Genomic DNA, 57,512 nt, shown 5'->3' with positions numbered 1-57,512 from the left:
CTTACTATTATAATAATTATTCTTTTATTATTTATTTTTTTATTTAATTATTGTTTTATTAATTATTTGTTGGTTGTTTTTGATAAACCAAAATATAAAAATATAAAATAAAAAAAAAAAAAAAAAATCCAAATTTAAAAAAACATAATCATTTATTTTTTTATTAATTATAAATATTAATATTTGGTTTATTATTCTAACTCTATCGTATTTTTTATTTCATATAGCTATTATTGTTATTTTTTTATTTTTCTCCGTATATTATTTTTTTTTTATCAATTTTTTCGGATTTAAATTTGTGTGGATGTATTTAAAAAAATAATAAAAAGAAAAAACAAAACCTAATAACATTATTATAAATAAACTATCATATATATTTCAATAAAAAAAAAGTTGATATATATTTTTATTAATCCAATATAATTTTTAAAAATTGATAATTTTAAATATTAAAATATTATCAATTGTCATAAATAGTATCATCATATTAAAATATACAAAATTAAATTAAAAAAATACCAAGTGTATTTTTAACCACTGCTCAAATGTATAATTTTGTATATAATCATATTATTTTATTAAATTTTTAAAAATTTAAAAAATTAAAATTAATATTTATTTGTATCACGAATGAAAATTTTTAATTTTTTTTATTGTTCTAACCCCAAGCGGAGTGTGGGTTAATTTAATAATATATCTAAAACAATTTAATATTATTTATTTCGCAAACGAAATTTGTAATCAACATATTTTTTTGTAAAAAAAAATTGTTGTTTTATTATTATTTTTTTTAGATTAAAAACTATTTTTTTTAATTTTATATCTTAAAATTTTAATCCATTGTCCTATCACCCTATAACCACATTTAAATACCATTTAATATCAACAATTATTTTATATGTGTAAAAAGTGTCAAAATAATAATGTATGTATTAAAAAAAATATATTTTTTAAAATTACAACCTAAACTGTATAATATATTTAAAATGTATAATATAAATCAAATAAATCGAATAAATACAGTTTTATTTCCATATTTGGATTTAAATCTTTTTTCTGGTATTGATGTGTAAGTATTAAATAAAATTAAATGTTCATATATATAATATTAACAATAAAAATTTTATTTATTATGCAGCTTCTTTAACAATCAAAAACTTTAATACACCATTCAATATTATTAAAAGCACTTTGAAATAAAGTTTCCCTATCAATTGATATTTGATGGATACCATTTCTTTCGTTCAAACATATTCACCTACAAATGACTTTTATAATATAATTATGGTTAATAAAAAAACAAAATAAAAATTATATAAAAATTATTTAAAAATTATATAGCTACCTTTTAAAGAATTATTTTTTATAACATTAAATGTACAGTCTATTAATACAGGAGAATCGAAATATTTTTCAAACTCTATTGAAACGATATAGCTACCATAGGGTGAATACGATAATTTAAAACTAAAAGCCAAACTACCTAGACCATAGCTCATCGATTGACTATCAATATTGTCGATATACCATACACCTTTTTTTTTTGAAATTAGTTTTTTGATGTTTTTAAAAGAATCTTTAAATTTTAGAAATGACCTTTCCATACTAACCAATCTTTTCATTATTTCTTCATTTTCATTTTCTAAATACTTTATTTTATTTTCTAGTTGTTGATTTTTCTCTTTTAATTCTTTATTTTTATTTTCATTTATTATTAAATTATTAATGATTTGTTTTGAATGTAAATAAAAATTGCTATAATGTGAATTAATATCACATCTTTTGATATTTTCATTACATAGATGACATTGAATTGATACCTCTTGACATAAAGAAAGATGGGCCTCTTGATTTTTTTTGATATATGGTTTTAAACAGAAGGAACAAATACAACTTTTTTCTGAACATTTTTCTAAAATATGATTATCTAAATCTATTCTTTTCATTTCTTCTGAACATAATAAGCATTGAATTATTTTGTTGTTATAGGATTCATTGTGTTGCTTTAAATCCTTCCTCATGACATAATTACCATAGCACTCTTTATGTAAACATGAAACCAATTGAAACCCACATGCATTTACATGGGACCTAAGTTGTTTTATTGGAACCACTTCATTGCATCCACTATTATTTACATCTGCCTCATCTAAAATAATCTCTTTATTTCTATTTGGGCAATTTAACTATTTAATTTAAAAAAACAATTAATTATTTTTTTTTTTTTTTTTTATAAATAATTTTTTAAAATACCATTATATCTTCATAAATAGAAGAAAGGAAACAATTTTGAAGCAACCTCTCATAGCTTACCTCTAGACTACAAAACTCATTAATATAACTATATTCTTCTTTTATACAATCTGTACAATAAAATTGAGGCTTTATAGAAATATTAATACTTGGGTAAATTTTTAAAAAATAAATTAAATAATTTAATAATTACTTTATAGCATTGATAAGTTTTCAAAGGTTTATTAAAACCACTTATAAAACTCTGATTACATTTTTTACACTCTAACAATTTAAAAATTCTTTTATCAATTATTAACTCTGTTAAATTCATTTTCTTATTTTTTTTTTATTTTGATATTTTTTATGATTTATTTAAAATAAAAAAATTAAAAAAAATTACAAAAAAAAATCTTAATATTTTGAAATGTTAATACTTAAGCAATCCAAAAACAAACAAATGTTTTTTTGAATTGCTTAAGTTTTAATTAAATCTAAAATCTGGTGATTTTAAAAAATATGAAACAAATATCTATCTTTGTTTTTTTATGGTTGGGGTTTATTTTTCAAGTTTACCCCATCATAAATTTTGCTGTGTGAATTTAAAAAAAAGGTGTAAATAACTTAAAAAAAAGAAAAAAAAAAAGATATAACAATAATTAAATTATTTATTTTTACAAAAAAAAGTATAATTTATTTTAATTTATTTTATGAATAATTTGAAAAGAAAAAAAATAAGGGCATAACTCTTATAATAATTTAAATATCATATTTTAAAAATCTAATTCTACTTCCTTTAAAACATTTAAATTCAGATACTTCGCCTGGGTCAGTATTTGCTGGATAATTTTCATCATCATCTAAAACACCTGCTCTAAATAAACATATGGCGGCTAACTCTGAACAGAAAACAGATTTATCACTTACTTGATTCCATTGTCTTAATCTTTCTAATAATAAAACAGCACCTTGGAAAACATCGAATGGAACACGAGCACCATGCATTTCAAAGCAATTGGTTAACCATCTTTCTTTTTGACGTTGATTAAATGGAGTATTTAAACGAATTGCTTGGACATTATAACCACCATACTCCTTAATACGGTCTCTTAATGGGAAAATATTTACACCGGTCAAAGATTGGGTTTTTCTAAATGGATCTTTAATACCCTCTTTACCAGTTGATTCCATAACATAGAGTACTGGCTCTTCTGATAACTCTTGACCTTTAATTTGATTGATGAATGGATAAGTCTTTACAACAATACCAACATGTGACCATGGTCTGCAGAATCTATCTCTAATAATTTCTGATACTGGTGATGAGCCTGAATATAAAATGATATCTCCATTATCGAAATCATCATCTTCGAATGGGAAAAGGAATGAATAATGGCTATCAGAATTTCTAGTCTATTTAAATAAATAAATAAATAAACAATGTATTAGTAACTATTTCCTTTATAGCCTATCTGTATTGTATTTTTATTATATTATAAAAATTACTTACTTCTTTAATAATACTATTTACTTCATTCTTTAAGTTCAATAAATTCTTTGTGAAAATAATATTTAAAGTAGTTGGATGGCCATTACCACCTGAGGTTGTTTCCATTGGAACTTCATCAGCGCCATCTTGAGTATACTCTTGTTGTTGCTCTTCTTGTGTGGAACCCTCTTTAAAGAATTGGAGAGAAATAACTTGGCCTTCTTGGTATTGGCCAAATTCAAATTCGATTTCTCTATATTTTGGTGCCTTTTTACTGGTGCTACAACCCAATGCGATAGTACAACTATTTACATTTGATACCAATGGATGTTGGATTACACCTTTGTTCCAAACTGAATTCTTGTAATAATCACATGAAATACTCTTTTCATTGCCATTATATTTAATTGTTACTGATAATTTGTGTTTTTGATATTTTAAAATTTCTTTTTTATCAACATCATTTCTAAATTCATTACCATTTTCGCAATTTAAAACTATATTTAATTTAATTTAATTTAATTTAATTTAAAAAAGGAAAAGAAATGAAATAAAATGAAGTTAAAAAAATTTTAATGAAAAAAAAAAAAAAAGAAAATTTTTTTGAAAATAAAAAAATAAAAAACGGTTATTAATATGAAGTTGTAAATTTTATTATTATAATCAAATCGTTTTATTTTAAAAATAGAAACTATTTTTTTTTTTAATTTATTGTAATATTTTTAAAGGGTTGTACATACCAAAAAATGATAATAAATTATTTTCCATAGCGGCTTTTGAGGATGTTGTGTTACTGTTGCCCATTATTGAATTATGTAAATAACTTTTCAAAAAAGAAAAAAATTTGATGATATGATCACGCTAAAATATATAAAGTTATTATGATATTAATTAAATGAAAAAAAAAATAAAAATGTATTGGTACTAAATAAAAAACAGATAAAGTAATTGTACAAATAAAAAATAATACAAATATAGTTTTACAATATGAGATAAAAAAAAAAATGTGGACTGAAATAGAGAAAAAAAAAATATAGTTTTAGATATAAAATTTTAAAAAAAAAAAAATAAAAAAAGAAAAAAATAAAAAATAAAAAATAAAATAAAATAAATTTTTTTCACAAACATGTTCATAACTATACTCACATACATGGCTCTAAGAATGAATTAGATATTTTCAGCGATTATATTTGATTATTTTTATTTTTATTATTTTTTTAATTATTTTTTTTTTTTTTAATTTAAAATTTTTGTGATTATGTGCGATAAAATAAATCTGGGGCCTTTATGTGCAAGACTAAATTTTCTTAAGACCTAGGTTTTAGTTTCTTAGCTTTGCTGTCTTGAAAATGAAAAATAAATATAAATACATTTTATTTATTTTATTATTTATATTATTTTATAATCAATTTTTTTTATTTTTTTTTTATTTTTTTATATATTTTTTTTTTGGGGGGGAAGGGAATAAATAAAAAAAGAAAAAAAATTATATGGGTGAAAATATTTTATTTTTATAATTTTATCTATTTGATTTTTTTGGGTTTTTGCAATCAAATATAGGGTCTATTTTTTTTTATTTTTTTATTTTTTTTTATTTTTAATTTTTTATTTTTTTTATTTTTTTTTATGAATATAAAATATTTTTTTTAAAATGTGCGTAAAAAGAAATGGTTTTGGAAATTTTAAAAATTTTATAAAAAATAATTTAAAAAAATAAAATTTTTTTTTTTTTCCCTATTTTTTTTTAAAATAAAATTTTTTTTACTCCTATTTTTTTTTTTTTTTTTTTGATCACACCCTTTCATTAATAATAATCAAATAAATAATATATGATAAAAATTTTCTATTTTTAAATATATATATTTAGGGTTTATTTTTTAAAAAATAAATAGAAAAAAAATGAGATTTTTAGCAGTTTTTTTAATTTTATTGTCAGTCGCATCAATTATTTCAGCTTATAGACCAGTTGTTTTAATGCATGGCGTCACCACAGGCAGTTCAGCAATGAACAATTTAGAAAAGTGGATTCAAGAAGCTCTCCCAGGAATTTATGTCAAAAATGTCGAAATTGGCAACGGTAAATTAGATTCAATCTTTATGGATATGAACCAACAAGTTGAAGAATTTAAAAATGTAGTTCAATCAGATCCAAATTTAGCAAATGGTTTTAACGTTATTGGTTTCTCACAAGGTACTTTAATTTCTCGTGCATTCATTGAACGTTTCAATGAACCAAAAGTTAACAATTATATCGGTTGGAACGGTCCACAAGCTGGTCAATTCGGTACTCCATTTGTCAACATCCAATGGGTCGATAAATTATTAACCACTTTAACCTATTCAGATCATGTCCAAGATAACATTGCTCCAGCTGAATATTGGAAAAACCCATTCAAAATCCCAGAGTATTTAGAAAAATCAATCTTTTTAGCTGATATCAACAATGAGGGTGAAGCTAAAAACCAAACCTACAAAGATAACATCAGCAGTTTAAGTAACATGATTCTTTCATACAGTATCAACGATAAAACTATTGTTCCAAAAGAAAGTGGTTGGTTTGGTTTCTATGCCGACGGTAACACTGACAACATTGTTCCATTACAACAACAAGATCAATACACCCAAGATTGGTTAGGTCTCAGAACTCTTGATGAGTCTGGTCGTCTCCACTTTTTCACCACTGACTGTACTCATAAAGATCACCCAATTGAAGATTATTGTAAAATTTATTTTACCAATTACACTTTACCATGGTTACAAAATTAAAAAAATTTTATAATCATTATTGTAGTAATAATAATAATAATAAATAATAATAGTAATAATAATTTTTAATATTTAAAAATATTTTTATTATTCAATAAATTAATAATATTAAAAAACAAAACATAGCAAAACAAAACAAAACAAAAAAAACAAACATTTTTAATTATTACTTATAGCGTGATCCAAAACAAAGAATATTCCAAAGTAATTTTCTAAATATACTTTATTCAATTTATTTCTGAATAAAAAATAGTTTTTTTTTTAATGGGGGTATAAAATTTTTTTTTTAAAAATTTTCAATATTATTGTATTTTTTAATATGTATTGCTTGTAAATACTATCTAAAGAAACATATAAAGAATTCTTTTGAGATTCCACGTGCACTAAAAACAAAAAATGTGTTAGTAAAATTAAAAAAAAAATTACCCCTTTTTTTTATATTATATTTTTATTTTTATATTGTGGCATTGTGTTTGGAAGTGTGAGGTGTTTGGTCAGATTTAATAATAGTTATCATTAGTTGGAAAATTACCATACAGTTTTTTTATTTTTATTTTTATTTTTTGTGTTGAAAAATATTAAATTATTTTATAAATAAAATTATTATTTTTATTATTTATCATTTAATTTATTTTAAAAAAAATTTAATAGGATTTCTATAATATAGAAAATGGAAGAATTTATACTAACAAATGATATTACAGAAAATAATAAATGGCAAGAAGAACAAAAGAGTTTATTTCTTTCAATGTATGGAATTAAGGAAAATGAAAGTATAGATATGGATGGTAAGATATTAAGGTAAGTTTATAAAAACTACATATTTATATTAAAAGTTTTTGTACTTAAAATAAGTATAATTATAACTAAAAATTTCTCGCCTATTTTAAATAATTTTTTTTTTTAGATTGCACCCAAATGTATTTAGCCCAAAACATTTCCCAGAAAGTAGATGGTACGCTTCCACATTAGCCAATAAAATAGTTAAAAAAGGTGAAAGTTTCTTAGAGATAGGTGCTGGTTCCGGTAAAGTTTCAAATTATAAAAAAGTTTTTTTTTTTTAGATGTTAATTTTTATTTTTAAATAAAAATACGAATAGGCATTTCATCATTATATGTTTCAGAAATTGGAGCAAATGTTACATCAGTAGATATTAATCCAGATGCTGTTGAGATAACTAAATTAAATTTTAAATTAAATAAATTAGAATCAAATGTATTTCAAAGTGATATTTATAATTCATTACCAAATGGATCAAAATACAAATACATCTTTTGGAATCACCCATGGCAAGTTTCAAATGAATCTGTAATTCAAGAGCTAAGATCTGAAAAAACATTAGACCAAGGTTACATTTTATTAACTCGTTATATATCAGAATCTAAAAAATATTTAACCGATGATGGTTTTCTATTACTCGGTACCTGTAACTTTGCAAAGATCGAACAAATTATTCAAATAGCAGATAGATTAGGGTATAAAATCGTAATTATGGAAAAGGGTAGTGCATCTTTAAATCAAATAGCCGGTGTTAATGAAACTTATTTTATTTTAAAATTTGTTCCATTATAAAGTATCGCAGTTTCTAACAAAATAAATAGCTTTATTTTTTTTAAAATTATTTTAAATTTCTTATTATTTTTTTATTTTTAAAAATTTATTATTTATAATCTATTTTTAATATTGTTTTGTTTTTTTTAAAATATATATGATATTAATATTATGAATTTTATGGTTCAATATTTATTAAATGTTGAATTGTTGAATAAATTTCTTTATGAATTTCATTTGATAATTTTACATTGATTTTAAATCTATTTATATTATAAACTCCAAATTTAGTGAAACAACAATGTAATTGTAAATCTGTAATTTCTTGTGGCTTTAATTCGATATTATACTTTGTAGCACCAGTCCAGAAATATTGGGATGTTGAATGGGTGGTTTGATCTATATTTTCGTGAGGTAAAAGTGTTTCGATTGAGAGTTGAAGTGGATGAACAAATGAGCAGTTTGAAAGTGAGAGTTTTAATGGAACGGTACAGAATCTATCATTTTCAAAGTTGTGTTTAATTGAATGTTGGGATTTGATTTTATAACGAAGTGGTAGTTTTAATGATGGATAAGCAATGGTTTTACCTGATGGGGATGTTGTATTCTTCCACGATCCCCATGGCATAGAGAGTGAGGAGTCGCTGTAATGTGTTGGTAAAAATGAAATATTTGGGCTATTTAAAACACCCATTCTATTATTATTGTTACATTCCCAGTATATTAATAAATCAATTTGATTTGGATGATTATCAATTAGAGGATTATTATCATTTAAATTATTATAGTTATTTAAAAGTAGTTGCTGTTGTGACTGTTGGTGACTAATTTGTGGTTGCTGTTGCTGTTGTTGTGGTTGTTGGTTATTTGATTGTTGGTTTTGTTGTTGCTGTTGTTGTTGTTGTAACTCATGATTTAATTTTTCATATTCTAAAAAGTTGTAAATTGGGAAAGAGCTACTGTCATACATTGGTTCATTTTTATAAAAGCTAATATTTGTTATTGAAATATCTTTTTGATTTTGGTTATCTTTTAATATATTTTTTTCGCTTGGTTCAATTCTAAAGAATAAGTTTGTAAATTGTCCAGGATTTAAAGAGACTATAGAGGGATTTGGTACATCTGCATTGTATGATAGCGGTTCAATCTTCCAAAAATTACTGATGGAAGAGATTTGTTTAAGGTTAAAGCTATCGCCACCGCCACCAATAATTGGATTATCGACTTCAACACCTAAAAGATAAGAGTTTAAACCAGAGCAGGATTGTTGTGAAAGTGAAGAGATTCTAATTGATGGTCTAACGTCGAATTGGGTTTGGCAACGAGCTAAACGATATTTCAAATCGGTATTACCAGCTTCAGATTCATAGTAAACCAAACAACGAAGGGTGTGTCTTCCAACAGACATACCACGAACCCAGCATGGAACGGTAACAGTGGCATTTGGTGGTAATGAAACATCCAAGTAAACTGATTTATCCAATGATTTGACTACGGATGCATCATTGCTATTGCTGCCAAAACAAACAGAGGTTGGATGACTAAGACGAACACGAACATTCTTTAAACCCATTTTATTACTACAATTCTTTAATTGGAGCTTGGCTTGTCTTAATTCACCGTGGTAGAGAGCATCTGGGAATTCTAAAAATTGAGCTTCTAAACGTGGCATTGGTGATGTAACACGGAAAGTTAAAGAAAGATTTTGTTCGTATACAACGGATTCTCTTTGTTGTCTGGTCTTATTGAGACGTTTTTGCTTTAGTTTAAATTCACGTTTGCCCCATACAGCACCACACATACATAAACCTAAACCTTTGACTTGTAATAAACCTGGTCTCATTGGTTGGATAGAGAAGGTTATTTTCTTTACTTCTGTTGGTAACAATAAAATATCCAATGGTTCAACCTTGAATGGAGTGGATCCGTCCATCATACGCTTCATATTCTCGTCATCTAGTGGTGACATATTGGATTCTTCGATGGCTCCATCAGTATTTGATGCATCATTTTCTTTATAGGTGGCAACTAAATGAACACGATTAAACTGTAATGGAATTTGAAGTGGATTCTTAATTTCAACTTCGACTGTAATTTGCTCCTCAACTACCGCTGTTCTTTCTTTTTCAGTTTCGAAATACAAATCTCTCTTCCAAAGATCAAAACCTTGTAATAGTGGTTTGCTAATGACCTGGGCTTCTTTCTTGAAGGCTTCTTCCATCTCTTGCCATACTGATTGACTTCCATCTGGTGAATAATCATTCAAATGAACTGAGATACTTTCGTTATGAATTGATGGAATTGGTAACTCGCCTATATAGTTTTCTTTATTTGTACCATAGTTCTTACTGATATATAAAAACTCTCTAATGATTGAGTTTTGTTTTTGGAAGGTTTGACAATTCTTTTCGAGTAATTTGTTTACAAATAATATTGCATCGCTGGTATTACCTTGGAAGAATGAATATCTAACTAATGATAAATGTAAATGATCATCAATTAAATTCCAATCTCTACCTTCATAAACTGAATAAGAGAAACTATAACAACGAAGTGCATGTTTTCTTTTGGCTGCTTCTGAATATTTATCTCCTGCCATAACTATTCTCATGGTTGCTTTTCTAAATAATGGTGATGGTGTTGTATGTAGTAATGAAAAACCTGCTTGCTCCCATAGTATAGCTGAACAAAATGGATCGATATCTCTAATTTCTGCAGTTTGTTTAAATAAATCTGAAACACCTTTAAAATTTGATTTCTTCTTCATAATATACCCATGAATCATTGCTACTCTTGCCGCGCAGTGTACCAAACTACCTTTAATATAATTATTATATGCAATTTCAAAATATGATTCACTTTCCTTGTTCATCATATAATTACATAAACCTATCATTTCCTATTAAAAATAAATAAATTAATAATTATTCTATTATTATTATTATATTATTATTATTATAATAATGTAATTACATTTGCAGAGGCATAAAAATTTGGTGATTTATCACTGTTGAATTCTTTGGCTAAAGTTTTATAATTTGATAAAGCATTTTCATAATCTTGCAATAAGAAATAAAGATCACCAACCTTTCTAAGTGATTGTTCGACTGTTGATGAATTGTTGGGACTATTACTATCTGATTCACTTTCATTTGTTTTTTTACCGCCAAATCTAAATGCTTTAACTTTAGAAAAGAAACTTTTTTTATTTGTTGCAATCTTTAAAAATAAAATGTTAGAAAAAAGAAAAGATAGTTTTAAAAATATTTAAAATTTTGAATAGTTACATTTTCATTTAATTCGCCAATAGCTTTTTCGAAATAAACTGGGATATGTTTTGATAAAATGTCATTAATAATTGGGGCCAATGGATTTAAATGAGCAGTTGAATGATCATAACCTAAACCACAATGATCTTCTTTTGTATTAACTCTTAATAAATAAGATTGGGATGAACCAAAGGTTTGTTTCATTTCACCTAAACGTTTTTCACTTTCTGCATGTGAGTTATCTGGATGTACCAACATATATATTTTTGGGATATTTGCAGCTTCAATACCTAATTGTTGAAAAATTGGTGGTGGTTTTGCTGAATCAAACATTTTTACTAATAAACCAATTGGATTTGAATCTTCTGATGATGTTGCTAAAATAATTGCGATTGGATGTGTAAATGTTTCTAAATCTAAATTATGTAGTGATTTTATAAATTGATATCTATACTTTTCAAACCATGGTGTTGGTTCAGAACAAACTATTTTATTAAAAAAAAAAAAAAAATTAATATACACAATTTTTTATAGCGCGAATATAGCTTTGCTGTTGTTTCTTACTTTTATTGAAATATTGTACATCTTGTTTTGATCTTAATTTAAAATTTGGATAGTATTCATCAGTTGCTAAAGAATCAATTGATGATGCTGTATCTTTTAAAATTTGACTTTGGGTTTGTTGATCAAAATATTGTGGTGATATAAAATTAACTTTAAAATCATTCATTTCATAAGTTTGATCGTGTACTTTAACGTTAACTGAAAATAATAAAGTGGGTAATAATGATTAGTAACTACTTTACCCCTAATTTTATATAATTTTATAATTATTTTTATGATTTCTTACCTTTTTTCTTTTCTAAAATATATTGTGCAAAAACTTGTTCTAATGATGTATTACCAGATTTTTGAAATATTTTACCAACTGATGGAGATGATATAATTAAAACACTAGGTGTAATCCAAGAGTTAATTGAATATTTTAAATCTTTAAATAGCATCATTTGTAATTGTTGCTGTTGTTGTTGATAACCGTGTGGAGGTTGTTGTTGTGTCATTATTATTTTGTATTATATGATTATATGATTATATACATATAATCTCTTCTTTAAAATATATTATACATGTAGTTTATTTTATTATTATTAATTTGTTTATTCTTTTATTGCAAAATGCAAATTTTAAAAAAAAAAAAATAAATATATATTTTTTAAAAAAAATTAATAAAAAAAAAAAAAAAAAAAATAAATTTAAAAAAAATTAAAAAAAAAAAATTTTATAAAAAAATACACACAGATATTTTTCTCTATAATTGATCCAAAAAAATAAATGAAAATAACAAATAAATTAAAAATAGCAAATAATGAATTTTTTTTTTTTTTTATTGTGATGGTTGTAATTCATTTAGTTTTTTAATTAAAACTTCATTCTTTCTGCATTCTTCTTCGAAATCTTTTGTGAGTTTATAGTAATTTCTTTCTTGATCTAATAATGACATGTATTGATCTGAGAGAGTATCGTGACGAGATTTTTCAATATTCCATTTTGATTCACTTTTATCTAAAACTTCTTGAATACCTGCAATAATTTGATCCATTGATTTAATAAACATTTCTTTATTATTGGCTGAAGACATTGCAACACTATATTTTGATTGAATTGAGTTGAGAATGGAAAGCTCGTTTTCTAAAAGAGTCTTTTTATCTTCAAAGGTGTTATATGTGGTATAGTATTGACGAGTTTCCACCAATTTGGCAGAGCTCTGTTCAGAGAGTTCAACAAATTGTCTTTGGTATTGTAAAAGTTCGGCACGTGATGGTAATTCGTCAAGGAAACGTTGGAGTAATGAAAGGTCTCTATTCTTTTTGTTGAGGAGTAATTTAAGTTTTTTCAATTTCATAACATCAGCGTCGAAAGCTTGATTAATTTGTTCTTGTCTTTCAGAGTCCTCGGCATCTTCGTTGGCCGATGCATCTTCTTGGAGGAGTGCCTCAATCTTAGCCTTATACTCTGCCATTTGTCTTTTGCAACTTGCTTTGAACATTTCTTCTTGTGCAACTAATGTCTCGTTTAAGAGTACTAATGCACGAAGTGCTTGAAGTGCTTTGGTGTTTTCTGGTGTTTCAAGTTGGTCTAATTTCTCTGTTTCTCTAATGATACGTTCGTTGAATGCTTGTTTCTTTTGTACTAATAATTGAAGCTCCTCTAATTCTTTTTGACGTTGTTCGTGATCAGATTTAATTGACTCCAATTCTTGATTCTTTTGTGCTATAAGTTTTTCAAGATTGCTGATCTTTTGTCTATGTAATTTTTCACCCAATTGTTTAGAGTCACCAAAACCACTATTTTCCATATCACCATAACGTTCTGATAGATTTGTAATTTCTTCTGATGGAAGGAATGACTTTAATACACCACCACTAACTTTAGATAAATCACTTTCAACACCTTTCATACCCTTCATCATTTGTTTAATCTTTTTCTCTTCTTCTTTTTCGCTGTCTTCTGCTGATGATTGTGATGATAATGTTGATTCTAATTTTTGTGCAGCTTCTGATTTTTCAGTTGTACCTGATGGTAAACGACTAACACGATGAAGTTTGCCATATTCTAATAATGTTTGGATTGGTGTTGCTTTAGTTGTTCCTGTATTTCTTTTAAATTTACGTGTTGGTTTATAACGTTTTTCTACGGTATCTATAAAATCACATGATTGTAAAATTGATTGTTTCATTTCTTTATCGATAGGTGCTATATAATCTTTGCTGAACATTGCTTCTGAATATTGTCTTAATAAATCACCTGTTTCTTCTCTGGTTTCAATAACTTTTGCAATCAACCATCTTATAATTGGAAATAATGCTATATAATTTAATAAAGTAATATGTTGTGCTTGTAATGGGAATGGACATTTCATACGATTCAAAGCTTTAATTAATTCTTCAGATAATGAACTATATTGGTTGGTAATTAGTATAATAGTTCATACTATTTTCTAAATTTTGTATAAACGTATATTTATACCTACACTTTTTGTTTAATGTTTGAATTTTCTTGAAAGAAAATATCAGCATCTACATCAACATTACTTGCAGTAATGGACCATGCCATACCACCAACTACTTTATCAAATGGTGAAAGACCTTGAATACGAGCTCTAAAATAACCACCAGTAACCAAAAGCTCTATAATTTCTTGATATTTTTGTTCTGATTCTACATCAATCATTTGAGATAATTCACCCTCACGGGCATTTGCAATTTTACCAGGTGTGATGGTTCCACGTTTGGTAAAACTGCTTAAATCTGATGAAGAGTTATTGCTATCTCCATCATCTGCAAAAAATATACTTTTTCTTTTTTCCATTTTAATGAATATAAAAATATATATGTATTTATATAAAAAAAAGAAATTAAAAATAAAACCTTTTACAAAAATAAAATTAATATAAAACTATAATATAAAAAAAAAAAGAAAAAAATAAAAAAAATTAAAAATTTTAGAAAAAAAAAATAAAAAAATAAAAATTAAAAAATAAAAATCATTGTATTTTTCAAAAAAAAAAAATAAAAATAAAAAAAAAGAAATAAAATCTATATATAGAATGAAAATTCCAATTTGATAAGGTTTTATATATTTGTTCTTTATGTTCTTTTTTGGTTTGATTATTAATAAAATTTATTTATTTATTTTTAAAAAAAAAAAAAAAAAAAAAAAAAAAAGATTTTTATTTTTTTTTTATAATTTTTAATTTTTTTTTTTTTTTTTTTTTGTTTTTAATTTTTTTTTTTTTTAACGAGTGGCATATTTTTGATCATTTCATTTAATTTATTTTGTATATATTATTAAAAATGAAAACTATTAGATTAGCAAAAAGTGTTTTTAGAAATAATAATGTTTCAATAAATAATAATATTTTTAGAAATGGTTTCAATAATTATAATAATTGTATAAATAGAAGTTTTACATCAACTGTAAATAAATCCAATATAACAGAAGAACAAAATAAAAAACTTGAAGAAAAAACACAATCAAAATTCTTTAAAGGTGATGTTGCATTAGAAGGTGTAAAAAGTGATGGTACATCATTAAGATGGTATAAAACAACTGGTTATACATATGACGAAGAGTTGGGTGGATATTTACCAACTATTGACGATAGAAGAATTAAAACCCCAAATGATATTTTAGTTGTAGTACCATCTAAAGAAATTGCCTTATCAATTGCTGCTGAATGGGCTGCTCAAGAAAAATATATTAGACCTGCAAGATTACCAATTGTAAATATAAAAAAAAAAATAAAACATAAAAATCATTATTTACTAATCATATTATTTTTATCATCATCATCATCATCAAAATATACAAAATCATTGTCAAATAAACTAAAATAATCACATTAATCACAATAAATAAATAAATATTAGACTCAAACTATTATTACATGTTTAGAAATTAGACCAGAGGGTAGAGAAAAAGTCATTGGCGAATTTCTTAATCATTTAGCTACAGATCCAACATGCAACAGAGAAATGTATGATTCAAAACTTCAAAAACTCCAAAAAGAATTTTTTGATCCAGTCGTTAATTTTGCATCAGAATATTATGGTAAAGAATTTACAATTTCTAAACATCTCGAAACATCAAAACATCCACAAGAATTATTAACATCCATTAAAGACCACTTAAATTCAATGAATAATTTCGAATTATGTTGTTTACAATTAATTTCTCAATCTGCTAAATCATATTTATTAGCACTCAACCTCTATTATGGAAAAATTAGATTAGATAATCTCTATAAATCAATTGCTTTAGAAGAGGAGTACCAAGCAGAGGTTTGGGGTAAAGTTCCTTTTGGTCATGATTTAGCCGAATGCGAGTCTCACAACGAAATTGCTCCACCATTATTTATTTTAAGAAACATGAAACCAATCCCATTACCACAAAAATAAAAAATAAAATAAAACAAATAAAATTAAATAAAATATAAAAAAAACAACACGATAAACGAAATAGTGCGTATGATATACTTGATACACACAAACTCAAAATTTTTATTTTTTTATGATATTTTTGATATTTTCGATATTTTCGATTTTTTTTTTTTTTTTTCTCTAACCATTATCTTGATTAAAATATCCAATTGTTTTTTTGTCCAACACATTATAAATTGGATTTTTTATCTTTATTTTTTTTTTTTTTCTTTTATTTTTTTTTTCTTTATTTTTTTTCTTTATTTTTTTTCTATATTTTTTTTTTTTTTTTTTTTATACATATATTTTTGTGTTTTTTTATTCTTAATAATATTTTTTATTTATATTATAAAAATGAAAAATTGTTTTTCATTTTTTTTAATTATTTTTAATTTTATTTTTTTAATTAATAGCCAATTATCACCATCAAATAATAATGTTGAACTATATGAATACCCCAATAATAATTATGCTGATTATCCTGGATCAGCTTTAAAATGTGAATTCAATTTAAGATATTCAGCAAGAAATTTAAATGGTATAGTTTTTGATAGTGAAGAGACTATGGCAATCAGTACACAAAAAAACTATTTTTTAATTAATTTCGAAGTGGATCCCTCACCAACCTCCATCCCATTGCAATTTAAAATTTATAATTCTGATAATTTGAACATATTCACAGTGTTTACTATAAATATTTTATGTGAAAGCAAGTATATTTATTATTATAATAATCAATAAAAAAAAAAACTAAAAAAAAAAAAATTAAAATAATTAATATTTTATTTTATATTTTTATATTTTTATATTTTTACAGGTTTAAATGAAGATTTGTTAACAATTACACCAAAATTCGATAAGCCCCATAAAAGCATAGGTGGTACAATCTATACTTATATTCAAATTCAAGGTTTAAAATACAAATTAAAAGCATTAAGTATAACAACAACAGGGCAGTATTCTCATAGTATTTATCCTTTAACAAAAGAACTTTATTGTATTGAATTTAGAGGTATATATCCAGATAATATTTATATTTTCGACTCTGCTGGATTGAAGTTTTTTATTAATTTCCCATCGAAATCATTTGAAATTAATTTAAAACCAACTTATACTGGGTATCAGGCCATAGATTATGTTACATATCCAAGTTCTCTTTCAAATCCAATTATACAATATTCAAATTTAAATGGTCCTTTAGTTTATTTTACAACTAATTTGACAAATGAAAATTTATATCTTATCCCAATATACGTATATAATGGGGTAGAAAGTTATGTAAAAAAGATTGGTCAAGTGGAAAAAGATGGGGTCTTACATTATTCGTATATATTTCCATTGTTTGATTTACAATATTTAACTGAATTTACTTATAATTTTTATTATAATAATGGGAAAAATTTAGAAAATATTAAAGTTGAAGCAATATTAAACGGTAAGTAGTCGAACTATATTTATTTTAATTTATATAAATAGGTATTAATAATTTTTTACTAGATTTTAAATGGTATTTGTTGCCCAATGGTGGTGCAGCCCACTCTCCGGCCACCGAAACACTCATAAGGACTTTTTCCACATACTCAGGATATGTTTATAGGAATACACCATATATACATTCATTTGCTGGTAATAGTTTTATATCAGAATTTCCATTTGGCCATTCTTCAGGAAATAGTTTGTCCTTTGTATATTCTGTAAGGTATCATTGTAAAGTATCAAACACTTTATCAAACCAAGATTTTTCATATGGCGAATATCCATATGGGGACACAACCTTTTACAATAACCCTAATTATATTATAAACAATGGTAAATATATAATTTATTAAAATTTTAAAAAATAATTAATAATACTAATTCTTTACTTTATTTTATTAAATATAGATATTTATCCACCAGAAATCTCATTTGTTGAGTTTGATCATATCATTGGTTTTAAATATCTATTAAAATTAAAAGCTAATGATCAAACCATGATTTCTAAAATAATTTTAAAAAAACTAGGTGGAGAATTAGAGTATGGATTAGAGTGCTTAACTAGTGGTGACTTTAAAAATGGTGAGTTTGAATTAGTTGTTGATATAACTAATTTTCAAAATTATCTCTCAATTAAAGATTTAATAGGAAATAGACTTAATAAATTTCCTTCAGATTATATTGCTCACGACTCAAATAACATTCCTGTTTTTGTAGAACCAAGAGTTGAAACCTATGATTGTATGTATTAGTTTATAAACTTTATTTTTAATACGCATACTAATTTTTTTAATTTTTAAAAGTGGTTATTTTTAATGTCACATTCTTGGTAAATGATATCGATATTTTCGATAGACCATGCTATAATTCAATTTATTTTAACTCTACAGTTCCTAAAGATTACCCTATGACTTTTAGATTAACTGATCAGGTATCATTTAGTTACAGTAGTTCGGAAGGAAATAGTGAGCCAATACCAATTTTATATGATGAAAAACTAAAATTATTTTATTGCGATTTCATTGTTCCAATGAATACTGATTCAGGGGAAATTCCATACGTGATATCCCCTTCTAGTGTTACTGCTCCATCCATAGATAGTTCCATTTTAACACCTCTTAGAGTTTCAAGAACAAAATTTGATAATGACGGCCCAATAATTTCAAATATTATCAATGCAAACGATTTTGGCAAAGTTGGTTGGAGAATAACAATTACTGACGAGACCAATGGTTTCAAGAAAGGATATATCAAAGCGGTTGGATCTCTAGATAACTCTATTTATAAATTCAACTTTACTATAGCAGATAAAATAGGCAGTGGCACAATTTTTGAAGCACAATATGATATTTTAATAGAAATTGATCAATATTGCATATTCCAGTATTTTACAATTGAACAAATATATTTAGAAGATAGAAATAGCAGATATTCTAAATTTTCAAGATTTACACCAATAAAGGAACCAGAAAGAAATCCATTAAGAAACTTTATAGGCGATGAAAGTGTTCTAAAAACAGCTTCATCATGTTTAACTCAAACTACAACTGATACAACAGGCCCAATCTTTGGTGATTATAAATTCGATAAAGATACTGTGGATGTCTTTTCAAATTTTAGGACTGTAACTTTCACTTTTAGTGTAATAGATCCAGAGAATGAAATAATGAGTGATCAATTTCCAAAGGTATATTTATTATCGTCCGATATGAAAACAATAGAGTGCGAATCAACAATTATATTAACAATCCCAACATTACAATATAAATGTGTTATTGATATCCCGTATGGCTTTGGTTATCCAGATGGCTTATGGGTTTCAATATATGGGTCTATTAACAAAGCTGGTATTTATTCTGGCCAATCACATCCAGGAACAGGTGAAAAAATTAAAACCATTAAATCTTCAAGTTCTCCAGTTCTTTCCAATTATGAACCCCTGTATACTTCAACAAAATCTGATATAATTTTATATGGTAAACAATTAAAGAGTACTGTAAGCGTCTTTATAACCTATTCATATGAGGTCACTATGTTTTATACACCTATAAAAATTATTGGCCAAACCGTTTTAATAATCCCAAGAGATCCAAAATATGAAATTAATGGAACATTTACTGTATACACCATGAATTCTATGAATATGTATTCAAATATTCTAACTGTATATCCAATCTATTACAATAGAAGCGAAAATGTAGTATTAGTACCTTCACCCTCACCCTCAAATTCACCTAGTTCAACTCCAAGCTCAACTCCAAGCTCAACACCAATTCAAACAAATAAACCACAAAAATGTGTAGGAACCCCTTTATGTGGTGGTAAAAATCAAGGTTTTTGTATTGAGGATAGTGGTTGTGTTTGTTACTCACCATGGATTGGTTTAGATTGCATGTCTAAGGTTATTGTTGTACCACCACCAAAAGTTAACGAAACATCCCCAACTACCGAAATCCCAATATCCGATGATGGAAGTGATAGCAGTACTAGCAGTGAAATACCAGTCGAAAAGGTATTTTACAAATCATTGGTTTCATTGGTTTCATTAAGAGAATTATCAATTGATGGTAAAGAAACCAATAACCATGTGTTAAGTAGATGGATTCATTCTCAAATAGATTCCTTCACAAACCAATACGTTACCAATATTTCAGTAACAGATTCGAATGGTAATAAAGTAGATACATCAGTAGTTGCAACATTGAAATGGTTCGAAAATGAATCTAAAATAGAATTTGCAAACCAAAACATAACCTTAAATCCATCCTCCATTAAATATACAATTGAAATCATAAACTATCCATTTTCAACCCGTGTAAGCTCTTTACAATTGGTAATGCTCGCATCTTTTGAATCTAGTAAAACACATGATGTGTGCTCCTCTAAAGAATTTGGTGAAACTTCAACAGGTGATAATTCAAATTATTTCAAATTTCAAATTGAAAAAAGATCCTTTTATGGCAGATTTATTAGAAGAGGTATTTTGGATTCAAAACCTAAATCAATAGAAAATGTTTTACTAGATAAAGATATGGCAGTAGTATCAAATGCACACCAGGCACAATCATATATAGGTATTTTAATTCCATGGTTTGAAAAAAATGCAATAATAGATCCAGATTTTTCAGTATTAATAGATAGTGATTCAGCTTCATCATCTCCCAATTCAATTTGCACAAATAATTCTAAATTAACAGCAACTAAAATTGCAGGTATTGTAATAGGGTGTGTTGCTTTTGTTATTGTCATTTCAATATCAATTGTGTATGTAATACAAAAGAGAAAGAGTAATATCAAATTTATACAAAATTTTGAAAACAAATTAAAAAAAATAAACAACAAAGATTAATAGATCAATTATATTAATTACCCTATACACTAAATAACAATAATAATAAAAATAATGATTTCTGTTCACATACAAAAGATGGCTCATGCCAATGTTCTTATAATTAAATATATATGAATTTTCTTATTAAAATTGTAATCATTTTTAAAAATAAAAGTTTTTTTTTAATTTTACTAAAATATTTTTATTATGATGTTTATCTTGTTGATTTAATACTTTTTATAAATTGGAGCTTTGAAATTTTTTAAACTTTGTGATAAAAAATCTTGGACCTATGACTCAAATTTTTTGCAATGTTGTTCTTTGATAAATAATACAAATGTATTTAACGTATGTGTATTTATTAAGTGCTAACATTAAATTATTATTTAATAACTCATTCATTATCAAAAAAAAAAATGATTAAATAAAAAAAAAAAAAAAAAAAAAAAAAAAAAAAAAAAAAATAAATAAATAAATAATAAAAAAAAAAAAATTCCATTTAATTATTTGATTAAAGTATTTATTTGTAAACACTTGTGGATATTTTAAAAGATTTTTTAATAATTAAATCCAATTTACAATTAGTGAAGTAAGTTTATACAAAATAATAACCACCTAAATTGGAATAAAAGATCTTAAAGATTGTTTTCTTATCAAATTATTACCCTTTTTTTTTCAAATAGGAAGGTTAATTATCTTCTAAATATGTTAAATATATTTAACCAAATTTTTATTAATATATTTAAAAAATTTAAAAAATTAAAAATAAAAAAATTAAATATTTTTAACCCCACCCTTTTTAATTTGTTTTTTTAATTTATTTAGGTCAGTAAAAATAATTTCATTTTAAACAACACAGTTATAAAAATTTATATTTATTAATTTTTTATCATTTAAATAATAGTTGAAGAATATTTAATTTTTAAATACTATTAGAATGAAAGATTATTATAGTTTTAATATCGAAGATAGCTCATCAACATTAATAGTATCAAATGATATAAATCAAAAAAATATTAATAATTTTAAAAATAATAATAATAATAATAGTAATAGTACTAATAAAGATATTTATGAATATATTAATAATTTAAATATAAATGATAATGAAATAATATTAGATGGGGCAACTTCAATAGTTATAGAAAATAAAAACATAAAGTCTCAGTGGGAAAAAGAATCATTATATGAAGAAATTATACAAAATTATCAAGATAATGTTAAACCAATTGATTCAGTTCGTTCTAAATCTATTAGAATCCTTTTGACCGGATGTACTGGTTACATGGGGTCCCATTTATTGTTACAAATATTAAGAATCATAAACTGCGAAACTGTTTATTGTTTAGTAAGAGGCGTTAGAAATACTATGGCAGCAAATGAAAAAATAAACAATACTTTAAAAAAATACAATCTCTACAATCAAATGAATGATCGAGATTTTCAAAAAATTATACCTGTTATTGGAGATTTAGACAAGGAGAAATTGGGCTTATCAAATATTGAATATCAACATTTATCTAAATCAGTTCATCTCATAATAAATGTTGCTTCAAACAATAATATAAACTCATCCTATGACACATGTAGATCAACAAATGTTAATGGAATTAAACAAATCATTAAACTATCAACCTCGACCTCATTTAAAAGAATAGTTCATTTTTCATCATCTTTTTTAAATTTCAAGAGTGGTGAATATAAGGATCTCCTCGCTGTGGAGCTACCATCGTTCCAAAATGAAGAATATCCCTGGAATGGTTATTTAAATTCAAAATCAGTTTCAGAACATTTAATACAACAATTCTCTCAGCAACTTAAAGTTCCATGTATGATAATAAGAACTCCTTTCATTATATCCAACTCCAATAACAGTATATACTCTCTCTTACAAAGCTGCATATCTGTCGGAATGTATCCAAATGATCTAGAATTCAAAACAAATACTGTACCAATATCATGGTTATCAGAGAGTATTATAAGTACAATATTTAATGACAACTATTGGATAAATAAAAAACAACAATCCAACAATCACTATAATTTAAATATTTATAATATTGTAGGATCACCAATAACCTTTAAGGAACTAATATCAATTGTTTCAACTGAGTATTCTCTATCGCCAGTAGAGCTAAATGAATGGAAATTAATAATAGAATCAAAAGAATCAACAGATAAAGTATTAGATTATTTAGATTTCATTATATCAAACCCAAATAATGTCAAAGAATCTAATCAAATAGATTCCTTAACTCTAAACTATGCAAATTCTAAAATAACCAAAAACCTAATCAAAAAATTAAACTTTAATAAATAAAATTAAATTAATTTTAAAAAAAAAAAAAAAAACCTTATTTATTTATTTATTTATAGGTTATTTATATTTATTATTAAATTAATCTAATGGGAAATAATTTGGTTTTGGATTATGAGTATGATTGTGATTGTGATGAGAATGATCAGTTGAATCGCATTCATTTGAATGATTGTGAGAGTGAGGAGTATTATTATCAGTTGTACTATTTGTTGAAGCTATAATTTTATCTGTATTTGCAACAGCAAAAACTGAAGGTACTCTAGAAATGCAACCACAGGATGAGAATGAATGAGTTACTATTGGTTTTCTTTCTGCTAATTCAGAAGGTTCTTCTTTGACATCTGGATTATCTATATATGGAAGAATGGAACCAAATAATAAATGTTGCATAATTGGTAATTTATTTAAAACTTCTTGTTTATACATTTTAATCATTCCTTCATTAACCTTTGACCAGTTTTTAACACCGCTGATATCGACCAACATTGGAGAATGCTCTAATAAACTACCACCTGTTTTAACCTTATTAATGAAATGGATACAACCTAAATACATATACTCTTCTGCAAAACTTGAGTTTATAATTTCGTCATTTCTAATTGATTTTGGTCTGATATATTTATGTTCGATTAATTGTGATGATCCAAATAAAAATGGTAAAAAGTGATAGTCATCCAAACCCCATACACCATGAGAACCAGCTGGCTCTAACCAATAGTTTTCTTGTAATACTCTCATTAAATTTAAATATCCAAAAAATACCTTTAATACTAATAATTGATATTCTTCTCTTTTTAAAAATCCAATTTTAACTAAACAAAATCTATATAAATTAAAATAAACTATTAATTAATATCCCTTAATTAACTAATACTATTATTATTACTATACCTACAAGAAACAAATAAAGTTTAACTCATGACCACTGCCATAATCAATTCTTGATTTATCACCAAAACTATGAGTTAAATAGCCTGATATCTCTTGATAATATAATGGTATTTCTTGCTCTATAGGTTCATCAATTGCTTTATTGTTTAATAAATTAAATAAAATTTTAGGTGCTTCTCTTTCAATTAAATCTATCCACTCTACAAATGATTCATTACCAAATCTAGTTCTAATTGGTTTAGGTGGAATATCTCTAACAAATTGATTTAACTTTTCTAATAACTCTAGTAATAATTTAACGTTCTAAATAATAATTTTAATATTAATATATTTAAATATATATAATATATTTAAAATAAAAAGCTTACATTTGTAAGTGGTAAATCATTTTTTAATGATTTTCCTTGGCAATCTAATGATAATTGTATTACAAAATTTAATAACTCGCCATATGTTGATGAAGTGTGGAATGATCTTAAATCTCTTTTTGTTATAATTTTCTTTTCTAACTTCATACCCTCTGGTTTTTCAATTATAACTGGTGGATCGTTAACTTTGGTTGGATCAGTTGATAATTTAGAAATAGTTTCTAAGTGATTATATGGCTTATTATTAAATAAACTGGTTGGTAATTTAATACTACTATTATTTTCCATTTTGTTAGTTTTATAAATAATATATAAATAAATATAAATAAATAAATAAATAAATAAATGAATGAATGAATAAAAATATGATTATTATTTAAAAAAAAAAAATTATTAAAAAATTTAAAATTAAAAAATTTTAAAAAAATTTTAAAAAAATATAAAAAAAGTTTTTAAGTTAAAAATAATTTAAAAAACAAAATAAATAAAATAAATAGATAATGGGTATAAAAAACTAATTATTTTTTTTATTTTATAAATATATTAATAAAGTTAAATTTTTTTTTTTTTTTTTTTTTTTTTTGAAAATTATATAATTTGTTTATGCAGAATAAATAAAATCTAGAGTGGAAGAGGAACTTTCAGTAATATTATATTTTGATCTAATTTTTGTGAATTTATAATTCATATCGGATATTAATACTGTAACAAAAGATGATCTGAAACCAATTGAATCGATACCATACTTCTTTAAAAAGCTTCTAGCTTCATTAGACAAACATGAAGCTGAATCATCAACACTAACAATAAGAACTATTTGGCCTTGATATTCAAAATTGTTCATATAATTTAAAAAGCTAGCGCTAGCGCTACTACCACCACTAACTATACCATAACTATCTGTATCAAAAACGGAAGCTTCAATGGCGGAAGGAACGTTTGGGTCGAATGTGATAACATTGATACCACGTCCCTTTAAATAAATGGTGTTGCCACCAAAGCTAACGTAACAATTGTTTGAACCCTATTATAAAATATAAATAATTATTTAATTGATATTAAATATAAAATAATAACTTTTAAAATGATAATTACACCCCCTTGTGATTTAGCTCTGATAGGAACCTACATTTTTAAAATTAAAAATTATATTAGAAGTTATTTTTTTTTATTAAAAAAATAAAAATTATAATTACTTTAACTTCAGTTTTAGTTTCTGCAGAAACCAAAAATTTTACTAAAAATATAATTAAAACTATTGAAATTGATTTCATTTTTATTAATATTGATTTTTTTAAAATTTGATTTGAATATTTGGATATTTGATTTGAATATTTATTAAAAAAAAATAAATCCTTTTTATACCCTGAAAAAAAAATAATCAAACCAAAAATTAAATCAAATTTAATTAAATAAAATTTAAAGTATATTTTTAACAGCTCATCTTTCTAGTATTCAATATAATGCCATTCCTGAGTTTCAAAAAATAAACTTTTAAATTTTATATTTAAAATTAAAAAGTAATGAATTGAGAAATCTATAATCCAATTTAAAAGAAATTATTTGGAGATTGGTAATCAAAATCCATTTTGGATTTTTAAACAATCGATTTTTTAAAAATTTTAATAAATAAATTTTTTAATTTAAATATTCAAGTATTTTTAAACCCAACTTAATTGTATTCGATATTATATTTCTAATCTTACAGGAATTATCTTTTTTGAATTGATTTAATTTTATTATTTTGAAATGTTAAAAAAAAAAAATCCAAAAATAGGATGTGTGGTTTTTTTTTTTTTTATCGAGAGGAGTTTGGTTTTTGTGAAGTGGTAAATATGTGTAAAAGTTACTGTTTTTATTAATTAATAAAATATAAACTGTTGATGATTTATGATTAAAAATAAAATTTTTAAAAAATATTAAAATAATTTGAAAAAGCTAAATTTAAAAAATTTGGATAACAAATTTTATTTATTTTTAGGTCTATGTACAGTTTAGTTATTTTATATAATATTATAATATTTTTTATAATATTTAATATATAAATTTGTATATGTATTATATATAATTGAAACTAAAAAAAAAATGATTATTTATGTACAATATTTATTAATTTATTTAATAATACTTTTCATATTGTTTTCTAATTTCGTATTCGTATTCATCCTCTTCGTCGTATTGTTGATATTTTGGTTTTTGATTTTTGTCATAATCTTCTTCTTCTTCTTCTTCCTCTTCTTCCTCTTCTTCGTCATAACCCTCCTCGTATTCGTATTCATAATCGTCAGATTCGATATCTTTAACATTTTCACATTGAGAAACATCCAAACTGAAATATGGTGAGACATACTGAGTTACTGTCATGGATTCTGGTGTTGGTAATTTATAACGATTGAAAAATTTTGATAAAAACCCACCTTTACCACTTGTATAACTTTGTTTGATTTTTAATATCTTTTCTTTAATTTTGAATTTTCTTTCTTTTAATTCTACTGCATTATCCTCTGGATCTTTTAAGTACTCTTTAATCTCTTCAATCATTTTACCTTCAGAATTATTTGTATTGTCTACATTACTATTTATACCGCTATTATTATTATTATTATTATTAATATTATTATTATTATTATTATTATCTATAATATTATGATTATTATTTCTATTATTATTATTAATACTATTATTATTATTAATATTATAATTATTATAATTATTATCTGGTGATAATTTCATATATGTTTCAGGCGATTTTTTTTGTAAAAATATATTTGAACGACGACGTTTAAATGGATTATGTGATGGTTTTTCAATAAACTCTTCTAAATCTTCATCATAATAATATTCTTTTGGTAATTGATCATCCTCTGACTCTTCTTCATCATTTTGTTCGTAATATTCATTTTGGAAATTCTTTTCTTTAGAATGACTATCATTTTGGCTATGATATTTGTTATCTCTTTTCTTAACTCCTCTTTCGTTTAACCCATTGCCATTGATAATATATTCTTCTGAGCCATCTTCTGAATCTTCCTCTGAGTCATCCTCATCATTTGAGTCATCGTAATATTCTGCATCATTGTCATCATCGTCATCGTCATCTTCATCGTTATTATCGCCATCCTTTGCTAGACATGGGAAAACTGCACCATCGAAAACGCTATAACATAAACTCTTTGAGCAAGTTGGAATATATTTACCAAAAGCTATTACCAGTAAAAATATATATAAAAACAGTAAATCCAATCTTCTAATTGATTGAACATAATAGAAATGGAAACTTGTAACCATGGTGAGAATAAACCAAATACACTTTTGAAATGATATTACAAAATATCTGTCACTCTGTGGAATGGGAGCTTTTGAGGCGATACAAACATATTTAACCAAAAAGAATTTTGCAATTAAATAAAACAAACCAAAAACAAAGATTAATGGGAAAATTGGACCATAACAACCTACAATCATCATCTATATAATAATAAAAAAATTAATAACTATATTTAAATTTATGAATATAAAAATAAACTTACCACCAACAATGAGTTTAAATATTGTTTTTTTAAATCTAATGGTTCGAATGTTAAAATTTCTTCGGCTTTTAAACTTCTATGATGAATAAAGAATTTCTTTACAATATCAAATAGATTTGTTAATTCTAAAAATGGAGTCACTATAGAGAAAATAATCATAAAATGGAAAAAGAAAACGCCACCTCTTCTAAAGAAATTGATTGGAATAATAAAGCTGTTGGGTCCAAATCCACCAAAATCACCAGTATTGTTTATTAAAAAGTAGAATGATGGATATAGAACGATTAATAGGGATTGGAAAACAAAAGTAAGGAACATACCTTTGCTCTTTGAAAAGCTTCTAACATAACTATTGGATTTCAATAAAATATATCTGATTGCACTTGGTATTGAGTTGTTTAAAAACAATAGCAACAATGATGGTATAAAATAATAAATAACAGTTGATCCCAATGCATAAAATCCATCAACACTTGTATTGAAGTAAATAGGTGAAAATCCTGGAACCTGGTTATTATTTTTTAAAAAATAAATTATTAGTTAACAATTCTAAAAATAAAGGTATTGTTTGATTATATTATAACCTACAATTGAAAATTGAGTTTCTATATAAAATAAAATTATGCAAACCAAAATCAAAAAGAAAAATATGGTACCAAAGAACTGTGCAACAGTTATACCAACATGTCTAAAGTTTGCTGGGTTGTGGAGCTTTGTCCACAAGATATCGGATACTCTTGGTGAACTGTATGCCTTCCATTTATCAGTGGCCAACTCTACTCTATATTCCTCGGGTATGTGTGGTTTAGTAATACGCTTAATGAGTGCTTTGGTCCATTTGTATGGTGAAAATTGATTTGTAAAAAGATGGGCATCAGATACACATGAAAATGTAATGAATGCCTTACCAGTAGATTCTACTGTTTGGTTGGATGGTAGTTGATTAATATCAGTATTTGGATCTACATAAATACGCTCCAATCTTCCATTAACATCATTCTCCTTATCTTGCTGTGAAAATATTTTTACCAACACAATCGATGCAGCGTATATACCATTAGAATAGCCTGTTTGAAGGAAATCTTTAAGCAACTGAATATTTACTAGTGATTTTGGTAAACCTGTTAAAAGAACGGTCCTTGATGTTACCAAATGATTGCTGTCATAGGAAAGGTAAATTCTCTCGTCGTTGAACCTGGTGTAAACTATAATCATACCAACAAAAAACAATGCTGCTTGGACTTGATACAAAAACAAATATGATGAGTATGCATTCCAGTTTGGTTGAGAGTATAAATAGATGTCTCTAAACTTATTATCACCTTGCATAGTAACTGGTATGTAGAGAATAACTGAAATGAATGCGAAAAACCCCATCATGAATATCAAAATTCTTTGAGACTTGAAATAAAATCTTATACCTTCGCCTTTATACTTGTATATGCTTTCCATTGGTGTGAGAATTGCCAATCTCCATGGGAGAAAACCTTTAGACTTCATTTTATACTTTGATATAATATCAATGACATAGGACAAAACAATGATAATCCAAACTATAAATAAGGAAATCGCTGTTTCGAATACAACTGTCATGTGTACGCCGACTACCATTATATCCATATCGAGCTTAATCATTTCGCAAGTATCCATATCGATGAACCCAATTCTGTATTTACCCTTTTCACCCAAGATAGACAAACTACTAAATGTTACAATTTTCTTTTTAAAATCGATTTGAGGACTTTGAAATTGTAAAGAATAGTGTGAGTTCTTTCCATTTGATGGGCTGCTTAATATAACTGGTTCAATTCTTCCTTTGGATGCACCAATCCATTCTGGCATTTCAGTTCTACCAAATCCAATAATAGGTTGTATTGGGAATGCACTACCCGATATAATAATTGGTGATGGAGCTCTTTCTAATGTTAAGGTTTCTGTATCGTTACCAATAACTGACAAATGAAACTTGGCTGTATCTATATTGTATCCTGTATTTGTTGTATCTTTTTGTTTAAAATGATAGATTCCACTATCAAAGGTTGTGACACATTTCATTATAAATGAATCTGTTCCTGATATTGTCCTTTTTCTTTCGTTTTCTAATAAATTAAAGCCATCTTTATAAACCAACCAATTGAACTGGGTGCCTGATCCTGGTAATAATGATATATTTATATTTCTTTCTGATGATTCGACTGTTAAATTATTTACAAATAAAATTGATCTTCTAAATGATGATAATGTTGGCGTTAAACAATTTGTTATTTCTAAATAAATTTAATTTAAAAATTAATTAATATTTGAAATTTTTCGTTTTTTTTTTTTTTTTAGATATTTTTAAAAATATGAGAAATAAACCACTTACCTATATTGTTTATTAATAATATTACAAAAATAAATAAAGGCCAAATATATGGCCTCATTTTAATATATTTATGTTATTATCTATTGTTTTATGGGTGTGCTATTAATAAAATAAATTATAAATGAACAACACCAATTCGAAAATTTTAAAAAAAAATTAAAAAATAAAAAAAAAAAAAATATAACAAAAATAATAATTATGTGTGTTTTATTTAACAATAATTTTCCGCCTAACCGTGTATTTATTACCGTGTATTTATTTACTATAAACTATTATTTTCTATTTTTGAAAGTTATTGCATAAATAAAACTAAAAATATTTTTTATAAGCAATCTAAAAATAATTATTAAAATATTTTAATAAATAAATAATTTAAATGAAACAAAGTATCTTTTTTTTTTTTTTTTTAAAATAATAGTTTTTTTCAACAATTTAATTTAATAAAAAATATTTAAATTAAAAAAAAAAAAATTTTAATTTTTTATTTTTATTTTTATTTTTATTTTTTTTTTTTAATTTTTAATTTATAAAGGGTTGTGTAGCAAATATAAGGTTATAACCAATTTCCTCTCTCCTTCGTTAGTATTTGTTCAATTCAATATTGCACTTTATTCCTATTCACCAAGGATATAAACATAAGGAGCTCATATATAATGAATAAATAAAAGATGATCAAGGTGTGTTTGTAAAAAAAATTGAAAATGATTAAAAAAAAAAAAAAAAAAAAAAAAAAAAGAAAATGGCAAAAAAAAAAAAAAAAAAAATGGGAAAAATTTAAAAAAAATAAATATTTAATTCTTTTAAAAGTAAATTAACACATATACATATTATTATAATATATATAATATCTTCCCAAGTATCTGATGGTGATTATGTGTGTTCACATAACGTAGAGATAATGTGTGGGAGTGTGGGTGTGTATGTTTATTTATTTTTTTATATTTATTTTTTTTTTTTTTATAAATAAATTTTTTCTTGTAATATTTAAATAAACACTTTCATACCTTTAAAATAAAAAGGCTAATCCTAAACCAAAGGTTCAAAAATAATAATAATAATAAAAGGGCAGTTGTAAGATTGCTTTAAATTTTGAGTGAGAATTACCATTTCTTTTTTTTTTTTTTTATAAAAAAATATTATTTTTATATAATTTTTTTTTTTTGAAGAATTATAAATAATTATTATTATTTAAATTATTTTTATTATTTTAATTATTTATATAAATTTTAGTTTTTTTTTTTTTTTTTAATTTTTTTTTTAGTTTTCAAAGATAATTTCACGGTTTTGTGTATAGATAACCGGTTACATTGTTTATGGTTAAACACAACATGTAATAACAATTTGATTGAAAAAAAAAACCCTATTCAACAAAAATCATAATAAAACAATATAATTAAAAGAAAAAACTATAATGGACAAAAACGCATTTTCAAAAAAAAAAAACAATTTATTTTAAAATAATTAATTTTTTTTGAATTTATTTAAATTTAACCACACCATTAAAATGAATCATGGATATGCATGATATGTAAAATAAAGAATTGATTATCATAATTCACTTGTGTCGGTTACTTTTTCAAAGGTCCACACACTATTTCTTTCTAATTTCTTTTTTATTTTTTTTTTTAACCAATTTTTACAATAAATAAATTAATTTTTTTTTTTTTTAAAAAACCGTGGGCCCCTATTACCGCATTTTTTTTTTTTTTTTAAATTTTTTTTTTCTTTTCTGTTTATTTCATTAAAAATATATAAATAACAAACAAGTAATTCTTTTTTTAAAAAAATTATTACTCTTTTCTTAATACACAAATAAATAAATTAATTAATTAAATTAATAAATAAATATATATATAAATCAAAATGTCAGATGATTGGAAATCAGGTTTATTTGGTTGTCTCGGTGAAGACCAAATGTTAACTCCAACTTGTAATTATCGGAATTTATTAATTATCAAATATATAAATAAATAAACTCTGTTATTAATATTGTTTTTATTTTTTAAAATAGGTTGTGCTTCATTCTTATTCCCACAAGCTCAATTATTATACAACATGAGAACTTTAAGCGGTCACCAATTAGGTCCAGAAGATTTCTTACTTACCTGTTGTTGTTTCCCATGCATGCAATTCATTAAAAGAAGAGAAATCCAAACTAAATATGAATTCAAAAACAAAGATAAAAATCTCCCAATGGATATTTTAGTTGCCTGTTGTTGCCAACAATGTGGTGTCCAACAACAATCAATTGAACTTGCCCCATCGTGGTGAAAAACCAGCTGGTTTATTTATGGAAAATTAAATTTGCTTTGTATATAATAATAATAACAATAATAATAACTTTTTATCAATATATTATAGTTTCTTTTTCAAAATTTAAACCATCACACACACTCTCATATATAAACACCACCCGCTTAAAATTATTTGTACATATTTTTAAACAACCTCCACACCACAAACACGTATAACTTAATGTTTTTAAAACAAACAAATAATTATTATATTTATTAAAATAAAAAATAAAAACTTAAAATTTAAAAAACTCTTCTTTTTTTCTTTTTTTCTTTTTTTCTTTTTTTCTTTTTTTTATTAAAAAGATATTTTTTTATATTTTTTATATTTTTATATTTTATATTTTTATATTTTTTATTTTTATATATTTTATATTTTTATATTTTTTATAAATTTTAATTTTAAATTATTATTTTATTATTTTATTGTTTTCTTTATCTTTTTTTTTTTTTCTTTAATCTTTAGTTTTTTATTTATTTTTTGTATAAAGACCCACGTTTTTTTTAAAAATTCCATTTTGTTAAGCAAAGGACATCTTTTTTATTTTATCAAAAAAGGAAAGAAAAAAAAATTTATAAAAATAAAAAAAAATTAAAAAAATAGGATTATGTTTTTTTTATAAACGACAGAAAAAAACTATCAAAGTTTTTTCTTTTTGGTTAAAAAATAAACTTTTTTTTTTTTTTTATTTTTTTTTAATAAAATAAATATTAAAACAATCAAAAAAAAACAGTAAAAAAAAAAAAAAAAAAACTACTCATTATAGTATTTTAACCAAAGCCCAACAACCCATAGAAGGAATGATTTAAACAAAATCATAGAAATAGAAAATGTACTTATTATCTATAGATAATATAATTTTATTTAATAGAGGTTTAATATTTTTTACTTTTTTTATATTTTCAGATTTTAAAACTAAGTGATGAAATAACCAAAATAGCAAATAAAAATATAAAGGTTTATACTGATATAAATAGTAATAGAAAAAGTAATGGTAATATTAATAGCAACGGTAGTAGTGGTAATTGTATAAAAACAAGAGGAAAAGATTTTAAAAAAGTAAATAAATATGGAAAAAATATTTTAAAAGGTTTTAAAAGAATTGATAAGGTAATTATTATTGTTTTTGTTTTTGTTTTTATTTTTATTTAATTTATTTATTAATTTTTTTTATTTTATTTTTTACTTATTTTAGTTTAATTACTATCATTCTAAAGTTTCAAAATGTAAATTGTACTATAAAATTTCAAACTTAATCCAAAAAAACAAAAAATTAAAGATGCAAAAAATTTAAAAAAATATAAAAGTTCAATATCAAACAAAAATCAGAGAATAAATTAAATATGGTGCTCACAAAAAATACTTGTATTAAGGATTTTCCATATGGGTATACTATTCAATCTATGTTTTGGTATTTATAAATCTATAAATTTTTAATAAACCTATTTTTCCCCTCCAACAATTTTTATTTTTTAATTATTTTTTTTTTTTATTTTTATTTTTTTTGTTTTTATACAAAAATAAAAATAAATAATTTTAGAGTTTGAACTTAGTTAAAAACAGATTTCAGGTGATAGGATGTAGATTTTCTTAACCCAAACAAATATTTTCTTTTTAGATATTTATTAAATCATTCATATTTAAATTACAAATTCATTTATCTTAAATTAACACACTTTTTTTTCAAAATTTTTTTTTTTTAACACACTTTCCCCCTCATTAAAAAAATACAAACACACTACTATTCAGTGAGTGAAAAAAAAAATATTGTTATAAAAATAATTTATTTTTTTTTTATTTTTTTTATTTATTTTTTTTTATTTATTTTTGGTTATTCAATAACAATCATAACTAACTATAGAAATTTTAATGTAATATATTATTTAAATAGCATATTATTTTTATTTATATAAAATAGTAAAACTAAAGATACAATAAAATGGAGTATAGTTTAAATGGTAATATCAGGACAATAGAGTTAAAGGTTATTGAAGAAAAGTATTTTAGCGACGAGGTACAATGGGCCATAACATCTCTTATCAATGATAGAGACTATAGATTATTCATCTCACAATTAAATAAAATTTTAAACGATAATAGATTGTTATATGTATCATTGTTTTTATTTGTAATCAGTTTTTTATTTTTTGGATTGTTCATGGGTTTATCAATTTTATTGGGATGGTTATTATTGGTTAATTTCATTTTATTATCATTTTATTTTTTTTATAGATATCAAAAATACAATTCATATTCAAGAGTAATAAAATTTTTTCATATTTTTTTATAAATAATAATTTTTATACTAATTTTTTTTTATAGTATATATTAATGCAGGAAAGAATTAATAAAATTAATAAAAAGAAATCAAAAGAAGGCATACCAATAAACTTCTGTTTGCTTTTAAGAAAGAAAGAGGAAATTAATTTTTATTCAGGTGTATCAGTTGATATTTCATTAATTATTTCATATACAGAATATGAAGCCAATATACCAGATTCACTTCAACAACCATTTGAAAATTCACAACCACAAAGAACACTGGAGGAAAAACAAATGGAGGGTAATGGTTATAAAGCCATCAATAGTGATAGTGGTTTTTGTATACCCTTAGATTTAAATGACAATGAAAAAACAGATAATAACACCATTTCAACAATTCAATTACATGATGGATTAAACCAAGTTTAAATATAAATAAATAATTCATTTTCTGAAAAAATACCACAGAAAAAATATAATAAAATTGGGATCAAACTTTATAAAAATTATTAAATACAAAGAAATAAATATGTTTTTTTATTTTAAAATTTTAATTTAAATATGATTTAATATTAAATTAAAATTGTTTTTAATATTGTTATTTTAACTATAAATATGTTACTATTATAATACTATTATAATTATTATTATTATTATTATTATTATTTTTATTATTATCGTATATCATTTTAATTTTCAGTTGGTGGTCTTGGTCTTCTAGTTGGTGGTTTTCTTTTATGAGAAACTTGTGGACGTGATTTAGTGGCATGGGTTAATTCAACAGAATCATCAGTTTCAGGGGCATCTGAAATACTACCAGGTGTACCTGATGATGGTGTTGGTTTTTTAACTGGTGTGACAGCTCTTGGTGCAACTGATGGTTTTGGTTTGCTCGGGGTAATGTTGGATGGTGATGGAGCAGCACCGGCTGGTGGTTGGGATGGAGTATCTTCACCAGATACTGGAGCAGCTGGTTTTCTCATTGGTGGTGGACCACCCATCATACCACGGATCATAGCTTGAGCAACAGCAGAGTTTGCAGCAACTTTTGAACCTCCGAATTTTGGTTGTGGAGCAGGAGCACCAGCACCAGCTTGAACCTCTGGGGATTGTGGTTTTGGAGCAGCAGCACCGGTTCTTGGAACTAATGGTGGTGGAGCATTGCCACCCGATGGTGGGACAGGGGCAGCTTGTGGTGGTGGTTTGGAGGTTGGGAATGATGCTAATGGTGGTGAGGTAGCTTGTGGTGCAGCTCTGACTGGGACTGGACTGTGGTCGATTGGGGTAGAGTTATCACCTTGTGATTGATTTAATTCTTCTAATACTAAATCCTTAAATACACTTTCAAGACCCATAGTAATTTTTTCATAGGTATAATCTGAAGCAATATCTAAAGATGAAATAAAACATTCGTGAGCACGACTGCTAAGTTCAGCACCGGCACCTTTTACAAGAGTAGAGTGGATTTGTTCTTCATCGACATCTTTTGAACCAAATTGAATACCAGCTGCTAAACCCTTCATGGTGGCTTGATCCATAGATTTGAAAGTATTTTGCATACTTTCTAAAATTTGTTGGGTCATTTCTTTCTTTTTAGAATCGATAGCATCGTTGACTACAGATACAAATTGTTTAAGTTTTTGATTTAACTCCATTTCTAGTGATGCGTGAATAGCTTCTTTAATTAAATGAATACCACCAATAACCTTTTCTGTATTTTCAGCATCTTTGATAATTAAAAGATTTTCTGGGTCTGTAACTTTTCTTCCAATACTTTTAATTCTATTCATAAGTTTTTCAATTTGTTGTTGTTGACCAGAGGCTAAGAATGAAAGATTTGTGGCACCGATACCAGCAGTACCTTCAAAAGCACGGCTTGGTGATTGATTTCTATTGATACAATTATCGATTTCTTTAAGAGTTTGTGAGAGTTTAACAGGGTTTTCACGATGAGCAGCAATAATATCGGTAAGTGGGGTTGGCATATTTTTTAATGTTAAATTACGTTCTAAACCAACTTGGAAACCAGAGAAACCTACAACACCGGTTTGATTTTCATCCCAAATTAAAGTGTGAAGTGTTTTATTTGTTTGAAGAGCTTTACCTAAAGCGATGGCACCTTTATTACCCATTTGATGACCACTAATATCGATTTCTAATAATGAGCTGTTGGTGGCTAATGAATAAACTAATGGAAGAATATCGTTCTTTAATGGTGATAATGATTTACCACTACCTGCTGTAATATGTAATGATTCAATTGGACATTCAGATTCTAATAAAGTAATAACTGATTCGATTGCTGCTGCTCTTGATTTAGTTTTTGATGTCTTGAAATTACCATTTAATACTAATTTTTTAATAGAATTATTTGTAACAAAACCTTCACAGATAACAGATACACCCTCATCACCAAAATCATTTTCTGAACAATCTAAATAAACAATATTTGATAATTTATCTGATAATGAAGCTAACATTCTGGCACCTGCAATACCTAAATCATTATTCTAAATTAAAAAATTGATTAGTATACAAAAAGTTTTTTATTTTTGTGGACTAACTACCCCATGGAAAAAAAAATAAATCTTACTCTAATATCTAAATTAACTTCTTGTAAATAAATATTTGATGAAATTGCAACTACTAATTCTTTTAAACAATCAACTGGAACTTTAGTACCAGAGAAATTGAAATTTTTGAGAGTTGATGATGATGAAATAAATCTAACCAAATGAGCAACTTCTTTTTTAGTGAGTTTACCAACATTTTCAGAGATATCTAAAGTTTTAAGTTCAGAGCAACCAATAACCAAAGCTCCAACAATAGTTTCCATTGAGGGAGTGGTATTTGAAAGAATTAAAGTTCTAAGACAATTTGGATTGGCTAAAAAGCTTGCTAAACCTGCACTACCATCAGCTTCCATTTTATTACCTGAAAGATTTAAATATGATAAAGTTGATGGCATTTTGATATTCTTTTTTAATGCACTTGTAACTTGATTAATACCAAGTTTACCAGTTGAAGTATTTGATAAATCTAAAGATGCAATACCTCTTAAACTACCCTATAATAATAATATGAAAAATTATAAGTATATTAAAAATTATTGAATTGTTTTTTTCATTTTATTATTAAACTACTTACAGCAATATATTGAGCAAAAGCACCAAGACCTTTATCTTCAACTTGATTGTTTGAAATATCAATTGAGGTGAGAGCTAAGTTTTTATTTGCTGATAATGAATTTGCAATAATTGGTAAAGTATCTGATCTTAAACCAACATTATTCATACTTAAATCTTCAACAGTTGAATTGACTTTTAATACATCAGCTAAAATTTGGAATTGATCTTTAGCAAATGGATGGCTGTTGAAATTGAAATTAAAGTTTAATTAGTATTTTGTTTTTTATAATGGTTATTGTTTTTAATAATAAAGATATTACTTGTTGAAATTTAAACCTTTGAAATATCCATTATACTTTAAAGCAGTTAATAAACATTTGATATCACCAATTGAAATTGGTTGTTCAATTTCACCAAAATTAAATGATTTAATATTTTTGCTTGAGGTGATGTTTGAAATATCCCAGCAAATATCACCACGTATTGGAATACCCCAATAATCGCAAAGTGAGCTGTAGGTTTCAACAAAACCACCACATGGTAAATCTTTTGGGGATAATTCTTTTAAACGAGATTGTGGTTGAATATCAGTTAATTTAAAACTAACATCTTCTGGATAACCTAAAAATTGTTGACTGAAAACAGTACGAATTTGGTGAATAATTTCATCGGCCTTACCATTGGTGTTCATACCATATTGGAATTTTTGTTGAGCCGATACTATAATAACCTCATTACTGTTGGATGATTTAATTTCATTAATATCTAAAAGATGTGCTTCCTTTTTAACTTTACTTTGACCTGGTTTAATAAATAATACACGATTCTTTGTCAATAAAATAATTCTCTTGCTTGGTTTCTTGCTCTTTTTTTTACTAATTTTATCACCACTAATTAATAAAATACTTTCTTGATTTCTTTGATTTAACAAATTTGTAATGTATTCTATTCATTATTAAAAATTAATATTAATTTCTTGTTAAAAAATTATATAAAACTCTAATATCTCTAAATTAAACTTACTTCTATCGTTGGCTGAAATTTCTTCTGACATTTTTAGTTCCTTTTTTTATAAATTATTATAATGAAATAATAATATAGTTATCGATTAGGTATATCTGTACAAATAAAAGTGAAACAAAAAATAAATTATAAAATACAGTTGTATGATTTTATTTTCTTTTAAAATAGAGAAAAATTAAAAAAAAACAAAAAAAAAAAAAAAACAAAAAAAATTGAATAAATTGATAAAATTAAAAAAAACAAAAAAAAAAAAAATTTATTTATATATTATTTTAAATTATGTATGATTAAAACATAAATTATTTATGTATATATCACAATAAATAAATAATTATAGTTACTGAATTTAAAAAAATATAAAAAAAATAAAAAAAACAAAATATAAAAAATAATTAAAAAAAAATAACAAAAAAAAAAAAAAAAAGATTTTTTTTTTTTTTTTATTTTTTTTATTAAAAATTTTTTTTTTAAAAAAAATAAGATTTTTTATTTGTTTTCATAGAATCAAAAAAAAATAAATTTTAAAATTAATTTTAAATTATAATAAATTAATTTTACTTTGGTTTATTGCATAATACCAAAATTAATTATTAAATATGAATCATTTGTTGTGATGATGGTGATGTTGCGTCTCTATTGTCATTATTGTAATAAAACACTAAATAATAAAAGGGTTATAATAGTTTGTTTGTGTGGGTTTTATTTTATCAAATTTAAAAAATTATTTTTTTTATTTAAATTTTTTATTTTTTATTTTGTATTTTTTATTTTTTGGTAATTAAACAAACAAAAAGGGATATATTACTTTAAGGATATTAATGTTTATAAAAGTAACTTAATTTTTTATTTGAAAATTGTTATAAAGATTAATTTTCCTTTTAAAGTGATGGCACCCTTTCAATGAAATTTTTATTATCACAACTTCTATCTTGAATGATTGATGGTGATGGTATGTTTATTAAATGTGGTGAAGTGATTTGATTGTTTTCTAAATAATAAATTTGTTGTTTAGAGTTATTTTGTGGTGTTTGTTTATTATTATAATTACTATTATTGGCTAATTTATTTCTTAATTGAGTTTCTTTTTCTTCAATCTCCAATTCATTCATTTCCTCTAATAATAAATCATCACTATTTACATTGCCATTATTTGAAATTATATCTTCATCACTATAGTCATCGTTTGATATACCTGCACCGTCCCTTTTTAATTGATCTAATGTTACACGAAGACGTACTTTAAGTGGATCTTCCCATTCATAGCCTGTGAATTTGTTGCATTTTAGTATATTTTCTAAAGCTTTAGCGTTGTTCTTTTTGTGGTAATATCCTTCACTAAGTTCGTAGTATGAATATGGGATGTAGAATTTTTCGGTTAAAAGATGACTCATTGAAAGTAACTCTTCAAAGCATTCCATTGATTGATCATAGAGGTCAATACTTTTATAAATTGCACCTTTTAAAAGTAAATAGGCTGCTCTATCATGTATAAGAATATCATTTTGTTGAATTTCTTCTTTCTTTTTGGTTAAATTTGAAAAAGTTCTTGAGAGGAAGGATGAGGTCGATAATGAGATATTATTAATTGTAGTATTATTAGATATTGGTTGCACTGTTTGTTGTGGTATTGGTTTATCTACACCTAGTTTTTTACCGATGGAATTTAAAATATCCATAGTCTTATTGGCTAATGATTTTTCCATTTTTGCCATATCTCTTCTTAAATATAAAACCTCCAATACTGAGAATGAACCACCATTATTTATATATCTTTGAGCTTGTTTATTAATTACAATATCTACACTAGATGATTTTTTACAAAAGTTTTTTATATTGTTAAACGATTGGATTCCTTTTTCCTTTTGACCATTTATGATATAGCAACTACCTAATTGTAATGAACATAATGCACGAATTTGAAATTTTTCTTCTTTTACCAATTCTTCAAAGACTTGAATAGCTTTATCCCATTGGAGTTTGATACAGTAGCAGTTGGCAAGTTCATATTTATAAATAAGTGGTGCTTTGGATAATGAGTTACAATTTGAAATGGCAACTTCCATACATTGTAAACCCATATCAATTTTGCATTGTTTTCTATAGCAATGAGAACCCATTACTTGAAATAATGAACCATAGGGATACTTTTCTAAATTCTTTTCAATTAATTGTTGAGCTTCATTTAATTGATGTGTTGGATTATAAAGACCTCTTGGTAAAAGTAAATTGTTAAATAAAATGACCATGGTTGCAAAGGGTGTTCTAATTCCCCCTTTACTTAAACAATCCTTTAAATACATTAAACCCATATCTCTATCAGCTTTAAAACCAACTAATTCGACTAATTTTAAATATTTCTGTGGTATAATGGATACAGCAAAATAAAAAAACCCACAACCAAATCTTAACAACTCGGTTAAATCACTGCTATACTGGAACCCATTCTCTTCATCGTCTTTAACTTGTCTAAGAGTATCTTCAAATATTTTCCAACTTTTTCTTAAATTAAAACAACCTTTAAATTTATGATCTCTAGTGATTTGTAAAACTGCAAGCATATATAATGAGTCACCCAATACCTTTATAAAAATATAATTAATTAAAATGTTTTTTTAATTTTATGTATATAATTAATTTTTATGAAAACTTACAATTTTACAATCTAGTATATGGTTTTTAAAATCCTCTTTAGTTTTTATATTTGGTGGGAAATAATTTTGAGGTACTTTGTTGCTTTCAAATATTCTTATTGATTGTTCTGCTAATTCTTTAGTTTGCTTAAGTTTTAATAAAGCATTTTCAGTTTCTAGTTCATTTGCAGTTATAAATGATTTAAGGAATGCAGTTTCAGCATTATGTAATGAGTATCTAGGGGTTGATGATGATTTACTTGAAAATATTTCTTCGGCTTCCTTAAATTTATTGTTCCATATCAAATCAATTGCATTTTTAATTTCATTATTTATTATTGTCATTTTATTTTAATTTTATAAAATATTATTATTAGTTGTTATCAATTATTAATTCTAAATAGAATTGTTTTAATTATTGGTTTAGATTAATAAATTGATAAATAATAAATTTATTTATTGATAATTTAATAAATTAATAAATTAATAATTTGAAAAAAAATTTATAAAAAAAAATAATTATAATTTAATTTTTACTTTATATAAAAAAATATTAAATTTTTTTTGAAATAAAAATAAATAAATACAAATGATGGTAATTTATGATATTTTGTATTATTATTTTTATTATTAATAAAAAAAAAAAAATTTTTTTTTTTTTTTTTTTTTTTTTTTGAGAATCTTTATTTATCTGTTTTAAAAAAGATGTTTGATTGTTATAACAATAATAATCTTTTTGAAATCAATAATACTATATTTATTTTGAAAATAAAAACAACAAAACAAAATAAATTGAAATTAATATAAAAAATACATGCATTATTAAATTTGACCATTCTTGAAAAAAGAAAAAACATTAATTTCGTTTTTTTTTTTAAAAATCTATAAATTTTAATGTGGGGAATGTGTGTTTGTCTCTAACTATATATCTATAAATAATGATATCTGAGTGTGAGTTTAGTGTGGGGATTGTGGTGGTAATGGGGTTGCATATAAATTTTATATGTAAAGTTATTGTGGGCATATATATATAAAAAAATAATTAAAAATAATTTACCCCACCACACTTTAATTTTTAAACTTATGATTTATAAATAAATTTTAAACTCTATCGATAATTATATTTTAATTTTGAATTATATTTATTTTTTTACATATTTTATTATTATTTACAAATTATTTTATTGTTGTTATTATTATTGATTCTAATTAGAAATAAAAATTTTTTTTTTTTTTATAATGTTATGCTTCTGGATTTCCTACTGGTTTATTATTTTCATTAGATGAATAGGTGATTCTTATAATTAATCTTTCAACAGAAAAGTGAGGCTTTCCTGGAACAGCTTCTTGGACCCTCATTATACAGAATTGTAATGGACAACTAATTGAATCCATTTTCATATTAAATTTTTTTACCCTATTTTCCATTAATTTAATCTATAAAAAATTATTATATTAATTAATATATTTTTTAAGTTTAATAAAAGTTTAAATACTTACTCTTTTTCCTTTTATATATTTGTTTACACAAAAGTAAAATATAGCAGCAAGAATAATTAGAGAGCACCCACCAATAACGGCCCAAAGAAGAGATGTTACCCTGACAATAAATATTGGGAATAATATACCAGCAATTAAAAATACAACTGTTAAAAATAATAAATAAAAATAATTGTAAATTCTATTGAAAGGTATTATAAACTTGGAATAATTTTCTTGAGTTATTAAATGTGAAATTTCTTGAGGAAGATTCTCTTGAAAACCATGACCCTTTTTTGCGCCACTCCCCATTGCTCTTATATCTATTATTTTATATTTGTCAATAAAAATTGATTCATTAATAATTGTGTTTAAAGAGGTACTTGTACAATTCATTGGGTTCATTATGTTGGTCGTATGATTAATTCCACTTGGGATTGGTATTGGTTCATTTATAATTATATTTGACTGTGTCATATGATTATTGTTTTTTGATATCTCTAAACTTTGATTTATAATATTATCATTTCTATTACAGTGGCAGCAACATTTTTCAGAATTTGATCCTGCGCCATTGTTATTACAATTAATTATATTTCTAAAATTATTATTATTATTACTATTATTATTATTATTGTTGTTGTTGTTGTTACTGATATTGTTATTAATTAAGTTATTTAGTTTTTCATTATTGTTATTAATATTATTTGTATTTGTTGTACAACTTTCATTGTTACTTTCTATTGCCATTTTGAATAAATGAAATTATTTTTTAAATTACAATATTTATAGATTATTTTAATTTTAACTATTATTTGTGTGGGATGGGTGAAAATTTTTATTTAAAATAAAATAAAAATTTATTAAAATTTTTTTTAGGAAGTGTGGTTGTGGTTTATTGTGTGATTGCATTATATGGACAATGAATTTACATATATAGAGTTAGAAAAATATAAAATACAATTAAAAATTAAATTTAAGGTAAATTTTTTAAAATGGAACTTTTTATTTAATTTATTTATTATGTCCATTTATTTAGAAAATAAAAAAATTTAAATAACAATATAATAATTTAAAAATAATCCAAAATAATATAAATAATTCAAAAAATTTATCAATTAAAAACAATCAAAAATAAAAAATATTTCATAAAAAACAACATAATTTATATTTAAAAAAAAATTTCAAATTTTAAATAAATAAAATATTAATAATAAATTTGAATTGTTTTTAATTATCATAATAATTTATTAATTTAAAAGAAGAAGACTTTTATGGTTTATAGTTTGAAGTGAATTTTAAGATTGATGAACCAGCATTATCAATGCTTAAGGGGGTACCTTCATAAAAATTAGAGAATTCTCCATAATTGTGAACACGTTGTATTTGTGGTCGAGTTCTTTCATTTATAATTCGAAATATACCTTCACTTCCACCTTCAACTTCAACTTTGAGTTCTGTATCTTCATTTGACAAAGTTGGCTAAAATTATGTTAGTTTATTATTTAAATTATATATTTTGAAATATTGATAATATAACACCTACAATATTATGTTTTGATTGCCCTGGTACTAATTAAAAGGAAAAAAAGAAAAAAAAAAAAAAAAAATTAGAATAATTTAGGTTAATTATCTAATAAAAAACAAGTATAACATACATAAAATCCATGTTTCTGACACTTTTCATTTCAGATAATTAAATAAAAAGATAAATTAATTTTATTTTTTTTTTTTAAATTTTATTTTATTTTATAATTACTTTTTATTTTTTTTTATAAAGCTTAAAGAGTTTTTATTATAAATATTAATATATTTGAATGAATGTTTTATTAAAAAATAAATAAAAAGTTTGGTATTTATAAAAAAAAAATTTTTATTTTTTTTAAACTCAATTTATAATCAAACTGAGAGGTTTATATTAAAACTAAATGTTTTAAAAAAAAAACCACTCAAACCTCTTTATGAAAAAAAAATGGTTTTATATGATAACAAAACTATATTAAAAATCAATATAAAAAAGTTTATGATTGGTTTCAAAATATATTTTTTTTCAACTTCCTATTAACAAATTGCATTTGGTTACTTGAGATGATTATGATGTTATAATCATATTGATAATGAGAAGAAAATTATATGGATTAAAAGGTAATGATTGATAAAAAATTAAAAAACACTTCACTAACCCCATTTTTTATTAAATTTATCTTCTTTTTCTTTAACTACCCAAACACTTAACCAACCCAAATTTAATTTTTATATAAAAATAAAAAAAAAGGGGGGGTGTTTTTATGCAAAATCTCTCTTATTAATATACAATTTTTTTTAAAAATAAAAAAGTGCAGATTATTGATTATAAAACTAATTTATAATGTTTTTATTATATTTTATCTTTTTTAAATATTTTAAATAAATTTAAAAAAAGAGATGAAAAGAAATTTATTCAAATCAACATTTTCAATGTCCACCTATAAATCTTGAACATCGAGATAAAGTAGTATTTTGTGAAAGGTTACAACAATATATCATAACCCTCAAATGTAATACTGTTACTGGGTGTTTTTCCTTCTTGTGATTTTCAAAAAATATCTATTTTTAATTCTTTCAATCAAGTCTTGTTTGAAAATAGGGAGCGCACCTAATAGCTTTAGCATATTCTAGAATCATTGACTGTGCACTGTAGCTTTAATAGTTTCAATCAATGTGGCTCTATTCCAATCAATCTTAAGTTAAACATCCAAATGATTAAAAAGAAAACTTCCAACCCTATTTAGTTCAAAAAATATGTTCAATAAATAAAATAGTTTAAAATCTAATTTTAAGCACCTAATACCATAAATAAACAATTATTGCCAAATTGGCAAAAAAAATAAAAAAAATAAAAAAAAAAATAAATTAAAAAAAAATAAAAAATAAAAAATATTTTAATTTTTTTTATTTTTTTTTTTTATTTTAAATTGTATCAAACACACAACTAAAAAAAAAGAAAAAAAAGAATTATTTATATAATATTTCTTTTAAAAAAATAATTTACACTTATAAAAATTTATATATTTTGATAAATATATATAATTAATTTATTATTATAAAATATTTTATAATAATTTAAAAATTGTTTTTTTTTAATGTAATTTTATTTTTCAAAAATTTTTATACCTTAAAACAAATTCTATTATATAATTCATTGTATATACATAACTATATTGGTTGTATATATAATCTTATAAATTAAAAAATTAGTTCAAGTAAATACTCAAAAATGTAAGTGCACTTTTTTCAATTTAAATTTTTGAATTTTTTTTATATTAAAAACGAATGGTGTATTAACTATTTAATTTATATAAAGGATATCTAGTAAACATGGATATAAAAAAACGAGAATTAAAACAAATACGTCCGATTCAGATTTGTTTAATTTGGTTATGCCAAAGGCAGAGACAGCAGGATTTAAGTCAAAACAGGGTGGTATTTCAAGGAAAGCAATTTCATGGGCTAAATTCTCACAAAACAACAATTTCTTTTTATGGACATTTTTAGCAGTTATTGGGTTAGTTGGGTCATTTTATTTAGTAGCGGTAGATTTAATATTCAATTATGGTGTATTTGCATTCCGAACCAAATTTTTAGAATTTACCAATAATTATTTTGTTCAATACCTTAGTTATATTTTGTGGACTGTAGTTTTAGCGACATGTTCATGTTTCATCATCAAAAAAATTTGTTACAGCGCAATAGGTTCGGGTGTACCCGATTTAAAATCGATATTCTCGGGTTTCTGGAGTCCCGATGTCGTGGAGCCAACAGTATTATTTTGGAAAACTATTGGTCTTTTATGCTCCTATGGTAGTGGTTTGTCAATCGGTAAAGAAGGTCCATATATTCATATCTCTGCTGCATTAGCAAACACAATTCTTTCAATTAAACCATTCAAAGGTATCGTTGCCAACGACACTGAACGAGCTCAACTATTAGCTGCTTGTTGTGCATTGGGTGTTGCTGCTACTTTTGGTTCGCCTATTGGTGGTGTACTCTTTTCAATTGAAGTAACTGGTACCTATTATCTAATTTCCAATTACTGGCGTGCTTTCTTTACTGCCACCGTTGGTGCTATTGGTATCAAAATTCTCTTATCAGCCCCATCAAATAGTTTATTAGAATCTTATCGTACCGAATCAATTACATTGAACCTTGCCTCTGTTCAAATCATTGCTTTTATTATAACTGGTGTTGCCTGTGGTTTCTTAGGTTCTCTTTTTATATCTCTATATACTAAAATTTATAATTGGAAAAAACATAATCAAGAACTATTTAATAAAATAACGTATGTATTATTAACGATAATTTTATAATATTTATAACAAATACTAATTAATTTTAAACTATAGACCCTTTGGTGAAGTAATTATTGTGGCCGCTGCAACAGCCATATTAAGTTTCCCATTAAATTTCTTAAGATTGGACCACGCAAGTGCAGTACATGCAATGTTTAAGGCATATGGTGAAAACAATGAAGAATTAAAAACATGGACCGAATCTATACCATTCGACAATGGTATTATTATAGCATGTCTTCTTTATATTATTGTCAAATTAGTATTAACAGCCGTATCAATTACATTGCCAATCCCTTATGGTATTTATATTCCATTGTTTGCAATCGGTGCTGCAGTAGGTAGAGTTGTAGGTGAAATTATGAAATTAATATTTCCACATATGACCGATATTTATCCACCTGGTTACGCAGTAGTAGGAGCGGCAGCTTTGTGTGGTGGCGCAACGCGTACAGTATCATCAGCAATGATTATTTTAGAACTTACCAACGATTTAACATATATGGTTCCTGTTTTGACTGGTGTAGTACTTTCATGTGGTATTGGTAATCTTATAAACGACTCTATTTACGACTGTTTCTTGAAAAATAAAAATTTACCATACCTTCCATTCTACAAAGCAAAGTCTGATGCTTTACTGGCCAGAGATGTTATGCGAAGCGATGTCAACTATGTGTGCCAAAAAACCTCATTACTCAAAATATCACAACTTTTAAAACGTTCCGATGAACGTGCTATTCCAGTTTTAGAAAGTGAACAAGAACATTATTTAATAGGTACAATTTCAAGAAATACTTTAGAAGAAATCATTTTATATTATGAACGTTTACACTCATACTCCTCAAATAAATCACCATTATCACTATCAAATGACAACAACGATGACGATGGCAGTAGTTCTCATCATCACCATGGTGATTCAATTATATCAATTAATGAAGATATTCGTCATAGTTCCCACAGTAATATGGAACAAAAATCATTACTCCGAGATAATAGTAGCAACGGTATCGAAATGTCAGTTTTATCAGATGAAGAAGTTGATGAACATAATAACTTAATTAATAACAACAATAACAATAACAATAACAACAATAATAACAATAATAATAGTAACAATAATTATCCAATAAATCAAGATAATAATGATGGTGATAACAACAATAATAACGAAACAGATGAACAGGGTGAAACTATCATTGATTTAGTTCAAATGGAACTTCAAAATCCTTGGGTAGTTATCGACTCTTCACCATTTTTGATTGTTGAAACCATGCCAGTTAGAAAAATCGTTTTTATGTTTATGATGCTCGGTGGTAATTCAGTTTATGTTACCAACAAGGGTAAATTATCTGGTATAGTTGTAAAATCAGAATTATTTAGAAATTATAATAATTAAAAAAAATATTTTTATTTTTTATTTCTTTTTTTTTTATATATTTACAAAATAAAGATAAAACATATTTTATTTATTTATTACTTTTTTTAAAAAATATTTTTTTATCTTCCATTTTTTTTTTTTTTTTTTTTTAAATACTCATTTGATTAGCTAATTTCTTTTTATTTATTTATTTATTTATTTATTTATTTATTTATTTATTTATTTATTTATTTATTTATTTAATAAATTTCTTAAAAAAATCAGTTTCACAAAATATTATTTAATTTTTTTTTTTAATTAAAAAAAAATTTTTTTTTTTTTTTTTTAATATTTTTTTTTTTAAATATTTTTTATTTTATTTAAAAAAAAAAAGTGTACAGATATTCACTAATACTAATAATAATAATAAATAATAAATAAGTTATAATAGAAAAAGAGAATTATTAAACGATAGTTATAGTATTATACTCACAAAAAATAATTAAAAATTAATAGTAATAAATTGTACATTATTAACACAATATATATAGTAACCATGAGTAAATATATAAATTATTTCGATAAGGGGTATGGCAACTATACAAACAATAGCGATCAAGAAAATGAAGATACTGATAGCGAAATAGTTGTAGATTTTACAAATAGTGAAAGTGAAGAAGAGAACATGAATAGGGAGGATGACTATACAATCTATCCTACTTTATCCAATAGACCAAATACTACCACAACTACAACTACCACTACAACTACCACTACAACAAATAATCGTAGTAATAACCATAACAACTACTTTAACAACAATAACAACAATAATAATAATCGTAGTAATAATAATAATAACAATGCAAACTACAACAACAATCGCAGTATTAATAATAATAATAGTAATAGAAATAGTATAGAGGCAACTACTAATACAAACCATAATAGTCTCCATTCAAAAGATGATGATGAAGATTACCAGGTTTCAAAATATCTAGATTTATATAAAGATATTGAAAAGCAAGAAGAGGAAAAGAAATCAAAGATTAAAAATAAAACTACCACCACTACAACCACCACAACAACCTCATCTAACAATAAAAGGAAAACCCCGGAAAAAGATAATAATGAAGTTTTTATACTTGATAGCGATGAAGAAGGTGATAAAACTCCAATAAATAGAAGACCACATTATCCACTCACTAATCATAGCTCTAACGTTTTATTTACTGAAGAACAACTTGATGACCGTAATTTGAGATATATGTTTGAACAAAGCAAAAGGTATCAAATTTTAAAAAATCTCAATAATAATAATAATAATAATAATAATAATAATAATAATAATAATAATAATAATAATAATAATAATAATAATAATAACAATAATAATAATGATAATAATAATAATAATAATGGCATTAATAGCAATAATAACAGAGTTATAGTGCTTGACTCACCAACCAGACCAAAAAAAAGAAATAAAGAAATCACACCAAATAATGACAATACCAATACCAATACCAATACCCATACCAATATCAATACCAATACCAATACCAATACCAATACTAATACTAATACTAATACCAATAATAATAATAATAACAATAAAAATAAAACTAAAACTAAAACTAAAACTAGAATTAATAATAATAATGGTAATAATAATAACGAAAATAAAACACAAGAAGAAGAGGATTATTTATTAGCATTAGAACTTCAGGAAAGATTTAATGAACCAACTAGAACGGTTATGCCTCCACAAATCACAAGTAACAGAACATCACTTTATGGCGAAAATGTAGCACAAGAAGAAGTTGATAGATTATTTGCAATTCAATTACAAAATGAACTTATGGGGGGGTCAATATCATAGAGATATTGGAAATGTTCAAAGAGATTTACAAAGAAACCAGGAAAATAGAGTTCACCCCCTCAGTAGAAGCAGACAAGAAACCCTTTTTCGAGATACCCATTTTAGAGCAGTTGAGCAAATATTATCAAATCAAGCTTTTACTCCACAACAACTTCAGTCACTGCTACAACCACAACTACAACCACAACCACCATCGCAACCACCATCGCAACCACCATCACAACCACCATCACAACCACAGCCACGATCACGATCACAACATCCCCAACCACGATCACTGCAACCACAACCACGATCACAACAACCACCAGCATACCAACATGTACAACCACAACCACAACAAGCACAGGCTCAGACCCAAGCAGAAACTCAACAACAAAGACAACAAAGAAGATCACAGGTTCACCTACAGAGACTACGATTGGAACAGCAACAGCTACAACTACAACAACAAATTCACAATCAACAACAAAGGCAACTTCAATATTCATATAATCAAGCAAGAAATCGTTTTTTACTGTATAATGGTGTTTTTTCTATCCTCCAACAAGGTAGAAATATGGATCCTGGTATATTTAATCTAATGAATCGTGATTTCACAAGTAATGACTATGATTTACTACTGTCACTTGATGATAATATAAATAACAAAGGTGCAACAAACACTGAAATTATAAAACTACCAGTCCATAAAATTGATAAAAATCAAGCCACAAACCCCGAAAATAATGGTCCAACTACCAATGAAACATGTTGTATTTGTTTATGCGAAATGGAGAATGGTGAAGAGGTGAGAACACTTCCATGTAAACATTTCTTCCATGTTACTGTAAGAATCTTATATACCATTATTATTATTACTGTTATTTTCAAATACTAATACCAATTATTTCCTTATTTATTATTAGTGTATCGACCAATGGCTTAAAGTAAATAAAGTTTGTCCTGTAGATAAGAAAGCAATAAATTAAAATTCAATATAGTTGGAAATATGTATATAAAGTATATTGTGTAAATATTTATAAGATACATCATTTCTATGTTATTTCGCTACCAACAAAAAAATAAATAAAAAAAAAAAAAATAAAAAAAAAAAAAAAAAAAAAGTTATTATTTGTAAATAATAATAAACACCTCTTTAAAGATTATAATCGTTAATTTTTATTAACTATAATAGTTTAATATTTTCTCTATTTTTTTTTTTTTTTTTTTTTTAATTTTTTTTTTTTAATATTTTTAATTTTTAATTTTTAATTTTTTTTTAGATTATGATATTTCATTACAAAAGAAATATTTTATTATTTTCGTTATTTATATTTTTAATTTCTCAAATACCTTTATTGTTTAATAGCTATAGAGATAATAGTTTAGAAAAGATGACAAAAAATGTATTATTTGTAATAGCCCACCCAGATGATGAATGTATGTTTTTCACACCAACTATATTACACTATAGATATCAATTAAACTATAATATATCAGTGGTATGTTTATCAAATGGAAACGCTGCAGGATTAGGACTTATTAGAGAGGAAGAGCTTGTTAAAAGTTGTGAATCACTTGGTATCCCAAAAGAGAATGTTTACTTTGAAGAAACAGGGAAATTTGAAGATGGTATGAAGATCACTTGGGACACCGAGGAAGTTAAAGATGTAATTTCTGAATTTGTAGATAAAACCTCTGCCGACATCATTATATCATTTGATGAAAATGGTATTTCATCTCATCCAAATCACATTTCAATTTTTAAAGGTTTAGAACTATATATGAAATTAATTAAATCACCAAACTCAAATAATAACAATAATAATAATAAAACAAGGAAAAATGTTAATAATGATCATAACTATAATAATAACAACAACTCAAATAAAAAAAATATTAAAGCATATAAATTAGAAACAGTTAATATTATAAGAAAATATATTGGTATTTCAGATATTCCACTCACTAAATGTTTATCATATGACAAAAATACAACTCAAACATTTATTTCAACTCAATTTTTACCACCACAAAGCTACATTCCAATGACAAAGCATAAAAGTCAATTTGTTTGGTTCCGTTATTTATTTGTATTTTTATCAAGATATTCTTTTATTAATACATTAATAGAAATAAACTAAATACTACATATATTACTGTAATAATTATAAATTATTAATAATAATCTAAATAAACTATATTTATATAAATTTTTAAACAATTAAATTTTTTTTATTTTTTATTTTTTTATGAATTTATTTTTCTATTTTATTTTATTTTTTACGAATTATTATAATAGTTTTAAAATTAAAGTTAATTTATATCAAAAAATGATAGGTGTAAACGAAGAAGTTGATATTGTATACGATATAATCCCAGGTAAACTTATTAATGATGATTTTTTAAATAAATGCTCAAATTTATTTTCAAATCATTATGGTACCTGGAGCAAAGAAACAAAATCCACCCACCAAAAACCAGGAGAACATTGTAAAATGACCGTAAATGAAATAAAGGAACAATTGCTATTTGATAGAAATCATACAATGGTTGTTACTGCCCTAAACAAAGATAATGAAATGATCGGGAGCTGCTACTCATATAATTACACATGCCAATCTGTAGGTTGTGTAAAGCTTATTACCCAAATAGTTGTTAATGAGAATTATCGTAACCATAACATTGCTCAGAATATGATACTTTATTCCATAGGTACTGAATGGAATGCTGCTGGAATAGTTTCTCCACATCCCTATTCTATTTTGGCTCTGGAGAAAATAACACATAAAAAATGTGACCCAAATACCATTAGCAAACACGCAAAAGATTTAACCACTACTTGTCAAGTACCATTTGTCAAAAATCATCTAAACCAATTACAATGCTCCAATAATAAATCTATGATAAACACAGAGTTCTATGTTGATCATTCCCAGGTTCTAAAAGATTTAGATAACCAAAAAGATTGGAAACTAGGTAAATTAGAAGAAGGTTGTGAATATTTTGCATTTGTTTTTAATGATAAAACCAAATCAGAATGTTAAAAAATTCACTGCATTCTTTTACGTCAAATCAATAGTTGCATTATTAATATTAATATTAGTTTAAATAAAATTGCTTAGAGTTTTAATTTAGAAACATAAAAAACAAATTAATTAATTTTTATTTTTTTATTTTTTATTTGATTATAATAATATACATCTAGGGTGTATATTTTAACTTTTATTTTTAATAAATATATTTATTCGGACTTTTAACTATTACTATTATTTATTATTAACTATTATTATTTATAATAATTATTTTCTTTTGTAAATAATATATTCTCTTGTACTGGCACCAAACTGAATTTTATCACCATCATATAAATCTTCTGGTTGATGCGGTTTAATTTCTTTACCATTTAAAAATGTTTGATTTGTACTTTTTAAATCTAATAATACTGGCCTTCTGGCATCGGGTGCCAATGAAATGGACGCATGTGTTGAGCTGCAGCTAGGATGTTCCAAAACTATTCTATTCCTTGATGAATCCCTTCCAAATGTTAAAATTTCGTTCTCTTTAATATCCCTTGAGTTTTCAATTAAATCCCCATTTTTATAAACTTTATAATACCACTTGCTAGAAGAGGATGAAGATGAAACTGGGTATGTAGGTGTAACATCGCCACGAGTTTTACTATTTTTACTACTGCTATTTCCACTGCTACTACCATTACTATCGTTGTCGTCGCCTTTTTTAAGCTTCTTTTTATTTTCATACTCTTCTGTTCTTTTCTTTTGTTTTGCTAATTCCTCTTCATCTTTTTTCTTTTTTTCAATCTTCATCATAATCTCTTTTTCCTCTCTTGCTAATTGAGTCTCCATCATGATCTCTTTAAATGAACGTCCTTTAACTCCACCTTTATTTGTAAATGGGTCATAATCCCTTGGAGGTGAAAGATCTCTCTTTCTCCATCTTGATCTATATTCGGTTTCTTGCTCTGCTACTGTTGGTGCTCTATATTTTTTTAATGGCTATATATTATTGTATTATAAAAAATTAATAAATAATTTCATATAGTTAATTTATTACTAAAAGATACTTACATCGTAATCATCGTCTACTGGTAGTGTATCTAAAATATGTGATGGTGCAGAATATGAATCAAATTCTTTTTTAATACTTTCTCTTTGGTGTCTATCATATTCATCCTCGTGTGAACGTTTCTTTGATGAAGATTTTTTAGAGCTTGAAGTTGATATTGAACTGTCATATTTATTATTTTTATTATTATTGTTTATATCATCATCGTCATCGTCATATAATGACACACCTTTCTTTCTTGCCTCTTGAAGTTTTTTAATTTCCTCTAGTGTATTATCATCGTCGTCATAATAACTCATTTTTGGTAATTTATTTATTGTAAAAAGTGTGTGTAAGTGTTGAAGGAGTGTATTATTATAATATTATGAATATAGTAGTGGGGGTGGTATGAAAAAAATAATTTCGTAAAAAATTATGAGTATACTATTTTAAAAATTTGAAGTTATTATTGTCCGTTTAAAAAAAGGCGCCTATTGATTTAACCTTCTTTTGTTTTTATTAATTTTTTTGAAGTTGTAATTTTGTAAATATTATTGATTTATAAATTGGATTTGTATTTTTTAAAAGAAAAGTTTGAAAATTTTCTATTGGTGAATTTTTTAAAAAAGATGTGAGGTGTAAACTGGGTTTGTATTTTAAGTGTTTTTTTTTATATGGTAAAAAAATATAAAAAAGGTTTTATATATTTTTTTTGAAATTTTTAATAATTAAAATATTTGAGATGTGTTTAGTGTGTTATATCTCTTTACAAATATTGTATGTAAGGTGTGTTTAAGAGTATATATAAACGTGTGTATGGTAATTAATTAATTTTTTTCTTTTTTTTTTTTGTTTATATGAATTGAATTGTTTGCGTGTCTGTGTGAGTAATAATGTATGAGTTTGTGTTGAGATTTTTAAAATTATACCCTATTCACACACACTAAATATAATATTTATTAACAATAATAAAATTTAAACAATTTAAAAGTTTAATAAAAAAAATTTTTTAAAAAAAACCCAAATCCAAAAATTTTTAAACCTTTTTGGTTTTTTTTTGGTTTTTTTTTTAAAATTTTATCTTTTTTATCTTTTATTTTTTTAAAAGAATTTTTAACCTTTTACCCCTTTAATTTTTTCCAAAATTTTTTTTAATTAATAAAAAATTTATTATTATTTTTTTTTTTTTTTTTTTTTATAATTATAATTAAAAAGATTTACCCAAAAGGAAAAAAGAAAAGTTACTTTGGTAAGTATTTTTTTTTTTTTTTTTTTTTTTTTTTTTTTTTATAAACACAAATAGGAATTCCAAAATAAATAATAATTTATACACAATAAAACTTTATAGTTATTTAATAAAATAAAATAATTTTAAGAAAAAAGTAAAATAATTATTTTTTTTTTTTAAAAATTATTTTTTAAATTTTTTAAAAAAGATTTTTTTTTCCTTTATTTTTTTCATTTTAATTTTATATAAATATCACACATCGATAAGTGTTTGGGGTTTTTAAACAGCCAAACAAACATTATATACTCTTTAAAATAATAATAATAAAAACAATATAGATTTAAATTATATGTATGTACATTAAAGAAATCATAATACAAACCTTATTACAGAAAGACAAAAAACGATAAACATTTAATAAACATTTACCCCCATACGTCATTCAACACTTTACCCCCACATTTAAATTATTTATTTTATAAAACTATTTTTTTTAAAATTATTTATTTTTTATTTAATTATCCGTTTTTTTTTAATAAAAATCTAACATAATAACTATTTTATTATTCAATTATAAAAATTAATATTAATCCAAATTTTCATTTTCATTTTTTTTCTCGTTTTTTTTTTTTTTTCGTTTAAAAAACGAAACTAAAGAATATAGATTATTTTTAGAAATGCAATCAATTGATAAAGAATTTAAAAAACCAAATAAGTATGTTTATATTTAAAAAGATAGTTTTTATGCACATTTGTATATTAATATTTACTTATAATAGCCATTTAAAAGAGATACCAGCTGAACCACCAGCAACAACTAAGCAAGAAAAAAGAAACGAATATAAGTTAATGAAAAATAAAAAGCCAAAAGATAAAAAAGTTACATATCAATCAAAAATGTCAAATCCAGAAGATAGATGGGGTTATGTTTAAACCCGAGCATAAATAATAACCTTTTTTTTTTTTACTTATATAATATATCAATAATCAATAACTAATAATAAAAATAATAAATAAACTAATAAAAACAATAGAAATAAAAACAACCATAGAAATAATAACAATAACAGTAATTATAAAACCCTCTGTACTATAGATCCAACACACATATCGATAATTAATCTTTGTATATAACCAATTTTAAATATCAAAATAATAACTAAACTTTAAACCAACGCGAAATTTACAATAAACTTTTAATAATATTACATATTTATATAATACAAAAAATAAAATATTTTATTTTTATTTATTTTTAAGTTTTTTTTTAATCTAAATT

The 57,512-nt window shown here is 24.2% G+C and overlaps 22 protein-coding genes across 22 annotated transcripts; 11 read left to right on the top strand and 11 right to left on the bottom strand.

The window, feature by feature from the left end:
- Positions 1-1,322: 1,322 nt before the first annotated feature.
- On the bottom strand, positions 1,323-2,566 carry DICPUDRAFT_80809 (uncharacterized protein; the record flags this gene model as incomplete). Its single annotated transcript, XM_003289998.1, has 3 exons — positions 1,323-2,186; positions 2,314-2,382; positions 2,447-2,566. The coding sequence occupies 3 exons, from the start codon at positions 2,564-2,566 to the stop codon at positions 1,323-1,325; spliced, it is 1,053 nt and encodes a 350-aa protein (XP_003290046.1).
- Positions 2,567-2,991: 425 nt separating this feature from the next.
- DICPUDRAFT_80808 (uncharacterized protein) lies at positions 2,992-4,525 on the bottom strand (the record flags this gene model as incomplete). Its single annotated transcript, XM_003289997.1, has 3 exons — positions 2,992-3,645; positions 3,743-4,218; positions 4,462-4,525. The coding sequence occupies 3 exons, from the start codon at positions 4,523-4,525 to the stop codon at positions 2,992-2,994; spliced, it is 1,194 nt and encodes a 397-aa protein (XP_003290045.1).
- Positions 4,526-5,620: 1,095 nt separating this feature from the next.
- On the top strand, positions 5,621-6,487 carry DICPUDRAFT_154535 (uncharacterized protein; the record flags this gene model as incomplete). Its single annotated transcript, XM_003290009.1, has 1 exon — positions 5,621-6,487. The coding sequence occupies one exon, from the start codon at positions 5,621-5,623 to the stop codon at positions 6,485-6,487; it is 867 nt and encodes a 288-aa protein (XP_003290057.1).
- Positions 6,488-7,157: 670 nt separating this feature from the next.
- DICPUDRAFT_80806 (uncharacterized protein) lies at positions 7,158-8,060 on the top strand (the record flags this gene model as incomplete). Its single annotated transcript, XM_003290008.1, has 3 exons — positions 7,158-7,288; positions 7,395-7,513; positions 7,588-8,060. The coding sequence occupies 3 exons, from the start codon at positions 7,158-7,160 to the stop codon at positions 8,058-8,060; spliced, it is 723 nt and encodes a 240-aa protein (XP_003290056.1).
- A 157-nt stretch (positions 8,061-8,217) lies between these two features.
- DICPUDRAFT_36746 (uncharacterized protein) lies at positions 8,218-12,312 on the bottom strand (the record flags this gene model as incomplete). The annotated part of the gene is made up of 5 exons (XM_003289996.1): positions 8,218-10,938; positions 11,013-11,258; positions 11,327-11,793; positions 11,873-12,070; positions 12,159-12,312. The coding sequence occupies 5 exons, from the start codon at positions 12,310-12,312 to the stop codon at positions 8,218-8,220; spliced, it is 3,786 nt and encodes a 1,261-aa protein (XP_003290044.1).
- A 380-nt stretch (positions 12,313-12,692) lies between these two features.
- DICPUDRAFT_154532 (uncharacterized protein) lies at positions 12,693-14,677 on the bottom strand (the record flags this gene model as incomplete). Its single annotated transcript, XM_003289995.1, has 2 exons — positions 12,693-14,265; positions 14,340-14,677. The coding sequence occupies 2 exons, from the start codon at positions 14,675-14,677 to the stop codon at positions 12,693-12,695; spliced, it is 1,911 nt and encodes a 636-aa protein (XP_003290043.1).
- Positions 14,678-15,162: 485 nt separating this feature from the next.
- Positions 15,163-16,266, top strand: DICPUDRAFT_154531 (uncharacterized protein; the record flags this gene model as incomplete). Its single annotated transcript, XM_003290007.1, has 2 exons — positions 15,163-15,591; positions 15,739-16,266. 2 exons carry the CDS (start codon positions 15,163-15,165, stop codon positions 16,264-16,266), a joined length of 957 nt encoding a protein of 318 aa, XP_003290055.1.
- A 375-nt stretch (positions 16,267-16,641) lies between these two features.
- Positions 16,642-23,414, top strand: DICPUDRAFT_154530 (uncharacterized protein; the record flags this gene model as incomplete). Its single annotated transcript, XM_003290006.1, has 5 exons — positions 16,642-16,825; positions 17,105-17,722; positions 18,172-18,504; positions 18,567-21,027; positions 22,031-23,414. 5 exons carry the CDS (start codon positions 16,642-16,644, stop codon positions 23,412-23,414), a joined length of 4,980 nt encoding a protein of 1,659 aa, XP_003290054.1.
- A 78-nt stretch (positions 23,415-23,492) lies between these two features.
- DICPUDRAFT_56445 (uncharacterized protein) lies at positions 23,493-24,961 on the bottom strand (the record flags this gene model as incomplete). Its single annotated transcript, XM_003289994.1, has 3 exons — positions 23,493-24,237; positions 24,310-24,608; positions 24,674-24,961. The coding sequence occupies 3 exons, from the start codon at positions 24,959-24,961 to the stop codon at positions 23,493-23,495; spliced, it is 1,332 nt and encodes a 443-aa protein (XP_003290042.1).
- A 313-nt stretch (positions 24,962-25,274) lies between these two features.
- Positions 25,275-25,947, bottom strand: DICPUDRAFT_154528 (uncharacterized protein; the record flags this gene model as incomplete). The annotated part of the gene is made up of 2 exons (XM_003289993.1): positions 25,275-25,697; positions 25,870-25,947. The coding sequence occupies 2 exons, from the start codon at positions 25,945-25,947 to the stop codon at positions 25,275-25,277; spliced, it is 501 nt and encodes a 166-aa protein (XP_003290041.1).
- An 844-nt stretch (positions 25,948-26,791) lies between these two features.
- DICPUDRAFT_154527 (uncharacterized protein) lies at positions 26,792-32,264 on the bottom strand (the record flags this gene model as incomplete). Its single annotated transcript, XM_003289992.1, has 4 exons — positions 26,792-28,141; positions 28,204-28,710; positions 28,792-30,430; positions 32,260-32,264. 4 exons carry the CDS (start codon positions 32,262-32,264, stop codon positions 26,792-26,794), a joined length of 3,501 nt encoding a protein of 1,166 aa, XP_003290040.1.
- A 111-nt stretch (positions 32,265-32,375) lies between these two features.
- Positions 32,376-34,157, top strand: DICPUDRAFT_98560 (uncharacterized protein; the record flags this gene model as incomplete). The annotated part of the gene is made up of 5 exons (XM_003290005.1): positions 32,376-32,498; positions 32,580-32,835; positions 33,644-33,695; positions 33,770-33,973; positions 34,059-34,157. Exons 1-5 carry the CDS (start codon positions 32,432-32,434, stop codon positions 34,155-34,157), a joined length of 678 nt encoding a protein of 225 aa, XP_003290053.1. The 5' UTR covers positions 32,376-32,431.
- A 645-nt stretch (positions 34,158-34,802) lies between these two features.
- Positions 34,803-35,554, top strand: DICPUDRAFT_80796 (uncharacterized protein; the record flags this gene model as incomplete). The annotated part of the gene is made up of 2 exons (XM_003290004.1): positions 34,803-35,123; positions 35,186-35,554. The coding sequence occupies 2 exons, from the start codon at positions 34,803-34,805 to the stop codon at positions 35,552-35,554; spliced, it is 690 nt and encodes a 229-aa protein (XP_003290052.1).
- Positions 35,555-35,636: 82 nt separating this feature from the next.
- On the bottom strand, positions 35,637-39,307 carry DICPUDRAFT_98559 (uncharacterized protein; the record flags this gene model as incomplete). The annotated part of the gene is made up of 5 exons (XM_003289991.1): positions 35,637-37,635; positions 37,719-38,192; positions 38,273-38,495; positions 38,574-39,198; positions 39,277-39,307. The coding sequence occupies 5 exons, from the start codon at positions 39,305-39,307 to the stop codon at positions 35,815-35,817; spliced, it is 3,174 nt and encodes a 1,057-aa protein (XP_003290039.1). The 3' UTR covers positions 35,637-35,814.
- An 847-nt stretch (positions 39,308-40,154) lies between these two features.
- On the bottom strand, positions 40,155-42,257 carry DICPUDRAFT_36750 (uncharacterized protein; the record flags this gene model as incomplete). Its single annotated transcript, XM_003289990.1, has 2 exons — positions 40,155-41,855; positions 41,928-42,257. Coding segments are annotated over 2 exons (2,031 nt in total), but the record flags the coding sequence as incomplete, so codon positions are not given.
- Positions 42,258-43,148: 891 nt separating this feature from the next.
- Positions 43,149-43,301, bottom strand: DICPUDRAFT_36729 (uncharacterized protein; the record flags this gene model as incomplete). The annotated part of the gene is made up of 1 exon (XM_003289989.1): positions 43,149-43,301. One exon carries the CDS (start codon positions 43,299-43,301, stop codon positions 43,149-43,151), a length of 153 nt encoding a protein of 50 aa, XP_003290037.1.
- A 3,042-nt stretch (positions 43,302-46,343) lies between these two features.
- DICPUDRAFT_56441 (uncharacterized protein) lies at positions 46,344-49,200 on the top strand. Its single transcript, XM_003290003.1, has 3 exons — positions 46,344-46,643; positions 46,729-47,703; positions 47,768-49,200. Coding segments are annotated over exons 1-3 (2,322 nt in total). The 5' UTR covers positions 46,344-46,641; the 3' UTR covers positions 49,113-49,200.
- A 2,331-nt stretch (positions 49,201-51,531) lies between these two features.
- On the top strand, positions 51,532-52,101 carry DICPUDRAFT_92417 (uncharacterized protein). The gene is made up of 2 exons (XM_003290002.1): positions 51,532-51,784; positions 51,864-52,101. Exons 1-2 carry the CDS (start codon positions 51,539-51,541, stop codon positions 51,924-51,926), a joined length of 309 nt encoding a protein of 102 aa, XP_003290050.1. The 5' UTR covers positions 51,532-51,538; the 3' UTR covers positions 51,927-52,101.
- A 132-nt stretch (positions 52,102-52,233) lies between these two features.
- Positions 52,234-53,163, top strand: DICPUDRAFT_92416 (uncharacterized protein). The gene has a single exon (XM_003290001.1). It carries the CDS (start codon positions 52,332-52,334, stop codon positions 53,079-53,081), a length of 750 nt encoding a protein of 249 aa, XP_003290049.1. The 5' UTR covers positions 52,234-52,331; the 3' UTR covers positions 53,082-53,163.
- A 107-nt stretch (positions 53,164-53,270) lies between these two features.
- On the top strand, positions 53,271-53,984 carry DICPUDRAFT_80790 (uncharacterized protein; the record flags this gene model as incomplete). Its single annotated transcript, XM_003290000.1, has 1 exon — positions 53,271-53,984. The coding sequence occupies one exon, from the start codon at positions 53,271-53,273 to the stop codon at positions 53,982-53,984; it is 714 nt and encodes a 237-aa protein (XP_003290048.1).
- Positions 53,985-54,239: 255 nt separating this feature from the next.
- On the bottom strand, positions 54,240-55,325 carry DICPUDRAFT_36733 (uncharacterized protein; the record flags this gene model as incomplete). Its single annotated transcript, XM_003289988.1, has 2 exons — positions 54,240-54,956; positions 55,029-55,325. The coding sequence occupies 2 exons, from the start codon at positions 55,323-55,325 to the stop codon at positions 54,240-54,242; spliced, it is 1,014 nt and encodes a 337-aa protein (XP_003290036.1).
- Positions 55,326-56,111: 786 nt separating this feature from the next.
- Positions 56,112-57,457, top strand: DICPUDRAFT_92415 (uncharacterized protein). Its single transcript, XM_003289999.1, has 3 exons — positions 56,112-56,254; positions 56,891-56,948; positions 57,013-57,457. The coding sequence occupies exons 2-3, from the start codon at positions 56,911-56,913 to the stop codon at positions 57,164-57,166; spliced, it is 192 nt and encodes a 63-aa protein (XP_003290047.1). The 5' UTR covers positions 56,112-56,254; positions 56,891-56,910; the 3' UTR covers positions 57,167-57,457.
- Positions 57,458-57,512: the final 55 nt, after the last annotated feature.

Source organism: Dictyostelium purpureum (assembly GCF_000190715.1).
Source record: "Dictyostelium purpureum unplaced genomic scaffold DICPUscaffold_203, whole genome shotgun sequence".
NCBI lineage: Eukaryota > Evosea > Eumycetozoa > Dictyosteliales > Dictyosteliaceae > Dictyostelium > Dictyostelium purpureum.
This window is presented reverse-complemented; position numbering and strand designations above follow the sequence as displayed.

Coding starts and splice junctions, on each gene's coding strand:
- DICPUDRAFT_56441 (XM_003290003.1), top strand. Junction 47,704..47,767: donor GAACTATTTAATAAAATAAC/GTATGTATTATT, acceptor TTTAAACTATAG/ACCCTTTGGTGAAGTAATTA.
- DICPUDRAFT_92417 (XM_003290002.1), top strand. CDS start 51,539: ATGAATCGTGATTTCACAAGTAATGACTATGATTTACTACTGTCACTT. Junction 51,785..51,863: donor AACATTTCTTCCATGTTACT/GTAAGAATCTTA, acceptor ATTTATTATTAG/TGTATCGACCAATGGCTTAA.
- DICPUDRAFT_92416 (XM_003290001.1), top strand. CDS start 52,332: ATGACAAAAAATGTATTATTTGTAATAGCCCACCCAGATGATGAATGT.
- DICPUDRAFT_92415 (XM_003289999.1), top strand. CDS start 56,911: ATGCAATCAATTGATAAAGAATTTAAAAAACCAAATAA. Junction 56,949..57,012: donor GAATTTAAAAAACCAAATAA/GTATGTTTATAT, acceptor TACTTATAATAG/CCATTTAAAAGAGATACCAG.